This window comes from Hyperoodon ampullatus (assembly GCF_949752795.1).
Source record: "Hyperoodon ampullatus genome assembly, chromosome: 13".
NCBI lineage: Eukaryota > Metazoa > Chordata > Mammalia > Artiodactyla > Ziphiidae > Hyperoodon > Hyperoodon ampullatus.
In genome coordinates, this window is record NC_136926.1 from 23,646,385 (window position 1) to 23,717,519 (window position 71,135).

The window sequence follows — 71,135 nt, forward strand, 5'->3', positions numbered from 1 at the left end:
GGAGACGACACCACCCGTGGGGGCCCAGGTCCCTGAAAAGGCCAGGGGTCAGACTGGGTGTCCAATCCCTGTTCTCCCACCTCCTGGCTGTGGGCGGACAGCCACCTGCAGTTCTCAGTGCCTGACCTCCTTCATCTGCACTATGGGGCTGAAAATCGTACCTACCTACCTCCTAGGGTGGCGGTCATGGGGACTGAACAGGCTCACAGAAAGGACTGCAGGGCCTCACATGCTCAGCCCCTGCTTCCGCAGGCAGGGACCGGAGGCTCAGAGAAGGGAGTGATGTTCTCTGGGCCACACAGTGAGGCAGAGCGAGATCAGGAGGGGTGAAAATGAGAGGCAAGCATGAAAGGCTGATGAAAAGAGCACCGCCCTGCCGCCTTCCTCTCCTGACGGCGGCTGTCATCGAAGCACTGGGACACGGGGGGAGCGGGTCACAGGCCCGGCACGGATCATTTCTTGAAAGGGTCAAAACTTTATTCGCAGGGTTTTTTTGTGTTTTTTGTTTTGTTTTTGAATACACAGGTTTCCTGCCGTCCAGGGAGAAAGGGACGTGGTGTCCAGCTGCACGAGGTTTGGGGGCTGGCCTTGGGGTTCCAACCCTGTCCCTTGCACCTGCGCGCTGACCGCTCGGTTCCTCTGCTGTGGATAAGGCACTGTGTGTTCTGCAGGATGGCGCTCACGGCTGGCTGGCAGACGACGAGGTGGCCTTCTCAGGGGCTGCGAAGCTGAGGCTGTCGAGGGGTGGACTTGAACTTGGGGTCTGGCAGGGGGCCAACTGGCGAGGAGGCCCCAGGCTATGGTACCTCAGCCTGGCAGGTCCGGCTGGCCCTGGTGCAGCGGCCTCAGGATGGAATCATGCCTTTGCTTCTTTTGCGGTCGGTCATGGCTCTCCGGTTGTGGTTGGCTCGTGTGGCCTTGCTGGATTCCTTCTTCCTGCGTTCCTGTGTTGTCTCTCGGCTCTGCCCGTGGCCCCGGGGGCTGCCAGCCACTGCCATCGAGCTGTCATGCCGGTACCTGAGGGAGGAACAACCCGCCCCCACAAGAACCCATCAGCCAAAGGAGGAGGCCCTGATGGGAAGAGCCCTTTGCCTTCCTCGGAGGACCCTGGGAGAGGACACAAAGCTTGGGCCAGGATACCCGTCCCAGCTTCCAGGGGGAGGAGAAATGGAACCCGGCAGGGGCAGGGCTGCGGAGGCTCCGGCCAGCGCCGTGCCCTCTGTTTACTCTCCTCTGAGCCTTGCCTCCCAATGGGCCTCTGGCTAAGCTCTGAGGGTGGACCAGCTAGTGGGCTGAACGCAGCCCACAGTGCAGAGAGGACGAGGGCCTGGGGATGAGCCCCTCTCTTCTCCACCCAGGGCCACGTGATACAGATGAGGTAGGACTCCAGTTCTACAGCCCAGGGCCTTGCTTGGTGGCCTCCCAAGACCAAGTGCACTCAGATATGACCTTGGGCCTCTTCAGACCACATCAGCTGCTGGGTTTACCCAGAGCTCTGTGCTCAGGGGGCTGCGATGGATCAGAGGTCAGAGTCACTCTGCTCTCTGCTCAATGACCTTCTGTGGCTCCCGGCTGCCTTCAGAATGAGATCCAATGTCTTCCCCACTTGGTTAGGCCCCCTGCACCCAGTGGGCAGGGCTGTGGGAGTCCCAGGGCGAGGATGGGGGACTGGGCTTGAAACCCCTGGCTTGGCTTTAAGTGGAAGAGGGACCTGGGGCAGGTCCTTGGCCCCTCTGGACCGCACCCCACCCCCAGGAAGACAACGGGGTGAATTAGAGGAGTCTCTGGTTACCTGTTCCCAGCTCCCCTTTGAAGACCCCCTCCCTGACCACCCTGAGCTTTCTTGCCTTTTTCCCCTCACATGACAAACTCCTTTGCACACTTTCCACCTTTAAGGGCCCAGCTCACATGCCCCATCCCTAACATGCCTCTCTTGGCCATAAAGGACATGTGCTTGTCTGTCTGTCTGGGCTCTCCCACATTTTACACTCTGCCTGACACCAGCGAGCCGTGGACACATCATGCTCCCACACTGGGTGATAAACCCCTTGTAGTGTCTATCAAGTAATGGTTACAAGTGTGGACCCCAGAGACAGGCCACCTGGACTCAGTCTCTGCTCCGCCACCTACTAGCTGTGTGACCTTTGGCGGGTTACTTAACATGTCTGGGCCTCAGTTTCCTCATCTGTAAAACAAGGGTAATGGTAATAGTAGCTACTTCATAGGTCTGTTGCCAGAACTAAATTAACACATGTAAAACACTTGGGGTTTGTGTGTGGGCTTCCTGTGTGGTTGGCTGGGCTTCCCCCTCCCACCAACACAGCCTCTTAAATGCTTACCCCTTCCTGGCCAGGAAGGCCATGCGCCTGGCTTCTGCTTTTTCCCGCAGCACTGCAGGGTCCTGCACAAAATGGTCAGGCTGTGGAGGGGAGGGGAGAAAAGAATCAAGAGCTGCCCCATTTCCCTAAGTTGAGGTGAGGCTGCACCTGGCCCAATTCTGGTGACACCCCCATGCCAGGAGTGGGGCTAAGCCACAGTGCGGCTGGGCAATGCCCCAGAATGGAGCGGGCTTGCTATGGTTCAAGGTTTCCACCAGAAGCCCCTCCTCTGACCCTCCCACCAATTTCCGGAAGAGAGGCAGCTAAAGATGGCTCCATGATAGCAGGAGCACGATGATGACAGGTGGGAGCAATGGGGCAAGGCCAGGATGGCCACCACGAAAGACCACACGGGGCCTGGAAACCCAAGAGAGCGCCCTGGAAGCTGACTCCTCCCCCCGCTGGCGCCACAAGCAATGGGCTGCGGGAGCGCCCGCCCTGTGCCAAGGTGGGGAGAGACTGGACTAGCGGGAGAAAGTAGGACCCGAGGACCACAGACAGGCTTTGGGGGCCCGGGCTGTTTCACAAAAACAACAACAAAACAAGGGGAATTAGTAACTTTTGAAAACTTCAGGATTTGACATAAAAATCCAGGCTGATCCCTTGCCTGGAAGAAGGGAAAGCCCTGGAGGGTCCGGGCCTCCACAGTGCTGAGGAGCCCCTGGGCAGGGCGTGTGTGTCCCCCCACCTCAGTTTCCATCAGGCCCCGCTACTCATTTACGTTGGTGGCCTGGCCCCGGACACATCTGAATTTGTCACCCTGGCGGGAGGACATGGGGGGGGGATCCAGGGGTCCCAGGCTGCTGCCCCATTCAACCTGAGCAGCGCTGCTCTTATCTATTTTATATGAGGCTCTAGTTAAGATCTCACTTGAAGAAAAAGTTTAGTGGCTAAAAAACAGAATTTTCGGGCCTCCCTGGTGGCGCAGTGGTTGAGAGTCCGCCTGCCGATGCAGGGGATACGGGTTCGTGCCCCGGTCTGGGAGGATCCCATATGCCGCGGAGCGGCTGGGCCCGTGAGCCATGGCTGCTGAGCCTGCGCATCCGGAGCCTGTGCTCCGCAACGGGAGAGGCCACAACAGTGAGAGGCCCGCGTACCACAAAAAAAAAAAAAAAAAAAAAAAACAGAATTTTCAAACCCATCATCCCAGATGACCTCCAAAGGGCCCTTGGGCTCCAACGCCTCTCTGATTTCAAGAATTGCCAACCTGGGTACAGAGGCCAACAGCTGTCCCTCTCCTGGGCCCCAGGCTCCTGGGACTAATGAACCCACCAGCTCGAAGGCCCAGCCTCTGATCCATCCCCTGGGCCCTCACTGGGCAGCAGAGGTGGGTTCTAAGCCAGCAGCTCTCCAAGCAGACATCCCGGGCTCAGAGGGACCTCCACCCTCCCGGGCAGTAATGCTGGAGCCGCCTCAAGGCCAGGTTCAGGGAAGCGGGGCGCAGATCCTGATTCACCTCTCAGAAGTGTACCCTCCCCTTAACCTGCCACCTGCCAAGGAGGTACCTTGGGGGCCTCGTCCTCAGCTTCCTCCTCCTCCTCTTCCTCCTCCTGCCCTTCTCTGGGCACTTTGGTTCTCAGCACCTGAGGGATGGTGAAGGGCCTGAGGGTTTAGAGAGAAAGTGAGATCAAAGACTAGAAACCTGGAGAGTGAGCCTCAGGGAGGAGGGAACCCCACTGGGTGAGAGGGGCTGCCAGGGTGGGGAAGGGCTCAGGAGGCTGGGAAAAACCAAAGTGCTTTTGAAGCCAGCTTTGCTCCAGCCCCTGGATTCCATGTGGGTACCAGGGTCTGACGCGGGGGCTTTGGGGAGACTGAGCTGAGGCTGTGGGGGTCTCCAGTTCTCTCTAGTCAGGGCAGCTCTGCTTTTACCGGGGAATTGGGGAATCTCCATAAGATCCCACTGGGAAAAGTTTTCTGCAATTAGGAAGAAAAATGTAAAACTCCTGCATGAGACCCAATAAATGCTGCCTCACTCAGGGTAGGTTGGACCAACCGGCCAAGGGGGTGGCTGGGGTGGAGGGAGCACTGGACTAGGAGTCAGGAGGCCTGGGTTCGGGCCCTGGTTCTGCCACTGACTTGCTCACGTGACCTGGGCCCTGGCTCCCCCATCTGTATAAACAAGAGGCTGAGGGAGGCCGCTCTGCCCCTGGAATTTGACAGCCTCACCTGCGGCTGATGAGCTCATCATCTGAGTCTGCGTCGTTGGCGCCCACCTGGTTGCCATCATATGTGTCATCATACTCATCCTCGTAGTCGTCACCGCGGTAAGGCAAGTCCTCCCCTGGCTGCACTGGAACCTGAGACAGCAGAAGTGTGGGTCCGAGGGGCCCGGGGTTGGCTGGTCTCCCCCCACAGCACGGCCGGTGGCCTGGGGACGCCTACCTCATCCACCACCACGCTGTACTGCTCGTAGCGCCGCCGCTGCGCCACCACCTCACGCTTGTCGTTCAGCAGGCTCCGCGCGCTCTCCTCCTTCCTGGCACCGAGAGGAAACAGCAAGGAGGCACAAAGGAAAACCATTAGGCTTTGAAGGCATGGGAAGGGGCTGCAGCTTCCATGGCTTACTTCTCCCGGCCTCAGGCCGCCACAAACCGAGATCAAGCACTGGTGGGGGCGTGGGGCTCACCGCTGCTGATGCCCATGTGACTGGGTCCAGCCACTCTAGAGGGCACCCCAGGAGCAGCTGTTAAAGTGGAAAACATGCCCCCCGCTTCAGCTGGGAGACTCCCTTTCAAGGCGTCCACCCTGCAGCAACGCTGGCCATGTGCGCACAGAGGTCTGATTGGGGATTTTCTTTTCAGCATCGTTTTTAACAGTGAAAAATGGAGAGCAACTCATGTCCATCACGGGTGAAATGGCCAAAGGACCTGTGCTCCCTCTGTGCCACAGAATGCTGGGCGGCAGCTCTCAAGAATGATGGCGATCTATTTGTGCTGATGCAGAGAAAAACGCACAGTATGATCCCATCTGTATAAAAAGCAGAAAGCAAACCAGAACAACTGTCTCCTCCTGTGGGCACATACCTATCTATGCACGTAAATGCACAGAGAGAGGGCTAGTAAGCCCCCTGCCAAATGGCTGGTTACTCCAAGGAGGGGCCTGGGGTTATCCAAATCTTTTAAAACAAACACAAACTGAAGAAAGAGCAAGGCCACATGTCGCTTTCTTAGTGAGCTCAGGGGAGCCCTAGGCGGCCTCAGGGTGTGAGGGGCAAGGAGGGGTCCCGGTCTCTCACTTTCACCCCCGATTTAGCACAGGGCCCCGTCCGTCCTGCAGTTCAATCTTCCATGTCAGACTGCATGGTAGGAAAAAGTCTGAAAGTTTAACTCCTGTAATATCACAGGGGAGGAAAGTCGGGTGCAGGGGAGGGAAGGGGAGGGACGTGTTTGGGAACACAATGAGCTGTACCACAGCCATAGCGGGGACTCAGGCCTCTGGACTCCGGGTTTTGCAAATCTGTAGAAAAACCTGGTTTGTCAGACACATAGGCCTGTGGAATGTAGTTTCTAGCCCTGCAGGGGAAATCAATATGAGATGCCAGGAAAGAAAATCCAGCTTAGCTGTGAAATCGGGCCTCTGGAATGTATCAAGGGTAAGGGGAAAAAAAAGAAGAGACACAAAGTCTATAGCGTTCATAAAAATCTTCTATTAACTGGCTTTTGGTGCAGGGAGGGGCAGGCGCCTGAGTCTGGTGGGCTGTGTCTAGCCTGGGAGCCTGGTGCAGGTCAGGACTGCAGCCCCCAGCATGGCGGGTTAGGATTTGCTTCCTTCAACAGTTTTTATAAAGGGCCTACTATATGCTGGGCAGGGTGCTAAAGCTGGGTTAGGGAGAGATTCAGAAAAGAGTAAGATCTGGATTTGCCCTTAAGGAGCTCAGTCTAGTGGCAAAGAGCAGAAGGGTGCTAGATGAAGGCAAGCATGTCCTGGAAACACAAGGAAAGGAGAAATGAACTGCGGTGCAGGGGGCCTAGTGGGGGAGCTGGAGAAGGGGTAATGGAGGCTCTATGGTGCAGAGACGTTTGTCTGGACCAGGGAAAAATCTTGGTCCACAGGAATCTTTCAGCTCATGCCAGGAGAGGGGGCGTGTGACTGTGGCCTCGGCCCTTACCTGGCTCTTTGCCACGTTGAGGGCTGGAGAGAAAAGAGGCAGAGAGGAAATGAAAGGGGCCAAGCATGTCCAGGTGGTTGGTGCCACTGGCAGAAGCACACCCATTCAATCAACACACGTTTCCTGAGGGCCTGCTAGGCGCCAGGCCCTGCACTGGGCCAGGGGACCAAGAATGGATTAGAGCTGTCACTGTTCTCTCTGCCACATCTCACAGCTCCTGGTCTACCTGGCCCCCAGTCCTAGCAGTAGGGAGGTTCTTTCACACAGTGCGCCCTCTGGTTATGTTGCTCCTAGCAGGACCACAGAGAAGCCTGGCAAATTGCACCTGCCCCAGCTGGGTCCTAGGAGAGGACACGGGTAAGGACAGAGGAGCCTGGTGCCCTGGGTACCCCATCCAAGAAGTGTGGCTTTGGCCCCATGACCTCATTTGGAGCCAGAGAAGGAAACGAAAATCAGGGGCAAAACCAGCCAGGGGGCTTCCCTGGTGGCGCAGTGGTTGAGAGTCTGCCTGTCGATGCAGGGGACACGGGTTCATGCCCCGATCTGGGAAGATCCCACATGCTGCAGAGTGGCTAGGCCTGTGAGCCATGGCCACTGAGCCTGCGTGTCCGGAGCCTGCGCTCCGCAATGGGAGAGGCCACAACAGTGAGAGGCCTGCGTACCGCAAAAAAAAAAAAAAAAAAAAAATCAGCCAGGAAAAGATCCATCTGACCCCGAATAGCCAAAGCAAACTTGAGAAAGAAAAACGGAGCTGGAGGAATCAGGCTTCCTGACTTCAGACTATACTACAAAGCTACAGTAATCAAGATAGTATGGTACTGGCACCAAAACAGAAATATACATCAATGGAACAGGACAGAAAGGCCAGAGATAAACCCACGCACATACGGTCACCTTATCTTTGATAAAGGAGGCAAGAATATACAATGGAGAAAAGACAGCCTCTTCAACAAGTGGTGCTGGGAAAACTGGACAGCTGCATGTAAAAGAATGAAATTAGAATACTTCCTAACACCATACACAAAAATAAACTCAAAATGGATTAAAGACATAAATATAAGACCAGACACTATAAAACTCTTAGAGGAAAACACAGGAAGAATACTCTTTGACATAAATCACAGCAAGATCCTTTTTGACCCACCTCCTAGAGAAATGGAAATAAAAACAAAAATAAACAAATGGGACCTAATGAAACTTAAGAGCTTTTGCACAGCAAAGGAAACCATAAACAAGACGAAAAAACCCTCAGAATGGGAGAAAATATTTGCAAACAAAGCAACTGACATAGGATTAATCTCCAAAATATACAAGCAACCCATGCAGCTCAATATCAAAAAACAAACAACCCAATACAAAAATGGGCAGAAGATCTAAATAGACATTTCTCCAAAGAAGATACACAGATTGCCAACAAACACATGAAAGGATGCTCAACATCACTAATCATTAGAGAAATGCAAATCAAAACCACAATGAGGTATCACCTCACACCAGTCAGAATGGCCGTCATCAAAAAATCTACAAACAATAAATGCTGGAGAGGGTGTGGAGAAAAGGGAACCCTCTTGCACTGTTGGTGGGAATGTAAATTGATACAGCCATTATGGAGGACAGTATGGAGGTTCCTTAAAAAACTAAAAATAGGGCTTCCCTGGTGGCGCGGTGGTTGAGAGTCCGCCTGCCGATGCAGGGGACGCGGGTTCGTGCCCCAGTCTCGGAGGATCCCACATGCCGTGGAGCAGCTGGGCCCGTGAGCTGTGGCCGCTGAGCCTGCGCGTCCGGAGCCTGTGCTCCGCGATGGGAGAGGCCGCAGCAGTGAGAGGCCCGCGTACCACAAAAAAAAAAACAAAAACTAAAAATAGAACTACCATACAACCCAGCAATCCCACTACTGGGCATATACCCTGAGAAAACCATAATTCAAAAAGAGTCACGGTTGGCTTCCCTGGTGGTGCAGTGGTTGAGAGTCCGCTTGCCGATGCGGGAGACGCGGGTTCGTGCCCCGGTCCGGGAGGATCCCACATGCCGCAGAGCGGCTGGGCCCCTGAGCCATGGCCGCTGAGCCTGTGCGTCCGGAGCCTGTGCTCCGCGACGGGAGAGGCCACAGCAGTGAGAGGCCCGCGAACCGCAAAAAAAAAAAAAAAAAAAAAAAAAGAAGAGTCATGTACCACAATGTTCATTGCAGCTCTATTTATAATAGCCAGCACATGGAAGCAACCAAAGTGTCCATCGACAGATGAATGGATAAAGAAGATGTGGCACAAATATACAATGGAATATTACACAGCCATAAAAAGAAAGGAAAGTGAGTTATCTGTAGTGAGGTGGATGGACCTGGAGTCTGTCACACAGAGTGAAGTAAGTCAGAAAGAGAAAAACGAATACTGTATGCTAACACATGTACATGGAATCTAAAAAAAAATGGTTCTGATGAACCTAGGGGCAGGACAGGAATAAAGATGCAGACGTAGAGAATGGACTTGAGGACACTGGGAGGGGGAAGGGTAAGCTGGGACGAAGTGAGAGAGTAGCACTGACATCTATACACTACTGAATGTAACATAGATAGCTAGTGGGAAGCAGCTGTATCACATGGGGAGATCAGCTCGGTGCTTTGTGACCACCTAGAGGGGTGGGATAGGGAGGGTGGGAGGGAGACGCAAGAGTATGGGGATATGGGGATATATGAATACAAAGAGCTGATTCACTTTGTTATACAGCAGCGACTAACACAGCATTGTAAAACAATTATATTCTAATAAATATGTTAAAAAAAAAAGGATCCATCTGAGAGCAAGAACATCAGTCAAGCAGCAGTAGCTTTGGAGACCGTATTTGGAGCAAGTTGCTTCCTTGGCCTCCTACAAGCCCAGGGAACACACGGGCTCTCCTGAAACGTGCCACCTTTTCCCTCCTTGTTTCCTCCAGCCTATCCTTCAAGGCCCAACTCAAATTGGCCCTTAGTGGGGTGACACCCACTTTTGAACCTCTAAAGGGTCTGCAGAGGCAATAAAGCCCCCCTTTTCCAGGTGAGGAATCAGGGGATCCAGAGAGGCAATGTAACCTTCCCAAGGTCACACATCTTCTACCAGCAGAGCCACGGCCATAACACAGGCCTCCTGACTCAAGTCTGCTTGGCTACTTCCTGAGTGGTGTGATCACAGGCTGGCCCCTTATCCTTGCCAAGACTTAGTTCTGCCTCCCAGGGATGAGGTGAGCATGAAATCAGACAATGAGCAGAAGTGGACCTGGCACCTGCTGAGCTCAGCAAAGGGAATCCTACTTCTTTCACTACAGGACTTGTCAGAGCCTTTAATGTACTAATGTGCCCTGTGACTCTCCAGGAGGCACACAGGGTGCACAGACATTTTTGGCAATAGAACTAATTTGAGAGAGAACACTTATTATCTTCCAGGGCACCACTGTCCAGTCCAAAGGAGTTAGGGGACCCCACCTTACACACACCGCCTCCTTCCTTAGCTACTACACACCTGTGGCACATGTGCTTGGCGTCTACCCAACAACCCCCCCTTACCACACCCTCACTCCTATCAGACCCTCATTTTGCTCAGGTCCTCCCCCTTCCCCCTTTTCCGGGAGCCCTGGACCTCGGCCCTGTGACCCAGTTCCTCGGTGAGATGTGAGGGGAATCTGGGGAGTTCTGGGAAAGGTTTCCTGGCCTATAAGAGAGATGCAGAAAGACCTGGTCCAGACTTCCTCTTGGCTGTGCCATTTCTGGACGTCACAGCTGAAACAGCTGCAGTTACCCAGCGGCCCTGAGGGAGCAAGATGCACCCTTGATGATGTGGCTGCACCACAGGTCAACCAAGCCTAGATTTCCCTACCCTGTGATGCAAGGGGACAGATTTCCTTATTACTTGAGCCACTGAGTATATCGTATCTGGTTTAATGACACACACACATTTTAACTCAAGGGTGATCTGCCTTGTGCTACTTAATTTCTCACATGCTCTGTGAAGGCAGGGCCGAGGCCCTAAGCCCCACTGCCCTGCCTGCATCAGGACAGGGGTCCCCACTGAGGCCCCTCCGTGCCCCATCCTGGCACCTCTCCACTCTGTCACGGCTCGTTTAATGTCCTAAGTCTTTCCCACAGTCTCTGTGCCCTTTGAGGATGAGGCCTGGGCACCCTGCTCACCTTGTCTCCTGGTGTCTCTAGCACAGGATCTGGAGATAGTGAATCACTTAATAAATATTTGCTGTATGAATAAATAAATAATGAACACATGAACAGAGACTCTGCCCGGGCTACCCGGCACAACAAGTTCAGTAAACATTTGCTACCTGGTCTCTCAGCCAGGCAGCCGGGAGCTCCTTTGAGCAGGGGTACAGCCCTCCTCGTCTGCCCCTCTCCCCATGGCAGGGTCATTCTGGCCTGGAACAGTGGCCACTGATACGGGAGAACATCGCCAGCCTGGGATCTGGGGATGTTGCAACGTGCGTGACTAAGCAGTTTGCAAATGCTTCCTGTCCAGCCAGCCAGATGGCTTTATAGTTGCCCTGTGCCGGGTACCCAGGCCAGCAGTCAGCCACGCTTCTAGCGTTGGACAGCCCCGGGAATGGGGAACAGCTTGAGCTTCTGGCACTGAGGCTCCTATCCCAAGAACGGGGCAGGTCCTCTCCCCTCTCTGACCCTCACCACCTCCATCTACATGTTGGGGGAGAGGGCAGGCTGGACTTATCCAGCGGTTCCTAGATTTCTGGATTCCGTGAAGCAGCCCCATGCAGGAGAACGCTGGGGGTCTAGTGCAGGGCTGACGGTGTCTGATCCTGCCATTCTCCATCATGCCATGTGGCTGCTGACTCTCAGCCCCTCCAAGGGGTCTCCATTCCAAAGCCAGGTGATCTTTCCAAAACATAATGTATCGGCTCAGGCAACCCTCACCATGCTCCCACGTCCTCGGGGCCACCACCCCTGCTGTTCACTCTGCTTGGAAAGCTTCTGCCCCCTTTGCACAACTGACCCTTCCTCGTCCTTCCACAGTCAGTCCCACATCATTTTCTCCAAGGAGCCTTTCTGCCTGGACTGAAGCCCCGACTAGAGGCTTGGAAGTCAGTGCACCTGCACCTTGGAGAATCTTTTTCATCTGCAATTTCATGTTGCTTGCTTGCCAAGCTGATTAGTGCAAACTCCACGTGGGCAGGGGCCCTGCCTGTTTCACTCCCCACCACATCCCCAGCACCTAATAAATCCAGGGCCTAGAAGCACCAGGCAAATATTTGTTGAATAAATGAATAAATGATGAATGGACTTTTCAATGCCAAAAAAGTAAGAAGGACATAGACCAAACATTAAGTGGAAAGGCCTTAAAATGGAATACATTCACTTCTGAAAAGCTCACTCAGGACAGGTCCTTCATTTGCTCATTTTGTCACCAGATGGAAAAATTCAGGTCAAGGAGCAGCTGCTGGGAAGCACTGCCCAGCTTTCCCATCCAGGGATTCAGTGGCGGACACCTCCAAAGATGTAAGAAGGGAAGAGGGGCTGGTTTCGGTCCCGCTGGCCTTTTGCTGTCAACGAGGAGGACTCACTAACTCTGTGTGCAGAGTTGGAGCCTAAAGCAGGATCATTAGAGACCCTGAGCTCGGCTGCTGGGAGCACATGGGTGCTAGGTATGGGGGGAGCCCCGAGCTGAAGCTCCATGACCAATTCCATCAAGATGGGGGCCCTGAGTTTCTCGCTTTCTCTCTGCACTTGCAGAGTTGGGGTCCCTGGAACCCCACGGCCCACCACACTCACCTCCTGCCCTTGTGTACCCGGCTCAGGTCCACTGAGTCCCTGCTGAACACGTCAAACTCATCATTCTGGAAGATGTTGTGACGAGATGCCAGCAGGGGAGTCGGGTCTGGCTTCACCTGTCTGGGGGGCAGCACAGAAATCCATTTCAGGGGGCCTTGCTAGTGGATGTCTACCTGCACCCATTCCCCCCATCATGCCTTATCTGTCAGAGACTCCACCCCCCTTCAATAGCCACACCTGGGACACAGCCTAAAAACCTGCCCAATCCTGTCCAATCCTGCCCCTGCCTGGGTAGGCGGCCACCCCTCATACAAAGTGTCCCTTGGTCCTGCATGCCATTCACACAGGTTTTGCTCACGACAGCCCTATGAGATAGTCAGAGGTCACTCAAGCTCTTTTTGCCTCAAGTGCCCTCACCTGTAAAATGGGCACACGGAGGCTGAGGAGCTTGTCCAAAGGCAGAGCTAACTTCATTCATTCATTCGTTCATTCAATAAACAACATTTATTCATGGAAGAAACATCCATTCCTGCACTCATTCCTTCTGCCTCCCGGGGCCTGCAGGGAAGCAGTGGGCCCAACTCAGGAAAAGGTGGGTATGGGGGAATTCCCTGGCAGTCCAGTGGTTAGGACTCTGCGCTCTCACTGCCGAGGGTCCAGGTTCGATCCCTGGTCGGGAACTAAAATCCCACAAGGCGCGCAGTGCAGCCCAAAAAAAAAAAAAAAGAAGGGTGGTTGTGAAGGAAGTGAGCTTTGGCTGTCCTCCCTCAGGAATCTACTGGGAAGGTGGCAATGACACGGCAGGCCAGCAACATCAGAGCTCTGAAGGCTGTCGACCCCTTGGTCACATCCCTGTGGCTCTAATGGGTCTTCCTACGAGGTGGAGCAGGGCAGTCCGGCGGTGCCCACTCTGCCCTGCAGGGGGCATGTGAGGACCTCCGGGGCCTGAGGTTTCTGTTTCCTCAAAGAGGACATTAGCTTCCATGGTTGGGAAACTGCTGTGGGGAAGAGCAAGCGAGCTGAGTCCCGGGACACGTGGGAAGGAGGCGTGGGAGGCAGAGGAACTAAGAAGGGCCCCTGACAAGGGCCCCGGGGCAGGCTGGACGCTGTGAGCCTCCTCCCACCCGTCTCTCCCACCTGTCTAGGCCGCGGTCCAGCTGGCTGAGGGCAGGGGCCAGCCGCCCCTCCAGGATGTTGTTGATCACCTGCTCCGGGTCATAGCTGTAGTGCTCCAGGCAGGCCAGGATGAAGCCCTCGCCAAGGTCTGGCAGCAGGTCCTTCACTTGGGAGATGAGTGAGTCCAGCTCCACGCCACACACGGCTGGGCCTGGAGCAGCCGCTGCCCCCAGGCACTGTGGGAAGAGCCAGAGTGAAGTAGGGGAAGGCTAGGTTGGGCCAGTGACAGGGCAACCGGCCCCCAACAGTGCTGGTCTCGAGTCAGGGGACCTGGTTTGAGTCCCAGCCCTGTTCCTCCTGGCCGAGGGACCTGAGCCAAGTCACTTAAGTGAAAGGGGGCTCTACGATTTACCAGCTGAGCTACTTCTGGCTGTGTGACTTGGGGCAGTGTGCTTTTGCACAAAAAACACAGAGCACTGTGCCTGGCATGGATTAGGCTCTCCATAAACGGCCATGGCTTCTATGAATCAAGTCCTTTTCCTGCTCTGACGGGTTGATGACTGATGTCAGAGCGGAACAGCAACCACCAGACCTGACTACGTGGAGATGCTCTCCTTTGATGATCTCCGCCTCAATGAGGGGTATTCAGTGTATAGACAGCTCGAAGTGGCTTAATTTTTTAGGCTTTTAAGGAAATTTACAAATCAAAAAAACAACAGTAAAACTCCTCCATGTCTGAAATAAGCCAAACGGGGAAAAGGGGTGGTGGTGTGGGGAGGTACAAGGGGCTGTCATTCTCCAAGGTCCTGGGACAGCAGTCATGAGGCCTAGGGTCTAACAGGAAGAGCAGCAGCGTCTGTCAATGGAGCATTGAGGGCCAGCCAGGCTCAGAGCACTCACTCCACACAGCAGCTCTGAGCATCATCCCACAGCCACATGGAGGCGGGGACAGTGGCAGTCCCCACCTTACAGGTGAGAAACCAAGGCTGATGTGAGGGACGTGCCTGAGGCCACACAGCTGGCAGGTGGCAGAACCAGGATACGTCCCTGAGCTGCCTGACCCCAGAGACTGTGTGGTCTTAATCCCCACATCATGGTGCCTCCTGACATGCAGGGAAGAGTCCTGGGCTCAGTGGCCAATCAGTACGGCCACAGACTTGGCGATGGTGAGTTCTGGAAAAACCTGGAGTGAAAGCACTAGATCAGAGGTTTCCACTCTGTTTAGAGGAGAGGGCTAACAAGGATTTCACATGGAATTTCACTGCTTCATCTTATGGAGGGGAAACTGAGGCTTTGACAGCTAAGCGACTTGCCTTCCTCACACCCCGCCTAGCATGCCCGCAGCTCAGAACCCTCTAAAGGCAACGCAGAGCTGACCAGCAGCTCAAGACTCTCAACTCCAAAAGAAACCCTTTTCCCTGAGAGCAGGAACAAAGAAGGGAGGTTTCCCGCTGCCCCAACCTCTCGATGGGGCCAGGAGGGGCTGGGGAGCAGGGGAAGCACCGCTCTTGTCACACACCTCCTCTTCCTCAGAGTTCTGGGGAAGTGAAGACGGTCTGCTGACCGCCTCCGCTGCCTCCACGACCCCGTTAGGATTCTCAGCCACCGGTGGGTCTTTGGCATTGGTGGCTTTCCTTCGGTCCACCCCTTCCCATGCACTCTCAACTGCCTGGAGGATGTAGGCGGTCCGAGTCTCGTCCCTGTGAGGACGTGTTAAGGAGTCTCTCGGGAGGGCAGCTCCGAGGCAGCATTGTTTCTCAATTCATCGCCAGCATCTGACTGCACAGCTTCGGCCAGGGGCTGTCTGGGCTGCATCCAGTGGGCATCACGGGCACCTGGGCTACATGAGGAAACGGGCCAGGCAGACCAGAGCCACACTAGCCTGAAAACCCGGTACCTGCCACTCAGCAGAAAGCAGCTCTGGGTAGACAGGGCCAGGGGCTGGCAGCAGAGCATCCTGGAACATGGCATTTGGACAAGCCAGCAGCTCCTCCTCTGCACTGACCCCCAGGAAGAGGGCCTGGTGGGGACACTACCACTGGGCTTCCTGTCGAACCAGTTGTGGGCTTTCTGCAAAGGCTGGGGGCCCACAGGGTGTCCCTGAGACAGGACTGAGCAACCTACCCAGCCACCAAAATGGCCCTTGGGCCTGCTCGTTCCTGACCCTCCTCCCTCTCCACTACCCTGGGTATTGCCAAGCCAGACGCTGGGGAGTTGCCCTAGACCCCCTCACTCTACTTCTAACCCAACCCCTCACCAGCCAAAGTATGAAACTGACAATGTCACCCTCTGCTTCACACCCTTCCATGGCTCCCCAGCACTTGCAGGGCTGACCCCAAACTTCTCAGTGAGGGCCATCCCTGGGCCATGCAGGTCTGCCCAGCCCCAGCTCATCTGCCATGGCCTAAACCCCCTCCTGCTAGACCCCTTCCCCTCAGCCCTCTGCAATCTGCACACAACATCTGTGGGCTCCTCAGACAGGCCTGCTCTGTCCGCTGTCCCCTGGGAACACTTAATTCAGGGTTTGGCTACCTCCTCTTCCTTGCGCTGTTCTCAACTTGGATTTCACTTCCGTGTGACACCCCCACCCCAAGCTCCACTGGGTTGAAGGCCCCCTTGGTTTCCCCTGACTCTGAATTTCTCCCATATGACACTCTAACCGCCTATTTAATTATCTATCTCTCATCCTGCAGTGATGGGCAGGGCTGAGTACATCTTGGTCACACAGGTCCAGATGCTCAGCAAAGACTAGGGTAAGTAGGGCTGTATTTGCCCCAAGGATCAGAGCAGTCATCTCCTCCAGAGACTGGGGCCGGGGCCTCGGCGGGCGTCTAGGGCAGGCTGGCCGTGTGTTCTGGGGCCAAATGTCCCTCCACTCCTGTGGGTCTGACCCGGTCAGGTCAGGCCCGTCCCAGGGGCTGCAGTGGAAGGATACAAGGCTGACGAGGCCTGCTGCAACAGGCTGATGTCATCGGCCACGGGGAAGAGCGCATCATAGTCCCGGAGGAACCTGCCAGAGAGAGCGCAGCGGGGGTGGTGGGGAGAGGGTGTCGGGGAAGACAGGGCTGGAGCCACAGGGGCTGGTTTGCTGCGGGCCACTCCCCGTGTCTGCTGCCCAACCACAAATCCCAGAAGCTTAGACTGTGGTGAGCACATGCCAGGGGCTCTATTACGTAAGGTCTCCTGGGGCTGGTGGGAGTGCCACGGGCCCGTCCTAACTCAGCCACACGCTCACCTCTTCTCCTGCAGCAAGGAGCTGAAGATCTGAAGGAACTCTTCAATGAAGCCCTGAATGTTGTCACAGCTGGAACAGGACACAGGCAAGATGAGCTCATTCCATGCAGACAATCTGCAGCTCCCTTCCTCGCCCGCTCACCCCACCCCTCTGCCAGGCCTCCAGCCAGTTGGAGGAAAGAGGCATTTTTCTCAGTTTCCCATCTTTGCTCAGCAACCCTGGAGCAGGGGAGGGACAAGATGAAGTGAGGGAAATGCCTCTGCTGGGCTTGGGGAGGGGGCTCTTCCCCCTGCGTGGGGCAGTGGCTCCCGAGTGTTTACCTGTTTTCTAGGACTGGAAAAAGGCAGATCTGGTTCAGGAGGATGTGAAAAATCTCCAGTAGCTTCTTCCTGGAATGGGAGAGCCTCTGCCACAGGTCACCCAGCAGCCTTTGAAGGCCACAGAGAAAAAAGAAGTAGATTTGAGAGGCAAAAAAGGCACCGAGGGAACTTCTTTCCAGCATTTGCAGGTGCCCCTTGCCCTCCAACCCCTGCCCCCGCCCCCAGGGGCTGGGAAAGCCTCACAGTTCGCTGTTGACAGCAGTTGGCAAAAGGCTACAGGCTCTGAGAGGCCGGCTGGTTCCAGGGCCACTTCTCAGCTCAAACAGGGGGTCAGGAACCAGCAGGTCAATAAGAGCTTGGAGCAACAGCTGAAGGGAAAAGGCTTCAATACCGAGGCCGGGAGGCCATTAGGTAGGGAGGCACCAGCCAAATCCGCATGGTCCTTGGTCCCACCCCCTTGCTTAGAGATGGGGATGCCGAGGCCCACGGAGGGCAGGGCCCGAGCTGGGGCTTCTCTCTCCCACAACAATACTCTTAGTTTTGTCCCCGCCTCACTTGCTATCTTCAAGCCTCCTCTTCTTAATTGCAGACTCCAGTTCGGGAACTGCTATTTCGTAAAAGGAAGCTAGCCTGTGGTGGCACACATGGGTAAAAGGCTGGATTAGCTCACAAATATCACACTTCATTAGAAAAAGCAAAGCAAACTCAAGGGAGTGGGAAGGCCTATTTCTTGCTCCCAAGTTGTCACCACAGCTTTCTCTCGGGACCACCCTGGCTCTTCCTGAAGTTCACCCCAGATTGTCCCACAGTGGCTGGTCCTAGGAAGAGCCTCATGGGAAGTGCCCTGGAGCTACTTCCCCCATTCATATGGGAAACCAAGGCCCAGATAGGCTCATTCTAACAGAGCAATGAGAAGGCCACCCAGGACTCACTGGGGTTTGAGAAACAAATACAAGGTGACTTTTTTCTTGCTCAAAAACTGCCGGCAGCTCCCTACCTCCTATGACATCAAAGTGTAACTCCTCTCTGGTACATCTGTACCTGGCACAGTATAGCCAACCCTGCTTCTCACCTCAGCAACCTCACAGCCACCCCTTCTCAACTCAGATTTAAACTCTCCATCTCCTAAATTAGGAGATTGGGATTAACATAGACACACTACTATATATAAAATAGATAACTAATAAGAACCTACTGTATAGCACAGGGAGCTCTACTCAATGTTCTGTAACAGGGCTTCCCTGGTGGCGCAGTGGATAAGAATCTGTCTGCCAATGCAGGGGACAGGGGTTCGATCCCTGGTCTGGGAAGATCCCACATGCCGCAGAGCAACTAAGCCTGTGCGCCACAACTACTGAGCCTGCGCTCTAGAGCCCACGAGCCACAACTACTGAAGCCTGCGTGCCTAGAACCTGTGCTCCACAACAAGAGAAGCCACTGCAATGAGAAGCCCGCGCACCAACGAAGAGTAGCCCCCGCTCGCCACAACTAGAGAAAGCCTGCACACATCAACGAAGACCCAATGCAGCCAAAAATAAATAAAGAAAAAAAAAAATTCTGTAGCAACCTATTGATATATGGGAAAAGAATCTGAAAAAGAATGGAGATATATATATATATATATATATATATATATATATATATATGTGTGTGTGTGTGTATAACTGATTCACTTTGCTGTACACCTGAAACTAACACAACATTGTAAATCAACTATATTCCAATAAAAATTTCAACAAAAGCAAAAATAGAAACTCTTCATCCCAGCCACACGCTTCCTGATCACGCTCACCCCTGTGATTACTCCTCCCCGGAACTAGATGCACAGTACTCAGAAGATCGTGTTTTTACAACTTAAAATGCAGCTACCTCTCTTCTGGGGTGTAATTCTATCTCTGAACATCTTAAGCTTCCCAAAGCCAGAAATGCAGCTGATGTGCCTAGGACAGTGCTGAATCTGCAGCAGGCACCCTGTAAACATCTGTCTGTCAATCGGCTGGCTGCTGACAACTTTTTCCTAGTGCAGTGCTGTGCGTAGCAGAGGGTAAGCAGGCCCAAAGAGGCAGGCCTTTCGAGGCCCACAGCATGGCACCCAGAAGACGAGAGAGGGTAGTTTGGCTCAAGCAGAGTCAGGCGTTGCCAGGATACACTGCTGGTGGGAGGGTTAACTGAAACAACCCCTATAGAGGGTGATTTGGTGAGATCTGTGAAAATTTTAAATGCATATACCATTTGTTCCCACAACTCTACTTCTAGGAATTTATTTCTCAGATATACTTGTAAAGAGGTACATAATGACCTGTGTGCAAAGTTATTCTTTATGGCAATTTTTTTGTAATAGCAAACAGCTGGAAAAAACCTAAATCTCTGGGGGCTGGTGTCCCACACAATGGAATTCTACCCAGCCATACCAAAGACTGAAGGTGCTTTATGCACAGATGTACATTAAATTTAAAAGTAAAATGCAGGGCTTCCCTGGTGGCGCAGTGGTTGAGAGTCCGCCTGCCGATGCAGGGGATGCGGGTTCGTGACCTGGTCCGGGAAGATCCCACATGCCGTGGAGCGGCTGGGCCCGTGAGCCATGGCCGCTGAGCCTGTGCTCCGCAACGGGAGAGGCCACAACAGTGAGAGGCCCGCGTACCGCAAAAAAAAAAAAAAAAAAAAAAAAGTAAAATGCAAACAGTACATACAGTCCTCATAATATGCCAGTATATTAAATATTAAAAAGAGGGCAGGAGATTTATAATGTGTATATTTGCTTATATGTGCATATTTATATGCATATCTCTGGAAAATTCCACAAAAAAAACTAACACGATGCTTGTGTGTGAGGAACAGAACCGGGGAAGGGGGAAAGGAAGGCTTTTCAACGTGTATTTTATACTTTTTGAGTTTTGAACCATGTGAATGTATTATTCCTTCACAGAATTAAAGGACAGAAAGAGAGGAGGGCAGAGAAGGTTGTTCTGAGAGAGATTAGCTAGAGGGCTGTTTGGGGAGGTAGCCCCTTGACCAGAGCCCTCTGGGACTGAGGGGCTGCTTCGCTCAGCGGGTGTTCCTGGCCTCCAGCACAGTTGGAACAGGCTGAGCCAGCCCCAGGCTGTTTGTGGGTCAGAGGCAGTGTCATTTGCCAAAGGCAGGGTCACTCTCAGTCAAGAGTGTTTTCTTTTCTTCCTCCTCATCTTGAGATGGGTGGAGCTGCTCCCCTGCCGCCACGGGTACCTCGCAGGAAAGTCAGCTCTTCCAGAAATGACCCTCCCATCTCCAAAGACCCTTTCCAAAGCCATCTGTGCCATGTTTGGGAAGATGCTTTCACAAAATGGGAAAATGCTTATGGTGAGTAAAATAAGTCTAAGAACAGCATGATCTCTCATAGTGATTTTCATTTCCTACCTTTGGGGATTTCCCAAAGTTCCTACAAGCATTTGTCACATTTACCATGAGAAAAGATACCTTTTAAAAACTGTGACAACATTTTTAAGAGTCCCATCCTAACCCCTTCCTTCTGGGGAAAGTATGGATCAGTGCTTTATTCTAACGTTCTCCGGGAGGCCGATCAATCCTCATGTCTGATTTTCGGGAGCTGAGGAGATCCAGGCGGGCTCAGGGCACCAAGCTGCCATCTCTGGCACATGCCAGGGCTAGATAAATGTTTTGTTGAAACAAAATGAGCAAATGACCGAATGCACAGAGGGCTGGGTGGATGGGGCTGGGCAGCTCCCAGAAGCTCCTGCGAACGGTGGGGAGAGACGCCTGGCAAGAACAGCCAGAGGCCACTGAGAACAGGGCAGCCCACCCCCACCTTCTGCCATTGCCAGGCAGTGTGCCAGTTACCAGCCCACCCCCTGCGCACCCCCTTCTCACTGCACACAGAACAGATGCCCACGGTGCTAAGTGGGCAAACAGGGTCTCCCTCCCCACCCCGGTATCCCCCTTGGTATCTTTCTTCATCACAGCAGGATCTTTCTATGAGTTCTTTGGATAAAAGCCTCCAGGGCCTCCCTCCTGCCTGCACAATAAAGGCCCCACTCCCTGCCAGCACACATCAAACCAAGTCTGACTTCCCTGGAGCCGTCTCTGGTTGTCGCCTGCTCCCCACACCCACACCCGCCCTCCGTGTCACACTCCACTCCCCTGTTCTCCCCGGAACACACGCTGGGCCTCCACAGGCTTCACTCTGCCAGCCTGAATGCCCTTCCGGCCATGGAAACCTTTCTCTGCCTGGAAGGTTGCTGTTCATTCTTAAGACCTCATTTAAGGGTCGCCCTGAAACCTTCTCTTATTTCACCAGATAGAACTTTGCTCCCTCGTCTGTGTTCATAATTCGGCCCCAACAGCTGGCGCCACACGGGCGCACATCTGCTCATGTCCTCATGTGTGCTCTTCCCTGGGCTGGAGGCTGAAGTCCTCAGCCCGCTCCTTATCATCTCTCACTCCCTGTGACTGCCTGTGACAGGGGCTCTGAAACAAAATGGGACTGAATTGAAACTGCCCGACTCTTGGGTTGGTGTTTTTCTTCCTCCCCTCCCCTGTTCTTAGCCCCAAATAGCAGTGCTTCTCAAATGCAGCCTCCACACAGGCAGGAGCTGGAAGAGGGCCTGGTGCATCCTAAGCACCCAATAAATACTTGCTGAACGAAGATGTGAACTCCAACCTCGACTTCAACAGCCAGAACTACCTCTGTACCTGTAACAGAAGTCGTGTTTCTGGAAGGTTGGACAAGCCAAAGGGAAGATATCCAGAAAGGCCCAGAGTGTGGTGCAGGTATCACAAAGGTAGAGAACGATGTCCTTTAATTCCTGTCGCCAAAGGAAAACACTGCATTATTCTCTTCCGCCCCCAGGGACGGCTCTGTAGAGGGTCTGAGACAAAGCTGACAAAGCTGGGGGTCCCCAACAGGCAGGTGAACGCTGGAGGTCCCGGGCAAAGACTGGCTTGTCCATCTCTAAAGCACGATCTGGGGAGCTCGGGTCTTGCTACTGTAGTTCCAACAGATGCACAGCCGGGGATCTCTAGGGTGACTTCTAGTTCTGGGCTAATACGATTCTCTCTCTCTCTTTTTTTTTAAATTAAATATATATATATTTTTTGATGTGTACCATTTTAAAAGTCTTTATTGAATTTGTTACAATATTGCTTCTGCTTTGTCTTGGTTTTTTGGCCGCAAGGCATATGTGGGATCTTAGGTCCCCAACCAGGGATCGAACACGCACCCCCTGCACTGGAAGGCAAAGTCTTAACCACTGGACTGCCAGGGAGGTCCCCTGGGCTAATACGATTCTCTCTTGGAAGTTGAAGGAGAACCCGTCCCTGAATCTGAAGACAGCGCCTGAGGTCCCACACAGAAAGTACATCCCAGTGAGGACAAGAATAGCCCACCCCACTTTCCTTAGAGTTTGAAGCGCCTGTACAGAACAGGGAGCGCGTCCTCATAGGCTTCTCTGATTCTCACGATGACGCTAACAAGCAGGCTGGGATCTCCATTTTACAGATGAGGAGACTTATCTGTAGAGACTTCTCTGCGGTTCAGAGGGGTAACATGCCCTGCTCCCACAGCACTCGGTGTGCCCTTTTCTGAAACACTTGTTTAAGGCCTGTTCTCCCACGAGATCGCAAGCTCCAGGAGGGCAGCTCACAGCTGCTTCGTTCCTCCTCTAACTTTGGTGCTTAACACAGGGCCAGACGCACGTCCAGGCTCCTTAAACATTTACCTCCCGTCTGTCATCCCCATTAGATTCTGAGTTCCATGAGAGCAGGCGCCATGTCTGCTTCTGCTCACTGCTTCACCTTCACAGCCCAGCCTGGGGCCTGGCACGTGCTAGGAGCTCCTCCGCGCAAATCAGCGCGGTGGATGAAAGGCTCAATGAATAACGCACCAAGGAACCTGTCCACCTGAACTATGTGAAGACTAAACCTCCATCCTGTTCCCTCTGCTACTCCATAAATGAAGCTCCCAGTGAAAAGAGAAGGCCTGCTGAAACGCTCTATACCTGTGTGACGGGAACAGCTGCCGGTGGGGTTGGGGTAAAGGGCTGTGAGCAGGGGAAGAAGCTGCTGGGCCTTCTACTGGCCAGAAAGAAGCTGGGCTGAAGGGCAACCTCACCAGGAGAGGCATGTCGCTGGGGGTCAGCCGGCCCCTCTCCTCAAGCTTCTGGGGTGTGGCGCAGGCCCCGTCCCCTTGCAAACCACAGTGCTGGAGGATATTGCTGAAGACCTGTGAAACACAATAGATGACTCTCCCACATCCCGTCGAGCCAGCAGCTAGGACCCCCACCCTGCACCGAGGGACTGGTGATCCGAAAACTGCCTCGGAATCTTTAAATATATGCCAGCGTTCCTGGGACACCAGCTGAGACAGTGACCTTCTCAGAGAGCGGGGTCAGAGTGGAATCTGTGTCAAAGTGGAATAATGGGGGCATCCTTCTTGCAGGATTGTGGTGAGGATTAAAATGACAAAATGTATGTAAATCCTGTGGATATTACCTGGATAGACTGGGCAAGTGTATGGTGATGAATATTTAAGAGTTACAGTCAGTAACATATGTTTTTGGATCCCCTGGAGATGGCGATTTATGGGAACTATATTGAAATAAAAGACAAATCAACAGTGAGGGGAAAACAGAGCCCATCATAAAATCATGTAAGTGTTTAACTGATTGTGCTATATTTTAAGTATGCTAGCATGTAAAATTCTAAGAGTTACTGTCGACAGTGGTTATCTCTTGGTGGTGGGATTATGGAGGGAGATTAATCTTCCTCTTTCTGTTTTTTTTTCTTTTTTTTAAATTTTCCAAATTTTCTACAATGAACATTATTTCATCTGATTTGAGAAACGTACAGGGGTATCCTTAGAGGTAGATGGCTGTTGACAAACAACACAAAATGCACCCCAAGCTCTTTCTGTATGAGTGCTGGACAGCCCTTAGATTTCAGTCCTGTTCAAGAGACGAAAGGATGAATTCAAAGGAGCGAGGTGAGGGGTGCAACAAAGAGACAGTCTGGAGGTGTATCTGGGGTGGCGGGTGGGGGGGATTTCTCCCAGACTCGTCCAGGAAAGTTGAGAAACATCAGCAGGTAGGAGAAGGGCTCTGCCTCCCCTGGGCAGGGCTGAGAGTCAGTCAGTACCTGAAGGATGGTGGGCATGGTTTCATCCAGGTCATTGTAATAACTTGGCTGTTGGAGAAAGATGTTTCCTGAAAAGAGAAGAGAAAGGTAGGAATTGGGAAAAGACAGTAGGAGTGGAGAGGACGCAGTACAAATGGTTGCCAGCATGTTCTGTGACCTTTCTCCTCTTTCCTAAGCCTGCCTGCACTAAAGCAGTCCTGGCCCTGGGCCCCGCTGGCACAGAGCTTTGGCCCAGCCTAGAAACTTCCCCAGGGTGAGGGAGGGACCTTGCTCAGTACAAGTTAACCTTTTAAGCACCTCTGCCCAGCAAATTACATAAAAGACCCTCCCTGGTCAAACCAGCTCACCCTGCCATCCCCAGGGAATGATCACACTTGGGCACTGTCCTTTGTATGACAGCACTGGCTTTGTAAATAGGAGCTAGTCATCCAGGAAAATTAGGAGACAGGATCACTCTGCTCAAGAAACCTGGGTGCTACAATCCAGGAGTCTTGCCAGGCCACGCCTCTGGTAATGTGAGGAGATTCTAGGGAGAAATTTCTCTAGAAATTCTCTTACCCTCTGCTTTTGAATCTGCTAGCCATACTAATCCCTACTCCAAGGTGAGAGGCCTGCCGGGACCTGGAGATAGATTTACCACACATTTGCACTTATTCCTATAAAATGAAGCCCCTCCCCAAGTGTTCACTATCCTCCAAGTGCTGCTGCTGTGAGTGCGGAGGTTAGAGCATATGGTAACTGGAACAGAAATCGGGTGTCCTGGCTGCCCAAATGGGTGGGGGAAGTGGGGAGGGAAGGAGGATCACAGCTAGCTAGGGGACATGATGATGTAAAATGCCCCAGCCCTTAAGAAGAGCCTGGGTTCCTCATCCCACTACAATCCCAGGACCTAAGGCTGGCTGACTGTCAGGGTGCTCTGACCTCTAGGTGTCCTCTGTCTTTGGGCAGGTCTGTCCTCGGTTGCCTTAATGATAACCCTGCAGCCCTCACCCTATCCTGGAGGATTTGAAAATGAATGAGATCAAAGGCCAGATGGGGCTGGGTGAGTAAGCAAGTCACTAGGTGGCTGGACTTTGTGTATACACCTTCCTGGAGGCCGCTTCATTCCTCGATTCCAGAAAACTGAGTTTCACCAGCAGGAGCTTCCTCAGCACCTCCCATCTGACCCCTCAACCTGTGAAGGTACTCCCTGACCATCTGTGCCCACCTGCTCCTGACAGGCGGGGAGTGACTGCGCTGTCTCCCCACCAACCTCTACTCTTCCTCATAAAACCCTCCTAGCAATATTCTCAAGGGCAAGTTTGAACTCCTGACCACGGCACGAAGGGCCTGTAAGATCTGGCTTCTGCTGGCATCTCCGGCCACCCTCTTCCCAACCCTCGAATTGCATTCTCCCCTCACACCATCCTCAACCTCACACAATGAGCCCTGTCCCCTCCCTCTGACTGCAGTGACCTCCCAGAGCTAAGTCCACCATAAGGCAGATGTCACCCTCTCCAGGCAGAGTCTCCTGACCCAGGCATCAGGAGCAGGTCTCCTCCCATAATTCCCAGGCCACACAGTGGTCCTCACCATTCCTGGACCACCGGGAAGAGGGGGAGGCACTCTTCCATAATCCTTTCCATGCTTAGGCCTGAGTAACAGGGATATTTTTTTTTTTTTTTTTTTTTTTTTTTTTTTTTTTTTTTTTTTTTTGCTGTATGCGGGCCTCTCACTGTTGTGGCCTCTCCCGTTGCGGAGCACAGGCTCCGGATGCGCAGGCTCAGCAGCCATGGCTCATGGGCCCAGCCGCTCCGCGGCATATGGGATCCTCCCGGACCGGGGCACGAACCGGTATCCCCTGCATCGGCAGGCGGACTCTCAACCACTGCGCCACCAGGGAGGCCCTAACAGGGATATTTTATAAGCATCAAAATAGATCACATTTCACAATCTACCCTTGCGGTCTTTGGAGTCTCCTTCTTCTCCTTTATCTGATTCCAATGACATTGAAGATCTGACTTTGATCTCTTAAAGAAATAATTAAAAAAGAAGGGACAGCAATGGCTTCCCTTGAAATATCCCTTCTCAGACTGAAGTAGTTCAGAAACCCAGGGTGGATGCAAGGTATTGCCGAAGAGATCAGTGCTGTCCTCCACAGGGCCAAGGCCTCATATACTCCTGCTCTGGCAAAGCAGCTCCAAGAGAGTCTAACTGAAGGGCCCTGCTTTCACAATTACACTTGCTGATTCACAACACCAGCCTTAAGGTTGAAAAAAAAGGAGGAGGCAGGGACAGGGCAAGGACTGGGCTTCTGCCCAAAGGACAGTTGGCCAGTTCCCTTGCTCCCCCCTTGTCTCCTTTGTCAACCCTCTTCCAGCTGATCTGCTTTGCTCAAGAGCTTCTGTGGTGGAGAAAGTGGAGGCTGCCCCTTGCTGTGTCTCGTGTCTTCTGCTCAAGGGTTGGAAAGAGAGCTAGTGTGTGTGTGTGTGTGTGTGTGTGCGTGCACACGCGTGCTGAAGGGTGTGGAGAAGGGGCCTGCAGACGGAGAGGCAGATAGACAGACACACACACACACACACAATATGAAGGGGCTCCTGATACCTGATCCTGCCCTCTTTTCTGTGAACCAGCCTCTGTGAGCCAAAGAAAGGGCTCTCCTTAATAAGCCAATTTAGGGTTCCCAATCTGGGGATGAGAATATCTAAAACAGCTCAAACTCTATGAGGGGGTATGTTTTCCTGGAGACAAGCTTTCATCTGATTCTCAAAGGAGTCAGTGACCCAAAAGATTAGGAACCCTGGCAACAGGCGGAGCTCTCTCACACCACCCTCGCTTGTCTGGAAATGCGGCCAGACAGCATCTCTGCCTGGACCCTCACAGCCGTCTATAGCCCACGGACCTAATGCTGCCCTTGCCTCTACTTACAACCTGCTCCCCCACCTCACGTTTTCTCCAGATTCGTTAAGACTCCTCTCTCCAGCTGACCTCACTAAGCCCCGCTTTACTCCCAGATGTGTCCTTTTCTGCCCCAGCAGCCCAAGCAGGCTCTCACCTTCAAACCCACGCTGAAGCCCTGGCCCCCTCCATGGGCTCCCGTCACCACCCTCCCCACCTGCATGCTGCCAGATTAACCTTGTCGCCAGATGGCTCCCCGGCCTGCTCCAAGCTCCTAGATGCTCCAAGCTCCTAGAGGCTCCCACAGCCTCGTCACAGTAAGAGCTCGCACTTACCAAGTGCCTGTAATGTGTCAGGCTCTGTGCTGAGCACCACCTCATATTTAATGCCCACAACCATCCTACAGGTTGGTCTTCCCTTTCTTCAAGTGAGAAAACTCAGGCTTAGGGTAGCTAACTGACTTAGTCAAGGTGACACAGCCGGGACTAGAGCTGTGGATTGGCCAGTTCAACTCTAGAACCTGCCTTCTTAGCCACCAAGCGATACTGCTCCCCAAGTGCCAAAGCCTGGCGTGGAGCCCTCCTTGATCTGGCCCCAGCTTCTTCCCCTGGCTCCTGCGCTGCCCTCCCAGAATGCTCCACTCCAACCAAACCAGCCTAATAATTCTCTAACTAATCGTGCCTGCTTGTGTGCACTCACCCCAACCTCTGCTAGAGTATAATTATTAAGGGTCTTTCCTGGGGAAAATAAAAGAAATTAACTGATGATCAGGCAATAATTAGATTTGAATGAGAAACCAGAGGTCGTTCCAATGAAAAAGCTGGATGTGAAATTTCATACACATTATGCTCTGTTTTAAAAAGAATACAAAGAGAAAAGACTAGAAGGGAATAATCACCAAATCATTGTCTCTGGTTGCAGGAATTTAGTAATTGCTTTCCTGTTTCTTTACACTTTATATTCTTTCAAAATTTTCTAAATTAACATATATTACCTTTATTATTGCAGGGGGGGAGGTAGGAAGGAAGGGAAGAAGACATTTCTAGGGATAACTGAGCTCGGTAACTGGGCATTTGGAAGCCTCTATCCTACAATCTCAGGGTGAGGAGTGCTGACAGGGGTGTCCAGGGTGAGTAGCTCTCCGTGCCAGTCCAATGCCATGAGTGGCTATTCAAAGACGAGTCCACTGCGGCACTGTTCCCTCTGTAACTTCCCAACAAAGCTTCCGCCTCTGAGTGAACCTTCCAACCCATGGCCTCCTGGTGGGATCCAACTGCTGATGTCTGTTCCCTTCACAACCCCAAAGGGTCCTCCCTGAACTCTGCCCCCATCTGTTCTCAGCAGCAACGCAAATCTCGACATTTCTGAGGCAGCCTCATCACCCCTGAGGCAGGGAGTGGCCAAGGGCGAGAGCTTGAGAGTCAGGCCCAAGTGACATAAATCCCAGCCTGGCCACTCATTAGTCATGGCCTCTCAGGCAAGTCCCTTACATTTAACCTCAGTTTCCTTAACTGTAAATGGGGATGATGACACTACTGACATCACAGGGCGACTGGATCAACTGAGATGATATATGAGGAGCGTCGGCAGAGTCGCCAGTGAGCACTCAAATACCTGTTAGCTGTTGCCACCGTTCTTACTCTCATTGCCGAAGCAAACTCCCCGACTCCTTCGACTGTTTGACACATGGCCTAATGCTAGGACTCCAAGATCCTGGAGCAGCTGCGTGATGCCCATTTTTGTCTCCACTCCCCCACCGCCACTTAGTCACTTCTTTCAGGGTTGACACACACGTCCACTAAGACATTTCCAAGCACCACCCACTGCTGCTGCTCTGAATCCCCCTGTGCTCATCCGGGCGCCCGCCTTTGGAATGTGGGGGCCATCTCTGTGCCCCCCCCACCCTGCCGCCCCCAGGCCACAGGCCCTACTCACCTATCATCTTCTGCAGCAGCGGGGAGTTGCCTTTTCCAAAGAGCACGCAGAGGTCCAGGATCTTTGGGATGTCAAACAGGAAGTTGTTGTAGAGGATTTCTCCAAAAGCAGAGGGGGAAATGAAGTGATCCTAAGGAACAGTGCAGGAAGGATGAGAGACTTTCCAAAAACTGTGCATTGCAGGGTAATAGCAAGCTCACAAGAAACAACCTTCAGGTCCATCAGCAGGGACCTGGCTAACAGAAGAAGCTCTGTCCACACCGCGGATATGTCCGAGCCTCGTGGACTGACCTGGAGCAGTGGTCACACTTCATCTTAATGTAAACAGAAGCAAAAGCTCACTATAAAACTATCAGCTGGGGAATCATTCTAAAATATCTATGTGTAAATCACCAAGATGTCTGGGATTGTTTAAAATACTCCAAGAAAAACAGAAAACTCAGGGGGAAGGAGCAAACAAGATGTCTATACCTGTTGAACCCAGGTAATGGGTACGTGGGAGTCATTATACTTTTGTGTATATTTGAAAATTTCCATGTAACAAGTTAAAAAAACAAAAAAGCAAGATACTATTTTTAAAATAAATATGCGCGCACACACACACACACACACATTGAAAGGAAAAAAGTTTCCTGAAGGAACATGCACCTTGACAGTGGTCATTTTGAGGGGAGGGAATTTTGTGGATGACTTTCATTATCTACAAAATATTTCTGTTATATTTGAGTTGTTTAGAGACAGCATTATTATTTTTAAAATCAGGGGGAAAAAAGTAAAGGTTTTTAAAAAGCACATACGAGTTCCTCTAAAAACTCAGAATCAATGTTTTCACCCTCTGACGCACAAGGAGGGCACAGTCACGCGCCACCTGGCACAGGGCCCTCGGCTCCCCATTGATGAAAACATTGGGTGTAACGCAGGCGACCCGGTGACTTAGAGGATAAGGGAGGTGGCACAGATTTCTTCCCCAATGGTGGGAATAAAAGCAGAGGGGAGACAGAGGAAACATGATACTTCCAGAGCCTTCCTTCCCAGGGCTGAGAGCCTGGCACAGAGGTGTCAGGTGGCGGTGGTGACCTGTCACGGGATCCGGGGCTTACTTTGGATTCCTTGTGAGTGGACATGCGAAGGAAGGTGAGAAAAACACTTCGGTGGAGGCGCTTCTCCATGTCAACGACCTCAGGGGCCGGGGCCACCCACTCGTCGAACTTTCGGGGGACATAGTGCAGGTAGGAGTCCAGGCACTTCTGCAGAGTCTCGTCGAAGACAACCTAAACCAGGCGACAGAGGACAGCAAGGGCTCGTCACTGAGGCCCAAGGGCGTGTGGGTGGACTGTGCAGGGCTCACGGCCCATCAGCCCTGGCCTGTGGCAAACACTCCAACCCCAAGGGACCGAAGAGGTATAAATGAGCCGAGGGCTAAACACGAGTTTCTAAAAATGACGTGTTGGAAGGCGTTGTGTAAACATCACTAAGACTGTGATACAAGTCAGAGCAATCCAAACCACAATTTGCTGTTAAGGATCCAGTGTAAGAAGGAGAGAAAAAAAGCATCTTCTGGGAGAGGAAAACAACAGCACCCAACCAATGGCATGTCATGTGCTTTGTCTTAGCGTGAATTTTGATAGAATGTTACCTGGCACCAGAATTTATCGTGAGGCAGGGCCAGGAGCCAGTCGAGGTCATTGGCTACGAAGGTGGCGCGTTCCAGGTACTCCTCCACTAGGGCGGGAATGTTGTCTTTAGGGGGCGGTTTGTATAACACAAAATACCGGTCTGCCTTCTGCTCGGGGTGCTACGGATCCAAAAACCACGTGTTAACGTGGCAGAGGTTAGTCAGTGAGGGCCCATTTGCCAACCCACAGCAATGACAACACTGGGCTGTTCCAACCGGTGACCCTCAAGCATAAAGAACTGAGTGTCTCTGACAAAGGGGGCTTGGTTGCAGCCAGGGAACACCAGGCGGGCATTAAATACCATGTTTTTTGGAGAATATTTAATGACATGGGGAAAGGTTAAGGGAAGAAAAAGCAGGACACAAACCTCTCTATTTTATAAAACCAGTTTGGGGAGTAAAAAAAAAAGTACACATATTTAACACATTCACACACTGGTACAGATTTTTTTAAAAAGTGGGGGGGGCAACCCCCCAAAGCTAACAGTGGCTATCTCTAGTGGAAGGGATTATGACTTGACTACATTTTCCCATTAAAAAAAAAGAACACGTATTATTTTTTAAATTATTTTTTAAATCATACAAGTGAGGCATTGAGCATCCTTTCTTTCAAAAACTCACAATAGTACAGAAAGGTGAGTTGCCTGGCCCATACCCCCAACCCCTGTGTCAATCCAGAGGTAACCCCTCACCATTCCCTGAGCATCCTCACAGACCTTTTCTAAGTATTTACATTAAAATGTGCCCATATGAGGCATTGTTTGGACCCATTTTCATCTTTCTGACACAAACAGTATACTGTACATATCATTGTGCTATATCGTATAATCTTTTTTTAAAAGATGCTAATCAGGTAATTGCAGGTCTCAGCTTAGCATCACAAGCTCTCTCTTCCAACCCTTACCTTGCCATGAAAAAATCTTACTTTGTTCACCATAAGGAGGAGAAGATGAGCTCAGTTTTCTCCTCTGACTACATAAGGGCTGCTTTCTCTTGGGGTGGGGGGGAGGTGATAACAGGAAGAAGGCTGGGCTGCGTCTCAGCTATTATCAACCACAATCCACCCACTTCCAGGTCTGTCAATCGAGGGGGGACAGGAAACCACAGCTGATTGGTCAGTCTCCTCGAGAACCACCTACACCTCCCAACTGCCTAACGCAAGTTTGCAAACTGTGGAGTCTCTGAGTCCTGCGGGATTCCTTGGGGGTCACCTGCCAGGTGGGTCTTCAGGACCCCTCCCATTTAAATCAGAATTTATACAAAAGGAATCCTGCTGCCTGAAACAAGTTCAAAACTACTCTCTAGGCCCTAATTTCACCTCCTTGGTTTTTGAGTTCCCCTCCTGCCTTTGTCTGTTGACATCTCACCTCTTAGGTCACTTCTCAGGCCAGGCTACTCACCCCACTTGCCCAACAGACACACACATACACACACCCCTGAGAGTCTACCTCCCTACAATCCTACACATTTACTGGCACCCTGCTGCGCACATGAAGAAAGGCATCCGTGTGCTTCCAGAGCCCACTCTGCAGAGGGGAAGATGCACATCTAAGCTATCAAATGAGCACAAAACAGACAGCTCAAACCCGGAAGAGGGACTGTGAGAGGGCAACAGGTGATTAACTGCGCCTGGAGGACGAGGGGCCGCTTCCCAGGGCCGGCAGCATCTGAGCTGGCCCTTGGACGATGAGAAGGATTTTTAGGTGGAAAACACAGTATTTTTACGGAAGCATAAAAATGGACCATTTAAAAAAAAAAGGAGGGCACAGATTGCACCAGGCGGTGGGAGATGGATTTGGAGGGAGAGATGCTGTAAGGATAATAAAAGCCATCACTCACGGAGGACCTGCCTTGTGCGGGCTGCTGAGTAGGCCTGTCCCCCAGCCCATTTCTTTTTTACCTACAACAACTATTTCAAAAGGAGACAGTATTCTCCCCATTTTACAGAGGAGGAAACCAAGACTCAGTCAGATTCAGGAACTTTGCCAAGGTCACAGGGCTAAGGAAGCAATTGAGGCAGGATTTGAACCAAACCTGACACTGCAGACCTACTAAATGACCTAAGGTACCACGTGTCACCCTGGTTTCACTGCTCATCCTTCTCACCCCAGCTCTGACCTCACCTCCTCCAGGAAGTCTCCCAAGTCCCACCCTGACTAGGTTATGGGTTTCACCTGGGCTCCCCAACACCTGCACTCTGTGCTTCCCCGACTGTAGCACTTGTTAAATTATATCAGAAGTGCTTGCAGATCCGTGGTTGCTGTGGAAGGGAACAGAGGAAGGGATAGATTATAGGGGGGGCACCAGGACACTTTCGGGAGTAGTAGAAATGTTCATTATCTTTTTTTTTTTCTGGCCACACCACACAGCATGCGGAACTTCCCCGACCAGGGGTACAAGGGATAGAACCCGTGCCCCCTGCAGTGGAAGTGCAGAGTCTTAACCACTGGACCACCATGGAAGTCCAGAAATGTTCATTATCTTGATTATGGTGATGGTTTCATGGGTGTATGCAGATGTCAAAACCAATCAAATCGCATACTTTAGATAAATACATGCAGTTTATTGTTCTCCAATGATACCTCAATAAAGTGATATAAAAGGGAGGGCCTGCCTTCTCCTTCTCCCCCACTACCCTGCAGGTCTCTGGAGAGAGTCTGAGTTTTGCTCACCACAGCAGTCCCAACCCCTAGAACAGTGCCTGGCATTGAGCAGACTCTCCATATACATTTGCTGATTGAACAAAGGAATGCATGGAGGTAATGAAGGACCAGATCCTGCCAGGGTCTCTGAAGGACCTTCAATGCCACGCTCAAGAGTAGGGGCCATTGGGGATTTCCCTGGCGGTCCAGTGGTTAAGACTCCATGCTCCCAATGCAGGGGGCATGGATTCAATCCCTGGTCAGGGAACTAAGATCCCACATGCCGAATGGTGCAGCCGAAAAAGAAAAAAAAAAAAAAATGAGTAGGGGGCATGGAAGATTCCAGGGCAAGGAGCAGCAGGCTCCAACTGTATCTTCTACTCTTCAGGCCTGGCTTAGGTCCCATTGCTGCATGAAGCTTTCTGAACATTCTCTGCCCCTCAAACTTCTGCTCTGTTTATCCTGATAAGAAACTATTTTGGACCGTTCTCCAAATGCTCCACTTATATGAGTCTTGTCTTTCTCAAGAGCCCATTCACCCACTTTGGCCCAAGACTTGATTTCTTTTGGATCTTCAATAGTAAGTATGTGCATCTGCACGGTAACTACTCAATAAACATTAGCTTCAGCTATCACTCTGCAGAGGCAGCATGATGGCTGTCCCTTTGCTGGAGATCTTCTTCTCCCAAGTTGGGACTAAAGAGACAAATACAGGGCAGGTACATCTCTGAGGACAATCTTTCAGGAGCTTCTGGTGGCCTGCAGCACAGCCAAAAGACTGCTCCTCAATCAAGCAGCTGTCTTCCTTAGCTCGTCCCTCTTCCCACCCTACACCCCATTCATAATGCCGCTGTCACCGTCACAGCTGTCATCACCGTCTTCATTGAGTGCTCACTACGTCCTAGGTTCACTGCTAATTCACAGGCATCTCATTTAATCCTCACAGCCACCCCCGCAAGGCTGGTTCTACTGTTACCCTGTTTTGGATCCTGAGGCTTAGAGACGTTAAGTAACTTGCCCAAAGTCACAGGGCCAAGTCTGTGTGACATTAAACACAAAGCCGGGCTCCTTAACTCTGCTTCCGCCCCAGGTGGTTGGTGTAGGAGTCAGGCTCTCAGGAGCCCAGGCCAATAGACTCAGGTCCTCCTGCCAGGTCCACCCTCCTCCCATTGCTCTGCCCGGCTAGTGCCTATTCACCCTTTAATACCCAGTTCAGGATCCCCCTCTTTCTGGAAGGGGTCCCTGGCAGTGTGTGCTCTCCCACCACCCTAAGACCTCCCCATACCCATACACCCCGCTGGTCTGGATCAGCAGCCTGGACTTCCTTCTCTCATATCCTGATCATGCTGCAGAGAACTACCAGTCTGCTTTCTCCCCTCAAGGGCAGGAACCACGTCTTTTCTCTTTGTAGCTCCAGTGCCTGTCACAAAGCATGGCTAGGGTCCTTGACTCATTTACTGAATGTCTCCTGAGAGCTACTATGTGCCTGGCACTGGAAAACCAGAACAAAGGGAAGGGCCCAGTCTCTGTTCCCACGGAGCCCACAGTCTAGCAACCCAGGTGTCCAGTACACGGGGAAGGACTGAGGTGGGAAATCAGACCCAAGGAACCCATCTCCACCAGCGCCGACCAACAGAACCTCTGCAGTGACGGAACTGCTCTAGACCTGGTCCGTGCTGGCCAATACAGTAGGCTCTCACCACATGGGACTATTTTAAGTTAAATGAACTAAAACTAAATTAAAAATCCAGTTCCTCAGTTGAACTAGCCACAATTTCAAGAGCTCAACCACCACACGTGGTGAACAGCTAACATATAGGACAGAACAGTTCTCAATTTTCTGATCAGTAACCCCCTTACATAAAAAGATTATGAATACAAGGATATATTGCACAACACAGGGAACACAGCCAACATTTTATAATAACTATAAATGGAATATAACCTTTAAAATTGTGAATCACTATATTATACGCCTGAAACATATAATGTTGGACATCAACTCTACTTCAATTAAAAAAAAAAGTTATAAAAAAGAAACAAGAGGCTTTATAGCAGAAAGGTTAAGGGTATGGGCTCTAGGGGCAGCCTAGCTGTGTTCCCATCCTGGCTCCCCTCATTTTCCAGTTTTATGACCCTGAACTTTTAGTTTCCTCATCTGTAAAATGGGGACAACCAAAATGCCTACTCAGAGGGCTGTGGTTCGGCTTACATGAGATAATCCAGGTGAAAGGTTTGGCCCAGAGCGAGTGCTCTATAAATTTTATTTTTTTTATTTTTTTTAAATTTATGGCTACATTGGGTCTTCGTTGCTGCACACGGGCTTTCTCTAGTTGCGGCGAGCAGGGGCTCCTCTTTGTTACGGTGCACGGGTTTCTCATTGCAGTTTCTCTTGTTGTGGAGCACAGGCTCTAGGCGCTTGGGCTCAGCAGTTGTGGCTCGCGGGCTCTAGAGCACAGGCTCAGTAGTTGTGGCACACGGGCTTAGTTACTCCGCGGCATGTGGGATCTTCCCGGACCAGGGCTCGAACCCATGTCCCCTGCATTGGCAGGCGGATTCTTAACCACTGAGCCACCAGGGAATTCTTAACCACTGAGCCACCCTCTATAAATATTAAGTACTATTATTAGAGAGTAGTTAGGAAATAATAGGAAGCCATCCAGAAAGCAGGAAATAAAACACCAAGCTCTTGTTTCCCACAATTTTACTCAAGCTCCCAGAAAATACTTCCTCCCACCTTGTTCAAGTAAGCTCATATTCTTGGGAAAAGAGCAAGGGGGTATGGGGACTCCAGTCCCCGCGTCTGTCTCCTTCTCCAGCACCCTGGCACCTCTCTGAGGCTCTAATCTCTCCCCACAGCTGGTAATCGGCATGCTCACAGCCTCCTTAATTTTCAGTCTCACAAGCCCTGCCAGGTCTGTGTGTGGCGCTTCTCAGTCCGCTCAGAACTGACCTCTGAAATCAGTGTGCCCCGCTAAAGTGGATAGCAGCTGGTACAGCTCTGAAAAAGGCCCATCCGAAACCTGAGCACCTCCCACAGGGTCCAATCCCCAGACACAGCTTTGGGCCAGCCCCACTGCTAGCCAGCTCAGGCTGAGTCAGAACTGCCATCAGACTTTGATTCAAAATGAAATGCTTTGCAGGCAAGGTGTGGGGTGGTGACATGGAAAATACCACTCAAATTCAAGCTGCTCGGAAAGGAAACTTCTACGATGGGCCTGGAAGGACCTAATAGCGTCCCGACTACTGAATTACAGACTGTGGCCCTTGGGTCATTCTAGAACAGATAAAGAAGGAATTTACTTTTTGCTTCTGAAATTGCAAGAATGATAATATCAGGCTGAACGGCCTCAAGGCACCGGCTCACCAGCGCTGGTGAAGTCCTCAGCTTCCCTGTCTTCAGGTCCTTGTGGGTGATCTGGAGTTGGTCCAGGGGCAGAGCTGGCATTGTGCTGCATTGACCCTCCTGAAAGGAATATGGATGGGAAGAAGACAGCAGACACAGAGGCTCCTGGGGGCAGAGGCCTGCTTTGGGGCTGATCCCAGAGCCAGGAGAGAAGCTTCAGCCTCTGGCCTCAAAGGCTTCAAAGGCCTGGTTCCTGTACCTACTAATCTAGACCAAAGTGACTTTTTTGCCTAAAGCAGCAGTTATCAGCTGAGGAGGAAAACACTCCCCAGGTGACTCCTGAAATATTCCCACCCAATTTGAGAAGTACTGGTTAAAAGTACCTAGATTATCTTTATTATGGCTCCAGGTCTGTGCCCTCCTTGGCCTGTGAACTCTGTGAAGACAGTACCTGGGCTCTCCTTCTCTTGCTACCTTTCCTGTGACAAGCACAGGTTTGATACAGACGTGGCTTCATCCAATATTTCATGAACAACTGAATATGAGGATACTTTTCTTACCACTCTAACCAGATTTTAAGTCTTTTGGGGGTTGAAGCCATGGGCCTTTCTTCACTTGCAGAGGGAGTTAAGAGTTTACAACCTTTCTAAGCTTCAGGAAAGAAGGACACGGATAAACAGGAGGACCAGGGGGGTCAACAGAATTCACAGAAAACTGCCAGAGCGAGCTCCTTTCTAGAGAGGCACAAACTGGCCTCAGAGTCAGTGAGCAGCGGACACCACGTCTCCTGTCTTCCCATCCAATGCTCTTTTCTCAATACAACTTGGCCTGACCTGCGGAAGGACATGCGTATTGGCTGAATCATGGTACAGAAGTGACTCAGGCCTCAGACATGCCACAAAAGGCCAGCACAGTCTCAATGACGACATGAAGACATATCAAGGCTGGGATGAGGAAATCATCACCTCCTGAACCCTCACAGAGGAGCTGAGGGGCATGGTCAGCCATGAGTTACTGGAGTCCCAGATCTCAGATATTAGGCCTAGCCCTGGTGTTATGAAGACAGACTGATAAAGCAGGGTCTCTGCCCTGGGGGAGCTTCTGATCCAATAATAATAATGACAATAGCAGCAGCGGAAGCATGCTTCTCATGTGCTGGTGCTCTTCTCAGTGCTTTTCTCAGCATGAACTCGCTTTATACACCTTAAGTTGCTTTACATGTATTAATGCTCGTAACAACTCTAAGGTTGGTACTATTATTACCTTCATTTTATCAATAAGGTAACAGAGGCTTGGAGAAGATAAGAAACTTGCCCTAGGTCTCAGAGTTAGTGGCTGGTGAAGCAGGCTGGCTCTTAACCATTCACTGTACTGAGTCTAGTGCACTTGAGCTGGTGGGGGCTGTGGCTGTCGGAGAAGCATTTCTAGAGGAGTGCCTGAAGGCTCAGGAGAGCCTGAGTTGAGTCTTGAGAGTGGAGAATGGCCAGGGAAGAAGGGTGTCCCAGGCAGAGGAAACGGCAGGAGCAAAGGTAAGGAGGTAGGAAGCAGCTTGGTATACCAGGAACCTTGGTTCAGCGGCTGCTTTAAAGACTGTGAAGATATCCATCTTCACATGGGATGCAAAGAGAGAGGTCCAGTCTGTCTAGTCCTCGAGGCTTGTTCCAGCTCTAGGATCGCAGTGGATAGTGGATCAGATACATGGTCCCCGTGTCTGAGCTTTCATCTTTCACCTTTGCAAAATGTAGATAACACCATCTGTTGTATATACATTACTTCTAATCAAGTTACTATCTTACTAGCCTTTTGCAATAACCCAGATAAGAACGACAAGGATTATTAAGCTCAGATGTCCAAAGAGGGGCCCTGATTTGCTCAGGTAAATACATGAGTGGCCAAGTTGAAACTGAAGCCCAGCTCTTGTGCCTGGGCACCTGGGTCTCTTGTGCTGAATATGTTAAAAATACTTCTTTCCTAACCCCTCAGCGATGCTGGGAGGGCAGCTGGAAACATCAGTGGTCAGCTCACCAGTGCAGAAGTCACAAGCCCAGTCCTTTCCATACTCACCTTCCAAAGTCAGTAGTGGGAGTATCCAGTGTGGGGACCTAGGGTGGGGAAAGAGTCATAATGAGGAGGCGGCTCTCCACCCTTATAATTCTAGGCCCCATAGTTCAGGCCTAGACAGGTAGAGACAGCACCTGCTTTTGGAAGAAATCTACTCCTACAAGCCAGTGCCTGTTCAGACCCAGGCTGGTGTGATGGTTGAAAGAGAGGTTTATAGTTCTACAGCCTGGGTTCAAATCCTGGCTCCATCCTACCCATGTTGAGACCTTGAGACAGTTCCTTAACTTCTCTAAGCCTTGATTTCCTCATCTGTAAAATCGGGATGATAACAGTACATAATCTCATAAGCTCTCAGGGTTGATATGAGAAGTAACCAGCACTAAGTCATCAGGATAGTACTTGGCACATAATAAGCACTCAGTAAAGTTCACTTGTTGTTATTATTCAAGTCCCAATCATAAGCAGAGCATTTTGGGCTTCCTCAGTTACTCGACAAACACTAACTGAATACATTCTGGATCCTGGGCATGTAAATGACTATCACTCCGTGTAGTTAGAGCTGTAACTGGAAATTTCCAGAACAAGCACAGCAGAGAAAGGAAGGATGTCACAGAGAAGATGACTTACAACCTGGCTGTTGAAGGATAGGAGGAAAAGATGAAAAGGAAGGACATTCCAAGCAAAGAGCAAGCATGAGTAAAGGCTCAGAGCCTGTGGCTCTGAAGGAAGAGGGAGACATTTGGGATGGCTGAGAACACAAGGTCAGAGAGGGGGTGACAGAAGTGGAGAGAAGAGGTTGGATAGGAAAGATGGAGCCATTTTAAAAAGAGCCTCAAATGCTATGCTGAAGATTTTGGCCTTTCATTTGAAGGCAGTGAGGCGTCATTTAAGTAGAGGAGAGACACCATCAGAAAGAGAAGATAATAACCTGGTGCAGGAGAGGCCTTCTATGAACCACTGGAGAGCAAAAACTGTGTTAATTAACTGTGTTAATAGGCCATTCAAAGAGTTTTTGAGTACCTACTATGTGCCAGGCACGGAAGCCTGCCTGGAGAATCCTAAGGCGGGCAAGTAACAGGCCTGATTCTGCCATTCATAGAGTTTACAGTCTTGATGGTTAAGACAGATGTGAACCAGACAGCCATACAAACAAGTAAAACTCAACACCGTGAGTATGCTATGCAGGTAAGGCCCTTGGGACTATAACAGCATTTAACGGAGAGAACTAACTTGAGGGAGAGAGGATGTCAAGGAAGTTTTGAGTTTTCATCTCAAGTATGAGTAGAAATTAACTAGGCAACGACTGGACTCTAAGTTCCAAAAGAATAAGGACAATGATCATGATGATATCTGTGCCCCACCAATGCATCCTCAGTGCCAAGCAGGGCAGTAGATGCCACAAATTAGGAAAGGGCCCCATATTGACCAATTTCAATAAGTCCTGGGAGCATCCCCAGGGATACTGCTGCCTCAGTTTCTGTCTTCACCCTTCTGGTCTCAATTCAATATTACTCTTCTCAGAGACCTTACCAGGCTGCCCTATCTAAAGTATTCACTACCCTAGTTACTGTCATATCTTTAATTACCTAGCGCATGTATTTGTCGTTGACTGTCTCCGCCCATTAGACTGTAAGCTCCATGAGGGCGGGAGCCTTGTCTGTCTTGCTCTGTTTGTATCCCCAGTGCCTAGATCTGTGCCCGGCACACAGAAGGCGCTGGACATATATTTGTTGAACGAATTAATGAACGTTGAGGAAACTGAAGCTCGGGGTGAAGTGGGAGGATCGTGACTCGTCCAAGGCCAAGGTCACTCTCGGGCCGATCCTCGAATCCGAGACTCTAAGCTCTGGCGGCCTAATTGGGCGGGGGTCGGTGGAGGGGTAGGAGGAACGGGGCGACTCGCGGCCCCTGGGGCAGCGTAACCCTTGGCCCTGCCGTGTAGGCAGGGAGGCCCAAGGCCGCGTAAGGCACGGCTGCGGCCCTTCCCAGGCCCGATGCCCCACATCCGGCAGGGCCCAGCCACGCACTCACCTCGGCGGCTCCACTGCCGGCGCTGTACCGCCGCCGCCACAGCCGCCGCGGTCCACGATGACAGTTCCCACAGCGCCGGCACTTCCGGGGTCAAACTGCGATTCCGCAAGCGCAGACAGGAAGCCTCGGCCCGGCCCCGCCCCCGAAGCCAACTGCCGCCGGGAAGCCGGGCCCGGGGCCACGCCCACAGCCGCAAGACTCTGCCCCCATAAGGAACAGCCTGGCTGTAACCACGCCCACTGTCCCCCCTTAGCTCCCTTCTTGCTTTTGCAGAGAGAGCGGAAGGTGGGCGGAAAGCAGGTATGGTTCCACCTCTTGGAAAAAACAAGTATGATACCTGGGTTCTTAGGATCCCAGGCTTCCACCTCCTTCCTTAACCTACTCAGTCATAATCTCAAGTCCAGGAGGAATTCTGCAGCTGAATGCTGCAAGCTGTGTCAGAACACTGAATGCTTCCCTTTATAGGCATCATTTTTTCAGGCAAACTGAACATCCAATGATATGGAAGGGACAGAAAAAAAAGTGCTGGTAACTCCATGTTTTTTCCTTCTGGCATCACATCCATTGGGCACACAGGAAATATAATTTGTATCTTGATGGTTGGTTGGAGGACAATAATGTGTGGCAGCCTTTGGTACAGAGAAAGCTTAAAATAGGACTTCTGGCAAAAGTGTATGGATTGGTTTCATCATTCCCGATGGGTATTAATATCACTGAAGTTTTAGAGCTAAATAACATGACTATAAAAAGACAAAAACATCCAATAAGACACCTGACTTCTCTAAACATGTCTCAGTTTCCTCATCTGTCAAAAGGGGTCATTGATACCCACTTCGTCATCATTAGGAGACTTAATGAGATAGTAGACAATAGCAAGCACATAGTAAGTGCTCAAAAAGTTGAGTAGAGAGAAAGGAAGGAAGAAAGAAGAGGAGGAAGGGAGGGAGGAAGGAAGGAGACTCCCTATCAGTTGGAGTGTTAACCCTTATATTTATTTCATCTTTGTTTTCTCTTCTTTGCCTGAAAAGATTAATGAGGAATGTGAGCTTCCAAAGGAGGCATCCTTGTCTGAGCTATCATATGTCCAACTGAAATGAAATTAAAAAGCCACTATAGGGACTTCCCTGGTGGTCCAGTGGTTAAAAATCTGCCTTCCAATGCAGGAGTCGTGGGTTCAATCCCTGGTTGGGGTAACAGGGGTCCCACATGCTGCGCGGCAACTAAGCCCGCGCACTCTAGAGTCTGCGCACCACAAGGAAAGATCCCACATGCCGCAACGAAGATCCCGTGTGCTGCAACTAAAAAAACAGCCAAAAAAAACAAAAAACAAAAAACACTTTAACAGGAGAAACCTTAAACCATGTATTAGTTACACACAAGTATGGAGGAATGTGGGGGCCTCTATTCTCTACATTAAAAGAAACACAATGACAACTAACTTACTTTAAGAGCAATTATTTGGGTTGGCAAAGGAGGCGAGTGTCTGTGGTGCTCATAATCAGTCAAGTCTAGGGATAGCTAAAGAGAAAAACTGTCAGGAGTTGGAGCTAGAAAATCAGCACAGGAATATCTGGGACTGAGTCCTACCTGGCCCAGATGCTCTGAGTCACCTAAAATGAATCAGTATTGCCTTTGTGTTTCAATCCTCCAGCAAGTGTGTATTTGCAGAGCACCCATTGTTGGGGTTAGCTGTTGTGTGGCCCACACAGTGTTCATTTCCTGTTTTCCCACTCACAGCAGCTTGACTACTCCTCAGAGAACCATCCTTCCCGCTTCACTCCACATGGAGTAGGACTAACTCTTCACCCAGAGTTAAGTGGTGTACAACTGTATTAGTTATCTATTGCTGTGCAACAAATCACCCCAAAACTCAGTGGCTTAGAACAATAATAATTATTTATTATCTCACATGGTTTCTGTGGGTTAAGGATTCCAAACTGGCTAGGCTGGGTGGATCTGGCTCAGGGTCTCTCATGAAGATACAATCGATGTCAGCTGGGACTGCACTCCTCTGAAGGCTTGATCAGAGCTAAAGAACCCACCTCCAGGTGGATCCGCTCATGTGGCTGGCAAGTTGGTAACAACTGTTGGCCAGAGGCCACAGTTCCTCTCCACAGGGCTGCTTGAGTATCCCCACGACATGGCTCCTGTCTTCCTTCAGAGGGAGCAATCCAAGAGATCAAAGCAGAGGCAGCTATGCCTCTATGATTTAGCCTTAGCAGTCACATGCCATGACTTCATCCATATTTCTATTGGTCACAAAGGCCAGCGTTTGTTCAGCGTGGAGGGGACAAAGGACATGAATATCAGAAAGCAAGATCGTTGGGGGCCATCTTGGAAAGTGGCTACCATATCGATCTGAGTCTGGCAATCAGCATATTCCAAACCCTCAGCCATAGTTACTGACTCAAGAATAGATACATGATCCAAATTATACCAAATTCTGAGATCTTTATTGGAGTCAAGAAGAAAGAAAAGTTCTCTTTCTTTTTTTCAGTCGTGCCACGCAGCATGCAGGATCTTTGATCCCCCAACCAGGGATCGAACCCACGCCCCCTGCAGTGGAAGCGCAGCATCTTAACCACTGGACCACCACGGAAGTCCCCCAACCCAAGCTTCTTTACATGGTGGTTGGGTCCCCACAGAGTAACAGTGGGAGCTACCAGATCTTTTGAGGCCTAGGCTCTGATACTCATACAACATCACTTCCTCCACATTCTATTGGTCAAAGCAAGTTATAAGGCCAGCTCTGATTCATGGGGAGAGGAAGTAGCCCTCCTGCCCCATCCACAAGCAACCACTCATCTACTTTCTGTCTCTAGAGATTTTTTTTTTTGCGGTACGCGGGCCTCTCACTGTTGTGGTCTCTCCCGTTGCGGAGCACAGGCTCCGGACGCACAGGCTCAGCGGCCATGGCTCACGGGCCCAGTCACTCTGCGGCATGTGGGATCTTCCCGGACCAGGGCACAAACCTGTGTCCCCTGCATCGGCAGGCGGACTCTCAACCACTGCGCCACCAGGGAAGCCCTGTCTCTATAGATTTTTGATGGCCGTTTTTACAGGCAACCTACAACAGCTAGGGAGACTATGCAATGAGAGAGATTTGTGTGGGAGATAATGGTGTTTTGAGCTCTGGCAGAAGCAGAGTATCCTCAGGAGAAAATGAAACAACAGCAGTGAAATCTCTTTGCAAAGTGTTACATAAAAATACAAATTTCATAATCTACACTGTCCCCAGCCAGGAACTGCTGCCCCCAGCAGCTTTCTGTTAAGCCAGGCTTTCTCTCCATAGGCCGTGTCTGTCCAATCCCCCTGCCCTCTGTCGAGTTCATCAAAGCTTCTGCTGACTCAAGAAGAATCTAGAGAATGATCACTGCAGTGAAAGCCTCAAATCATCCCCCAGGGCCCCTAATAACAAAACATCTGCTTGCCATTCTTCCTTTTCCCTCTGGGTTTTAGTGAGAAAGCAGCATTAAATGAAGATAATGATAAACAACTTAAAAACTAAGCCTCCTGGCTTCCAAGAAGGGAGGTTTAATTTGAAGGCAGCTAATTACCCACTCATTATAATTTACAGATAGTGGTTATCTTGCCTTCTGTCACTGGTCTGCAAACAGTAGTTGGAAAGATTAAAAAAACATCCGGACTTCCCTGGTGGCGCAGTGGTTAAGAACCCACCTGCCAGTGCAAGGGACACGGTTAAAGCCCTGGTCTGGGAAGATCCCACATGCTGTGGAGCAACTAAGCCCGTGCGCCATAACTACTGAAGCCCACGCACCTAGAGCCTGTGCTCCGCAACAAGAGAAGCCACCGCAATGAGAAGCCTGTGCACCGCAACGAAGAGTAGCCCCCACTTACCTCAACTAGAGAAAGACTGCGCGCAGCAACGAAGACCCAGTGCAGCCAAAAAAAAAAAAAAAAAAAAAGTCCAAGCTAATGCATTTTAGAAAGAAGAGGGCAGAGAACCCCCAAGTCAAAGAAAAGAATATTATCAAACATGTAGTCCAGATCTCTCATTTGGTGGGTAAGGGAACTGAGGCCCAGAAAGGGGATGAGACTTGCCCAGAGAGGTCCACAGCTGGCGGGTGGCCAAAGGGGCACAGGAATTGAAGTCTCCGTGCTGGCTCCAGCTGAAAGCTCCACCCAGGGAGATGAAAGGGTAGCTCTGTCTGCCCCATGCTGCTCAGAGACTGCACTCAGACCACCCATCGAAGTGGCAATTGGCACATCCGGGCTCTCGGTAATCATCAGTGTGGGATGATGGAGCCACAGAACCAGGGGGTAGAAATAACTCCTCAAGGGCTGTGACCAGGTTTAAATTGCAGCGAGGGCTGGGCAGGGGGATTTTTGCTTCACTTTAAGATTGAATATTTTTTATTTGGTAGCGTCTCAGACTTTACATGTAGGCTCTGAGACGAAGGGCTTGCAAAAGGCACCTCCAGCTACTCTGGTGATGGGAAAGGTAGGTACTTGATATTTTTAACCATTAAGCCTGGGGTTTCAATACGGTGGAATAGTGCCAGCTCTTTAGCTGTCCTTTGGAGAGCATGAAAAGAAGTTACTGGAAGATATGCCTTGACTATCATGAAAACAGAGGAACCTTGCCTTCTCATGTTCCTGGGTGTTTTCTCCCTGGGCCACATAGTCCCCAGCGGACTCCAGAATGCAGCCACTCTGACCTTCTAATTTCTTAAATGCCCTGGTCCCTTCACACTTCAGGGCATTAGCCATGCTGCTTCCTCAGCCTGAAATGCCCCCCATGTTCTCCTTATCAAGGTAAAGCCTTCATCTCTTCTTTCCCCAGGTTATAATCATTTCCCCGATATATACACTCCCTGAATTTCCCCCTGTATCACTGCTCAGAGCTCATCATCTTGTATTTTTTGTGTGATTATTTAATCAGTGACTGCCTCCCTCATTAGACTATATGTCCTGACAAGTTATGAACCTCATCTGTTTTGTTCCCTAACCGTATTCCCAATTCTCAGCTTAGTACCTGGCACCTAATTGCATGCAATAAATATTTGCTGAATGAATGACTGAATCAAAGTGCCAAGATAGTCTAGAATGACTCTTCTTTTTAAAAAGTATTTATTTATTTATTTATCTGGTTGCACCAGGTCTTAGTTGTGGCAGGCAGGCTCCTTAGTTGCGGCATGCATACTCTTAGTTGCGGCATGCGAACTCTTATTTGAGGCATACGAACGCTTATTCGCAGCATGCATGCAAGATCTAGTTCCCAGGCCAGGGGTCAAACCCAGGCCCCCTGCATTGGGAGCGTGGAGACTTATCCGCTGTGCTACCAGGGTATTCCCAAGAACAATGCTTCTAATTCCAAGTAAAGAAACTGTGCCCCAGAGATGGGCAATGACTTGCCCAGGGTCACATGCAGGCATCTAATAGGTCCTTACTGATTATTCACTCCCTTAAAATACCTTGGCACGTGGGACACAGCCACTTCAAGGCAATGCAAGGCTGAGGAACTCAGCTGTGTTCCATGCTCTGGACAACTGTAGTCCCCTCCTTAGCAGAAGGCTTTCCATGAGGGAGGAATTCTAAACCTGACTCAATGAAGGGGCTCCAGGATCTATGCATCCCCTGAAATGTATGCAGGTATATTGGGGAGCTTTTTTCAGGGGAAGGGCTGCCAGGTTTTTTTTTTTTTTGCGGTACGCGGGCCTCTCACTGCTGTGGCCTCTCCCGTTGCGGAGCACAGGCTCCGGACGCGCAGGCTCAGCGGCCATGGCTCACGGGCCCAGCCGCTCCGCGGCACATGGGATCCTCCCGGACCGGGGCACGAACCCACGTCCCCTGCATTTGCAGGCAGACTCTTAACCACTGCGCCACCAGGGAAGCCCAGGGCTGCCAGGTTTTATCTGAACTTCAAATGAGCAAGATCCCCAAATGCTAAGAATCACTCACACTAGCTCTCTGCTGAATCTCTTCTTTCCTTCTCACTAGAAAAGCCACTCCACGGCCCAAGAATCTCTGGCAGCAGAAACATGGCTTAGTGTGAGGCTGCGAAGCTAGCAGAGGTCAGGGCTAAGTGGCTAACACGTGCAATCAGAGAGAAATGCATTTTCGTCTTCAGCTGGTTGAGGGTATCAGGGAAAGCTTCCTGGAATAGGTGCCAATTAAGCTGGGCTGTAGTGAACTGTGAAGGTTTGAGGGGCTAGAATTGATGTAGGGAGAGGGATAGGGTCCCAAATTCCCTTCTGTGAGCCCCAGTGTCCTCATCAACTCCCCATGCCCCAAAGGAGAGCTCATTTAAACTGTCTAGCATCAGAGTCTTTTGGGTCCAGACACCAGCCTGGCTGTAGAATCTCTTTTTCCTTCTCCCTTTTGAAGGCAACACAGGCTGTTTCTGCGATGCCAACAATCGCCAGCAACCCTTTGTCCCCTCTGTTGAATTATTCATCTGGTGAGATGAATTATTAATTTCTAATTTTGTACAGCAAATGCCAGGCAAACAGGTAGAAATGGATTTGGGACCCTGGGCATGGAGCCACAGACCTCCCCAGGTCCCCTTAAGCACAGGCCACCAGGGCCAAGAAATTATGCAGGAATTTGCAAGGGTCTCGCCCTGGAATGCATTTGACTGAGGGCGAAGTTGGTACAAGATCATGGTGCCCCTTGAAGTGGCTGGGCTCCACTCTCCTCTGGCTCTCAGGCACCTTGCTTTCCTGGGTCTTCGCTGTGGCAATCCTGACTGGCTCCAGTGCTAGGCTGTATTGCGTGTCCACAGTGGGCCCAGCTGCATTCCGTGGAGTGAGTTGGATTTGATTCTGAGCCTAGAATCTAAGTGGCTCAGGGTTAATCAAGCAGAATTTTTGAACCATAGCCCTGTTGACATTTTGACCCAGATAACTCTTTTTTGGGGACTGTTCTGTGCATTGTAGGATGTGGAGCGGCATTCCTGGCCTCTACCCACTAGACGCCAGTAGCATACCGCCCCCTGCCCCCAGCTGTGGCAACCAAAAAGTCTTGACATTGTCAAGTGTCCCCTCGGGGGCAAAGTTGCTCCCACTTGAGAGCCACTGGGTTAGTGCTTTCACTTCTTTGAGTATTTTTCTTTCTTCTTCTTCTCCTATCTATTCAGTGGGGATCTAGGTAGTAATTACCAAGGTGAAATATGATGGTCAAACAAGATCACAGATGTGAGGTCTCCACTTGTTCAGAATGTCCCCATCCTGGGACATTTCTGTTACAGGAACAGACGGTTTTCTTTTATTACTGAGTCCAGGTCTCCGTTAGGATTGTGTTCAGCTGCAGGTAGCAGAACAACCACCTTAACCTGACTTTAACAGTGAAGGGGAGTGATTGGTTCATATAACTGGAGTCCCAGAAGTAAGCTGATCTTCAGGTTTGGTTGATCCCACAATTCACCCGTGTCCTCATCCTCAGGGACCAGTTCTTTCTGTCTTTTTGCTCTGCCATATACAGTGAGGGTTTCTACTGAGATTGGTCCACCTTCAGGCCCTAGGAAGATCTTCAGCCGCCATCAGCACCATGGGCTTTCTTATTCACTTCAGGGTCTGAAAGAACACATCTGTTCCTGCATTCCAAGCCAGAGTCCCGAGAGCCAGCCTGACTAGGCCACGTAAGTCACAAGCCCACTTTGAAATTAGCATCTACATTCAGTAGAATGGGTGTGCTGTGTGGTTTATGCCCATCAAGTCCCACCCCTGGAACTTGGGATGGAATCACCTTTCCCAGGGTATGGCTGTGTAGATACTCAAACGAAGAAGTGAAGATCTTAGCACCAACAGGATCCAGTGAGCGTTCTAGAACAAATCATTCTAGTGGAGGGGAGGAATAGACTAGTTGATTGGCTGTACCTGGGACTTGGCCAACCCTTAGAGATGAGGGCATGGGGAGGTGGGGAAGTCAGCCTCACCCAACTGGAGGGACTGAAAGAGGGGGAAGCTTGGTTCCCTAATCCCCAAATAGGGATGCAGCTACCAGGAAAGGGCAGAAATGGATGCTGGGCAGGCAAGAATAAAAGGTGTCCATTGAATGAGGTCAAGAGAGGTCTGTGGAGGAGGGGGCATGTTAGGATATCTATAGAGGGGATCAGACATCTCTGTGTACCACTTCAGCGGCACGGAGCTCACCTTTTATTCCAACTAATGATAGGTGCTCTCAGGTGCGACTGGACAACACCCCTCTTCTCTCTATGCCACCTGTCAGGCTCAGTACTCACCCTGTGTAACCTAGAAATGTGGGATGTTAATGCCCACGAGGCAACCCTTGACCAAAGGGATTCGGAGCTGATCGCTAAATGCTTCCCCTTTTATTCCTCAGAGTGGACACATCCCAGATATGTTTGCTAAGGCATCTCAGACAATCCCAAGGTACTGAGCCACCAGTCACCCACATCAGATCCACCCATGGCCCACCTTGTCTTGGCTCTTGTTCCTTGCCTGTCCTTCACTCCTGCTCCCTGGGGCCACTTCCTAAATAAACTATTCACACAGAAGCCTTTATCTCAGACTCTAATTTTGGGGGGGACTTCCCTGGTGGCGCAGTGATTAAGAATCTGCCTGCCAATGCAGGGGACACAGGTTTGAGCCCTGGTCCAGGAAGAGCCCACACGCCGTGGAGCAACTAAGCCCGTGTGCCACAACTACTGAGCCCGCGTGACGCAACTACTGAAGCCAGCACACCTAGAGCCCGTACTCCGCAACAAGAGAAGCCCACAATGAGAAGAGAAGAGAATCACAGTGAGAAGCCCACACACTGCAACGAAGAGTAGCCCCCGCTCGTGGCAACTAGAGAAAGCCCACGCACAGCAATGAAGACACAACGCAGCCAAAAATAAATAAAATAAAAATAAATAAATAAGTAAAATAATTTTGAGGCAACCCAGGATAAGTCAAAGATCTTAGCTAGTCTGAGATTTAGATGTAAGTCTTTATACTTTTTAGACAGCATGTGAAAATAAAAGAAAGTTTTGTGCCTTTAAATTGGCCTCCTGCCTGTTGATTGGGGGCCATGTTCAGTGGAAACTGCTCTCAGCGCTGAAAGTCAAGCCTCTTGAGACCATGTGAGTTCCAGACCTTTCTTGGCAGGAGGCAGTGGTCTGCCAGCTGCTGTGCCCAGGGTGTGCCAGGCGGGCGGCAGGAGTGTCCCAAGATGAACCCCTGCCCAGAGAAGCTGTCAGGGGCTGACTGCAGCCTTGAGAACTTTATCAAGATGTCACCAGCCGAACTGGGAAGGCTGCCCTGCCTCCAGCTGCACCCTGTGATTCTGACTGACATGCCCTCAACTCCACTTGGACATCAAGAGCTCACTTGGGGTGGCCCGCCGGTGACAAGGCACAAAGCAGTCTTTGCAGAGATAGTGAGAGGGGCCTGGAGAAAGGGCTGTCTCCTTTTCTGTAGCAGCCTGCCTCTCCTCCACTGGCTATAGACACATGTCACAGTATGTCTCTGCTTCCTGCTCCCTAGGCTCGGTTTCCTCCACCAATGCTCACTGACAATCCCTGACACTGTTGGGATGAATGCCTCATTTTCTCAACCTTCTGGCCACAGCCCATACACCTACTGTGCGCCCCTCCTGGCGGGGCCCTTGGCCACCTCTCCTGAGCTCAAACCTTGCTCCTTGCTGCCAAAACGGCCCTCAGGCCCAGTATGTCTTGCCTTTTGACAATCCTCTAGCTCTCCAACAGAAACCCAGAGCAGGGCTGGCAGGGCACGGAGGCAGCCCAATTTATACATATTTGACAATATCTCAGTTTATGATCAGGTATACAGGGAAATTTGGGACAGGACTGGATAGTAACAGATTAGCCCCAATCTGTGTCATTCCTTGGCATTTTTTGGCGGGGGGGGGGCCACATCGCATGGCTTGTGGGATCCTGGTTCTATTATGTAGAAAATAAACTACAAGGATATATTGTACAACATGGAGAATATATTTTATAATAACTGTAAATGGAGTATAACCTTTAAAAATTGTGAATCACTCTACTGTACACCTGTAACTTACATAATATTGTACATTACCTATACTTCAATATAAAAAAAAAAGCAAGGACTTCCCTGGTGGTTAAGGCGTCGCACCTCCACTGCAGGGGGCATGGGTTCAATCTCTGGTCGGGGAACTAAGATCCCACATGCTGCACGGTGTGGCCAAAAAAAAAAAAAAATTTTTAATTTTATAAAAGCAAAGCTTAGATAAATAAATAAATCAGTTTAAACATTACTCTTCCAATTGCACTCCTCTTATTTATTTTTTAAATTATTTTTGGCTGCACAGGCTTTCTTTAGTTGCAGTGAGTGGGGGCTACTCTTCATTGCGGTGCACTGACTTCTCAGTGTGGTGGCTTCTCTTGCTGCGGAGCACAGGCTCGAGGCACGCAGGTTCAGTCGTTGTGGCTCGCGGGCTCTAGAGCACAGGCACAGCAGTTGTGGCGCATGGGCTTAGTTGCTCTGTGGCATGTGGGATCTTCCCGGACCAGGGATCGAACCCATGTCCCCTGCATTGGCAGGTGGGTTCTTAACCACTGTGCTACCAGGGAAGTCCCACACTCCTCTTTACCTTCCTGTTTTATGGATTTCATGAATCAAATAAATGTATTTTCTAAGTAGTTTTAAGCTCTTCCTTCCTCCACTCCTCCCTTCTTTCCTTCCTTCTTCCCTTCCTTCCTTCCTTCCTTCCTTTCTTCCTTCCTTCTTTTCCTTCCTTTTCTTAAGTATCATTGAATCTGGCCTATTCTTTTCTCCCCCCTCAGAATCACCGCACCTCTGTGACTGCTGGTTACTGAGAGGGCATCTCCACAGGCTCTTACTACCCACACCTTGGTGAATCCAAGAGCTGGGAGGCTTAGAATTCTTGATTTTGCTCTCCTCTCCGTTTCCATCCTTGGTGACTCACGGCCAGGCAGGCCTCTAATTTGTAAGTCTGGGCTTACCTGTTTGGAAAATGGGTTGAATTATTGATGCCTCCCTCAACAGGGTGTTGAAATTTAATTACTGTTTGCAGCATTGCTTAAGATGTTGAGATGAAAGGCAGTTTTAAAAGTCCATGTTATTGGCATTAGTAATAAAGCTGAGGAATTTGTTTGTGAGTTTGCAAGGTTGTCATAACTGGGAAAAGGGGGGAAAAAAAAGGTTGATTTTATGTGGAAAAACCTTGCCCAAAAAACAGCCACAGATCCTGGTTGGTATAAATAGCAAGAACATCCTGTACCTCAAAGGACTTTTCAAATTTCACATTCTTCCCTGTCCCTAAAAAGATAGAACCCACACTTCCAAAACTGAAAACAAGGAGTTACCTGGGGTTTTAAGGAAGGAAATTCAAGGGCCAATTTTGGGCTGAGACAGTTCTCAGTTCTCTTCACAATTTATAAGTAAAGCGCAGTTAAAGAACAAGTTCTTCATTTTTACCCTCAATACTTTGCTTTATCTTTTTGCATTCTGATCACATTTCTACCAACATAGCAGTTAACAAGGACTTTTAGAAACCTACTATTTTTGTGAACACTTTATAAGGGGAGGTTAGGATAAAATAAAAGGTCAAAACTCAGCCCATGCCCTCAGAACATTTACTGTCAAGCCAGAAGATAAATAGGAGCAAGTGGCCTATATTTAGAATTTATTTCATGGTGCCCTGTTATTAATAACTGCCCCCTTTGGAGTGTCCCAAGCCCTTTGAAATGTATTACTTCATTTGATCCACTGGCAGTGCTGGAATTACAAGCTCTGATTTGAGGGTGAGGAAGCTCAGACACAAGTGACTTTTCTAAGGCCATACAGCCTGCAAGTGATGGTTTTGGGACTTAAACTTAGTCCTGGGAATTGGAATGGTCTAGGGGAGTCTAGTGGAAATATCTAGTGTTCCTTCCACTGTAGTACTGCCACACCTAGAAGCTAATCAAAGGAAAGGCCTAGCCTTTTGCCCCAGGTTCAAGGCCAGCTTAAGCCAAAGACAAATGCCATGTGGCATCTAATCAAAGAGGAGCAGTGTAGAGGTTAAGGGTGTGGGTTTTGGACTCAGAGGCTCTGGTTTTGTTCCTGACTCTTACTTACTATGTGGATTGGGGCAAACGACTTGACTTTGCTGAGCCTGTTTCCTCATCTATTAAATGGAGATATAATAATAGTGCTTCTGTCTTCATTAAGTTCTCTTAAAAGAGATCATCTATGGAGAGTGCTTAGCCCAGTGCTTGACATATCCAGTCTTTGCTAAAAATTATCAGGTGAGACCATGTTAGGCAAATGAATGCTAAATGCACCTTTACCCCTGAAAGGAACCATCTTGGGCCAAGAACTCAAAGGAATTTAAAAAAAAAACACCACTTCAGGACTCCCCTAGTGGTCCAGTAGTTAAGACTCCACACTTCCACTGCAGGGGGCACATGTTCGAGCCTTGGTTGGGGAACTAGGATCCTGCATGGCACAGCCAGAAAAAAACACCACTTTTATTTTGAGATAATTGTAGACTTACATGCAATTGTAAGAAATCGCCCCTATGCCCTTTACCAATTTTCCCCTTTATTACTATAGTACCATATCACAACCAGGAAATTGATATTGATATAATCCACCCACTTATTTGGATTTCACCAGTTTTACGTGTGTGTGTGTGTGTGTGTGTGTGTGTGTGTGTGTGTAGTTCTATGCAATGTTATCACATGTGTAGGTTTGTTTGACTACCACCACAGTCAAGTTGCAGAAGAGTTTCATTTCAAGCATCCCTCAGGCAACCCTTTTATAGTCACAGCCTTCTCCCTTCCTCTTTTCTTCCCTAACCCCTGGTAACCACTAATGTATTCTCCATCTCTACCATTTTGTCACTGCAAGAATGTTATATACATAGAATCATCCTGTATGTAGCCTTTTAAAGTTGGCTCTTTTTTTGTTCAGCATAATTCCCTTGAGATCCCATGAAGTTGTTGCGGGTGTCAATAGTTACTTCCTTTTTATTACTGAATAGTATTCCATAGTATGGAAGTGCCAAAATTTGTTTTACATTCAGCCATTGAAGGACATTTGGTTTGATTCCAGTTTGGGGCTATTATGAATAAAGCGGCTATGGACAATCATGTACAGGTTTTTGAGTGAACATAAGTTTTCATTTCTCTGGAATAAATGCCCAAGAACACAACTGCTGGGTATTTGTAAGTGTATATTTAGTTTTGTAAGAAATTGACATACTGGACTTCCCTGGTGGCACAGTGGATAAGAATCTGCCTGCCAATGCAGGGGACATGGGTTTGAGCCCTGGTCCGGGAAGATCCCACCTGCCGCAGAGCAACTAAGCCCACGTGCCATAACTACTGAGCCTGCGCTCTATAGCCCGCAAGCCACAACTACTGAAACCTGCGCGCCTAGAGCCCGTGCTCCGTAACAAGAGAAGCCACCGCAATGAGAAGATGCGCACCGCATCGAAGAGTAGCCCCCGCTCACCGCAACTAGAGAAAGCCCACGCGCAGCAATGAAGACCCAATGCAGCCAAAAAGAAAGAAAGAAAGAAAGAAGGAAGGAAAAGAAATTGCTGTACTTTTTTCCAGAGTGACTCTACCATTTTACACTCCCACCTGCAATGTATAAGTGATCAGTTTCTCTGCTTCCTCACCAGCCCTTGGTGTTATTATTATTTTTTATTTTAGCCATTCTGGTAGGTTTATCGTTATACCTTACTATGGTTTCAATGTGCATTTCCCCAATGACTAACGAAGTTGAACATCTTTTCATGTGCTTATTTGCCATCTGTCTACTCTCTTCAGTGAAGCATCTGTTCATGTCTTTAGCCCATTTTCTAATCGAATTATTTGATTTTTACTGCTGAGTTTTGAGAGTTCTTCGTCAGATATGTAGTTTACAAATATTTTCTCCCAGTCTGTAGCTTGTCTTTTCGTATTCTTCGTAGAGCCTTTTGCAGAGCCTAAGGTTTTAGTTTTGATGTGGTCCAACTTATTAACTTCCTTTCATGAGTTATGCTTTTGATGTCAAGTCTAAAAAATGTTTTGCCTAACCCTAGATCTCCTTTTTTCTTTTCTAAAAATTTTATGGTCTTATATGTTACATTTAAATCCTTGATCCATGTTGAGTTAATTTTTGTACATCGTGTGTCGTTTAGGTCAATGTTCATTTTTTTTGCCTAAGGATGTCCAATTGCTCCAGCAACGTATGTTTAAAAGGCTATTTTTCTTCTACTGAATTGCTTTTATACCTTTGTGAAAAATCAGTTGGGCGTATTTGTGTGTGTCTATTTCTAAGTCAAGAACCCAAAGCAATTTTGATCAAATATTTACCACGTGGGTATCAGTCCATACAAAGACTGAATGAAGACCAACATGTGAAGTATTTATCAAGCAATCTAATGATCTACGTAATTAAGTATGAAACTGTAAGAAATTGACTGTGAGTATCCTGATCATTCCAACATAGGCCCAGGGAAGTGGTCCAAAGCAGCAGGTTGTATTGAAACAGGCCCTGGGACTTCCCTGGTGGTCCAGTGGTTAAGACTCCGAGCTTCCAATGCTGAGGGTGCAGGTTCAATCCTTGGTTGGGGAACTAAAATTTCCATACGCTGTGCGGTGTGGGCCAAAAAGTTTTTTTAAAAAAGAAAAGAATCAGGCCCTGACTCTGGAACTATGATTCCATAATTTATCACCTGAAAGACATGGGGCAGGTAAGTGAGTTAACTAACCTCCTGGAGCCTCACCTTCTCCATGGTTCAACGGTGATAATATTACCTGCCTCACAGGATTAGTTTGTGGACCAATGAGTTGGGGAACTGAAAATGGCCAACAACGAACTTGGTGCACAGTAGCTGCGGCAAAGACAGATCTGAGAGATAGTTTGGGAGTTTTACCCCATTTTCTCTCTCAGCCCCCTCCCAAGCAACCAAAGTAAACATCCACTGTAAGTAAAAAGTGAGTGTGATTTGTAAATGTGTTTTACAAAGACATCTTTGATGTCTCAAAGCTAGGGACTTCCTAGTCCCTCCCTTTAACCAAGCTACTGCTCTTAAACCCTTCTCTTACAGAAATTGCAGAGATGCTACAGGTCCACAGTATAGCTTGGGCATCTGTTCTCATGAGCATCAGAACTTAGGACTGGCATTCAAGGGTCTCCATTTCAACCTCATCTGGTCACTGACACTGCAAATGAGGTTCATCATTTTCATTCTCTGGACATCAGCTTTTCCTTAGAAAGGGTTGTGAAACTTGGTCTTCACCTCCTAAGGTGGCTTAGGAGGACCAACATATAACAAAATGCAGAATACCTGGTGGATGTCCTCATACTTAACATGTGTTAAGCTTTGTTGAGCAGGGGTTCTATACTATGGCTCAGGCCCAAATCCTGCCCTTCTTCCACACACCCCCAGCCTCTTTTTGTATGGCCTGAGATTTAAGAATGGTTTCTACATTTTAAAGTGTTGGTAAAAGAAGGAAAGGGCAGAATATGCCACAGAGATGTATGTGGCTTGCAAAGCCTAAAATATTTACTATCTGCCCCTTTACAGGTAAAGTTTGCTGGCCCCCGTGGTAGAGGATAAAACTGGGGCTCAAAGAAGGGGAGGATGTCATATATCTGAGGTCACACAACAAGGAAATGGTCAAGCTATCCATCCATTCATCCATCCAAAATATATAGACTGGACTCCCTTTATATGTAAGGATAAAAGGCTACAAAGGCATGGGATAGTTAGTGCAGTATTTCCCAAAGTGGGTTCTGAGGAGCCCAGATCCTGGGAGTTGCCCAGAAACATGTCCTCAGCTCAAACGAGTCCTGTAAACTGAAAAGTCCATAACCTCTTCTTGAAAGGTTACTATGTATAACAGCATATCAAGGTTCTGAGAAGTCCTACAGCAAAGAAAATAATCTGGTTACCTTTGTTGAACTCAGCATGTCCCAAATTTATTCAGTTAGGAAAATTTTGTTTTGTTCTGTTTATTTTGATGATAGCTACGTAATATCATTCCTCAGAAACATTTGGGTAATTCGGAAGTTATAGGCCAATCACTTGCATTTGACAGCTGGCTTGGCCACTTTGCTGTAAGACCCTGAGCAAGTCACTCAGCCTCTTCCAGCCTCATTGGTGGAAAGCAAAAACTTATTTCCAGCTACATGTCTGATCCTCTGTTTCCTGCCTTTAAAGTCACATTTCCCACAGAGGTGTTTGTTGGCAATCTTTCACGCTGTTGGGCTAGGGGTACAGGATTATTTTTTCTCTCTGGTTGGATATAATTCTGTAATTTCCCTGAAAGACCAAGGCCCCCAGATCACATCAGCTGCCCTTTTATGCCATGTATGCCCTGATGAAGAAGGGTGGAGTGGGTCAGGTTCTAGAAGACTCAAACTTAAAAAGTCAAGAATGTAGGACTCGGGGAGACAGATGGCATACATCCGACAAAAGGATTTGTCAACATCCAGAGACTTGTTGGAACAGGGTTGATTATTTCCTAGAGGTGCTGATGAAGGAATTTGTAATATTAGAAGAATGCAACCATTATGGAATCTAGCCTGCCATCTATGATTAACACAGCATTAAATCATAGAATTTTGGCACAATTTTAATCTTAAAATGGTAAGCCTGCCGCACAGAAAGATGCCCAAATAAACCTATACTTGCTCCAGTTGCTTGGTTTGGTGAATAGTCTCTCTTTTGCCTCTGGGTCTTTGCACGTTCTGTTCCCTCTTAAGAGTCATCTTTCTCTTGACTTTTGCCCAATTAACTCCAGCTTTCTTTCCAGTCTCTGTATCAATGTTACCTGGACCACTATAAGTGTGGGTGGGTTCTCTACATAACTGCTGCTGTAAATCCTGTATCTTCCCCATCAGAGCCCTTATCTGCCTTCTGTTGACTTTGCCTTGTCAACTAGACCATAAGTCCCAGGAGGGCAGGGACTGATTGTCTTGCACACTGTTGCATCTGCAGAGCTTGGCATTGTGCTGGACAAAGCAGGTACTCCACAAACATTGGTAACAAACCAAAAGACTGAGTGTGTATGCTCTTTGGACTCCTTGGTTCTCAGACACATTGGAGAAACTGAGGCAGCTTGGTTCTTAGACACATTGGAGAAACTGACGAGGTGTGGCGGGTCTGGGAATGGAACCGAGATCCTCTGACACCGGTTATAAGATTCTTTTTCATACTCCTAGACCACTTCTTAAATAATGTAATTCCTTTCCAGCAGAGCTTTTGAAGCCTTATTCTAGTCTTTCTTGTCATCACCTTAGAGGTTAAGACTGTTTCGGAGAATTATTTTATAACAAATGGGATCTTAGGGTAGAAGAAAATTTATCTAACTCTCAGGGGTAAGGAAAAACGTGTGTCTTTTTGGACCTTGAATTTAAATGAGCCAGCAAATCCCTGCTAATTCTCTTCCCTTGCTGGGTCCTGTCTGCTTCATACTTAGCAAAGGAGAAACCCAGCCTGTGTCACCCATGATTTATGCCCTGCTGTTTGCTCTCTTCCCCTAGAACATTAAACACTCTGAGCAGAGGGGGAAGAAGAGGTAATCTCAGGATGCCTGGCTGCCAGATGGGTGTTTGGGGCAGGCTCTCTGCTCTGGTGGGAAATGGGAGGAAGTTGAAATGTTAAGAAAAAAAAAGAAAGAAAAAAGAAAAGACTGATGGGGCTTTTACATAAAAGGAACAAGGGAGTCTCTGTTTGCTTCAACCTTTGCAAAAACCATTGGCTTTTGAGCTGAAAGACCTGGGTGCTTGATTTACTTGTTTACAGAGTGCCTTTGGGCAAGACTTTCCTCTTTCTGGGTCTCAGTTTCCCCAGCTGGCAAGGGAGGGTCTGGATGGCTTGAGCTCCCCACAGCCTCAGGGATCTGGAGGGTGCTGATGCGGCCGTGTTGCACGGAGAGAGGAGTGTAGGCAGCACAGTGGTTAACCATGTGGACTCCCCCTCCCCCTCCCACTGGCTAGGGCTCTGGGCAAGTTCCTCACCTCTCAGAGCCTCACCTGCATGATGGGGTGGATCGCCTGGCCCTTCCTCATTGGGTTGCTGGGAACTAAAGCTCCTAGCAGTATTGTCACGGAACCAGCACTTAATAAGAGTCAGCTATTATTGGGACTGTTGTCCCTGAGATGGTCCCTAACCCTGGTCTTGGTGTCCCTTGACCTGAGTTCCCTGCTTGGGACCTGGTTAGTGGGGGCAGGGCATCCCTGGCAGCACTTGGAAACTCTGGGCAGAAGGGAGGAGGAGCTATTTTCAGTGGATTCTGGTTCTATTTGTGGCTGCGAGTTGGCCCAGGCTGCAGGGAAGCTTTGGGTAGAGCAAGTTGGGCACTGAGAGGGGTGTGTCGTCTTACATCAGAGATGGTAGAGAGAGGGGGAAGGGGGACGGAAAGGAGAAAGAGGGAAGGTACTGCTCCTCTCCTATGGTTCTCGCTCCCCGCCATCCCTTTCTATCCTCTCCTTGCCAATTCCATCTCCTCTGCTTTCCCTGGGGGAATTTAGAGGGGGCGACTGGCCTTTCAAGGTGGATTTAGTTAGCAACATGAAGCGATCCATCAATCTGGTTGACACAGTGTTCCCAAAAAACAGCACTGATTTTCTTAGGCTGAAGTGGGATTCATAACCCCAGCAGAACTGTGCAGTATTTATTAAAGCGTGAGTGGTGTCTAAACCACCAAACATCTAAATCATTTATCAGAGTGTAGAGGAAGCACTCTCATTTCCCCACTGGACCCTGGGGTGGTACCTGTTGAACCCCTAGACCCCAGCTTCTTAACCGCTCTGGGCCTCAGTTCCCTCATTTATGAAATCAATGGCGGGGGGAGTGGGGAGGTCTTGGCAGGGAGACATATTTGGAGCTCTTGAGTCCTTTCCAGCTGCAATTCTGTGATTCTCTGATGCAATAATCAAACAAGGTAAAGCTGAATCCTTTAATCAGAGCATGGTTGGTAGGACTGGCAGGTTCCAGAAAGAGGATGACATCCTACTCTGTGATTTTCTGGATGAGAAAACTGAGGCCTGGAAGGTGGGGTCAGTTCAGGCAGTGGGTCAGTGGTTCAGCTGGGTCACGAATCCAGGCCTCCTACCTCCTATTGCAGCAGGGCTTCCCTGACACGGGACTGCTGGGTGCCTCTCCCTGGGAGGAGGACAGGAAGCACATCTGTACATGGGCTAACTTATTTAATCACCACAATAATTCATTTTCCATATGAAGTCACCCACATAGTAAGGTTTGGTGGCAGGTTTGCCTGATTAAAAAACTCCATCACTATTTCAGTGTTTCCCAAAGACCAGTCATTTGAGTACTATCCTCATGAATTTTTGACATAATCAGCTTTGTACTAATATTTATATCACATTTTTCTTTAAATCAATTCCTTACTTTACATAAATAAATGTAGTCTCATCCTAAGCAAAGATATCTGTGATACTGAGTTTGATCAGTTATATTTTTCCAAATATATATTAAACATAACTATTTAAATTAAAAAATCCATGTGCTGACTAAAAATGTCTTTGAGGTTGAGTAACTCCAATGAATATGGCAGTGGTTCTCAAACTTCTTGGTTTCTTTAAAATTATTGATAAATAATAATAAAGAAAGGGACTTCCCTGGTGGTCCAGTGGTTAAGACTCCAAGTTTCCACTGTAGGGGGTGAGGGTTCAATCCCTGGTTGGGGAACTAGGATCCCTGCAAGCTGTGCTGTGCAGCCAATAAAATAAAATAAAATAAAATAAATAAAATTTTTGAGGACCCTGAAGAACTTTTGTTATGTAGGGTATGTCAATTGATATTTACCTTGTTAAGAATTAAAACTGACAAGATGTTAAATTACTTATAATTTATTAAAAGATAACATGGTTTAAAAATAATATTATAAACCCATGACACGGTAATATAAATAATATATTTTTGTGAAAAACTACTCTATTTTCCAGAACAAAAAATTTAATGAGAAGAATGGCATTGGGGACTTCCCTGGTGGGGCAGTGGTTAAGAATCTGCCTGCCAGGACAGGAATAAAGACGCAGACATAGAGAATGGACTTGAGGACACAGGGAGGGGGAAGGGTAAGCTGAGACGCAGTGAGAGAGTGGCATGGACACATATACACTACCAAATGTAAAATAGATAGCTAGTAGGAAGTAGCCACATAGCACAGGGAGATCAGCTGGGTGCTTTGTGACCACCTAGAGGGGTGGGATAGGGAGCGTGGGAGGGAGACGCAAGAGCGTGGGGATATGGGGATATATGTATACATAGAGTTGATTCACTTTGTTATACAGCAGCAACTAACAACAATGTAAAGTAATTATACTCCAATAAAGATGTTTAAAAAAAAAAAGAATCCGCCTGCCAATGCAGGAGACACGGGTTTGAGCCCTGGTCGGGGAAGATCCTACATGCCACGGAGCAACTAAGCCCATGCACCACAACTACTGAAGCCTGAGCGCCTAGAGCCTGTGCTCCACAACGAGATGCCACCACAATGAGAAGCCCATGCACCGCAACAGAGTAGCCCCAACTCACTGCAAGTAGAGAAAGACCGCGCGCAGCAGCAAAGACCCAGCACAGCCAAAAATAGATAAATAAATTTATAAGAAAAAGAAAAAAAAAAAACAAATGGCATTGTTTAACACATTTGCAGGTCTTATTAAAGTTTGACTTAACACAGGAGTTCTGCATTCTCCTATCTACTTCTGCATTCAATCTGTCCATTTTTTTCGTTGAAATACATGAAGACAATCCAGCCTCATACAATTCAGATGGTTGTGGATATTCTTTTTTTGATACTACACTAAAACTTGAGAAGAGGTAGTTTTTAAAGTTTAGTTGCATAAATTCATTTGAATGAATCTTTTGTACTCAGTTACACTAAACTCCATTGGTTTATCTTGCACTTTGAATAGATCTTTTATTCATGCATGATTTGGTAACATCATGAATTGGTCATTTAGAAAATATTGGTTCATTGGGTTATGTGGCTCTTCCAAATGTAGCCATGGTTTATTATACAGTATCAATATTTCACTTTTGTTAATATTACTACCCATCTAAGCAAATGAGGCCACGCAAATAGTGATCTTATGTGCACAGAGAAATTCCTCCTACGTCCTATATGCTAGTTGAGGATTCCTTAGCCCAAGTTAAAAGGCAAATACGGCGATACCCTGCCTAAAAAGAGGTCAAAGTGATATGCCAAAAGTCTGCCTTCTCCCTTTGTATTCCTGGGGAGTTGTGGGATTGGGTGAGTGTATGTTAACAGCATATTGGCTGAATATCTTCCTCGAGCCAGCTCACTGGGAGCTAGCCAGCCTATGGCTGGGCTGTCCTGGAGTTAGGTACTAGCTTCCATCCAATCAGAGACCACCAACTATGGAACCCTATCCTTCACCCATTGCCGGAGCAGAGGCCTAGGTAGCAAAACGTGTGCCCCGAGGGGACTGAACTTGATGGGAACCTTATTTTACTGGGCAATAGGAGAAACAGGTGGGAAAACCTGTTCATCTGTTCTTTTGTACTTACTGTTTCCTCTCTCATACTTTAAAGGCTATAATCATATAACAGTAAAAGGAAAGCTGGATAGCAAATTATAAATAAAGGTGCAGAGTTGAGGTGGGAGGGAAAGTCACCGTTAATATGTGGATTGGAAGGGCCAACAGCAGGCCACCACTGAGCTTCAGATTTAGCCCTGGGCTTTCTGGAAGCCAAGGTGAGAAGATACACAATCAGCTGCCTAACACTAATTATCAGAAAGGAAGTGCACCTGTATCTGTGAGCAACGTAGAGAATATTGCCTGCCATATCAGTAAACAAAGGATGTTGCGGCCATCAAGCCATCAGCCACTGCAGCCACCTTCTTTACGGTGCTGCAGGGGATTCAGGGTGGAGAAAACAGGATACTGGCCCCCGGTCGTTAAGGTGCATATCAAAGGAATGATTTCAATGAGCCCAGACTCCTGCATCTTTCCATGCATAATAAAGTGCTAAACTCATTAACTTGAGATGTCTGTTTTTTCTTTAATTAACGGTAATCTTTTGATGTTCTGACTACCTGGTTTTTGGTGCAAAAATTCCTATATATTCTGGCTCCTCCCTTACCTCTTTGGAACAGTCCCCAGAGGTATCAGAGAGGCTAAGAATAAAACATATTCTCAACTTTTAGGTTGTGCAATTTTTTTCAGCTGACAGAGTAGAGCAAAGCCTTTCCTAACTTTGAACTCTAGTGTAGTTTCTTACTTGGGATTTTATTTCAGGCAACGATGCCACAGAGTTGGCAGTACAGCCTGGTGGGTGAGAGCATAGTTTTTGTTGTCAGTTGGGTTTGGGTTTGACATATATCTATTTTAATAAATTTATTTATTTATTTATTGGCTGCGTTGGGTCATTGTTGCTGCATGTGGGCTTTTCCCTGGTTGCAGAGAGCCGGGGGTGGGGGGCGCTACTCTTCTTTGCAGTGTACGGGCTTCTCATAGCGGTGGCTTCTCTTGTTGCCGAGCACAGGCTCTAGGGCGTGGGCTCCAGTAGTTGTGCACGGGCTTAGTTGCTCTGCGGCATGTGGGATCTTCCTGGACCAGGGATCCAACCCATGTCCCCTGCATTGGCAGGTGGATTCTTAACCACTGCGCCACCAGTGAAGCCCCTGGGTTTGATTTTTTAAAAACTTTTAGTGCAGCTTATCCTGGGCTGCAGTTTCTTCATCTGTAAAATGGTGATAATAACAGTATCTACTTATTCAAGCTGTGAAGATTCAATTAGATGAGTTGTATAAATATTAGCTATTAGTTAATCAAGGAATTTCCCACTGCTTGTCATGAGCAGTTCTAGGTGCTGGGGGTAAAGTGATGAACCAAACAAAGATCTTTATCTTCAAGTAGCTTTTACTTCAGAATGGGATAGAAAGACAACAAACACGAAAAACAGGTAAGTAATTGCACAGAGTACTGTGGAAAAAACAGTACAACAAATGCAAGGATAGATTTCATTTGACTGGTTCTCGCAGCCATTTTCCAGAAAAGTCAAAGGTATAACGTTAAAACGTAACTCTGATGAGGTGACTATGTTAGGGCCTGAGGTTAATTCAGTCCTGGTGTGTAGAATTCTTCTACAGGCTATTGAGTGTGGGTTACAAGTTTGTTTTTTGCTTGTTTGAAAACTCACTTCTTCCAGCTGTGCTTTGGTGCAAGCAGTCTGAAATTGTATGAGTAGAACCTTGAGCACACTATACTTAACTTGCATTACATTAAATTAGTTTTATCCTCAGCACAATTACAGGTGAAAGATACTACTATTGTTCTAGCGTTGTCTTGCCCAGGGCTATAGAGCTAGGAAAATATGCCTCCCAAAAATCTGTGGGACCACCTTTGGTTTTCTTCTTCGCCCATTACCCACCCTTTTCTCTCTCCTTCTCCAGCTGCGCTTCCCAGCGAGCCCCTCGCTCGCCCCCTCGCTCGCCCCCTCGCTCGCCCCCTCGCTCGCCCCCTCGCTCGCCCCCTCGCTCGCCCCCTCGCTCGCCCCCTCGCTCGCCCCCTCGCTCGCCCCGGGCGCTCGGCTGATCAGCAACCCCGCTCACCCCGGGGGCGTGGTAATCAGCCCAGACCGCGCCCCCTCCGCCGCGACGGCCCGCCCTCTTTTCCCCTGACCGCCGGCTGAGAGGCCGAGCGTGCGCGCGCGCCCCCGCTCGCGGCCCGGCTCTGTCTCGGGAGCGTGCTCTGTGTGGCCGCCGCCGCCATGTTGTTGTGGTTGTGAGAAGGCGGCGGCAGCGGCTGTGGCGGAGGAGCAGCCGGTCGAGACGCTCCAGCGGCCCAGGCCCTGCCCCCCGCCGGCCCTGGCTGGGAGCCTTGTGGGGTGGCGGAGGAGGCCGTGCCGTGACGGGCCTCGCCATGTCCTGCCGCCCGGTAAGGAAGGCCCCCCCTCCCGCCCCGTCTCCTCCGGGGGTGAGGAGGAGCTGGAGGAGGGGCGGGCCTCGGCCCGGGCGCGGCGGCTGTCACCCTCTGAGGAGGCGGCGGTGGCCCGCGGGGGTCTGGGGACGGCGTGCGTGGCCCGGGGAGGGTGGCCCGGGCGGCGGCCGCGGCCGCCAGAGGGAGGCGCGGGGAACGGGAGCTCAGCGGCCCGGCGCGGCCCGGACCCTCGGCGCGGAGGAGGCGGGGTCCAACCCGGGCTGCCTTCCCGAACTTGGTGGGGAAGGGCCCACGGGGCTAGGGGTGTGAGGCGCTACCTCACAGCGTCCGGGGAAATGTCCGCGGACCCCCGGGAGGTGAGTGTGCGCCCCTCGCCCCGACCGGGTCTGTGGGGGTCCTCCATGGCGAGAGGCCGGAGGTCGGGGGCCACGGAACCCCCGGGGCGAGCGGAGAGGGCCCGGGACTTGTGGGAAGGAGGAGTGGCCGCCTTACTGTGCAGCAGGGCATCACCCTGACCTGGTAGTGCTTGGGTGGGAAGGATGGTTCGGAGGCGGTTGAGAGAGCTCAGCAACACTGGTCAAGCAGCTCCACGAAAGATTGCAGAGTAATTTCTCAGATGAAAATCGTGCCACTAAATGTATTGAATCCTGCTGCTTAGGACCCCTAAGATAATATTGTTGGTTGTACTTTGGGCTGGAAAACTTCCTTCAAAATAGTGGGGTAAATTTTATGGCCGTTTTAATAAACTCCTCGGCGGTCTGATAGTCTCACCTGTGAGTTTTGCACATTAGCTACTGTTGAGTAATGATGGTCAGGTGTCGTCTCCAGACTGCGGCCTAAATTCTTAACCGTTTTAGTATCTTGACATACACTGTGTTATCTGACAGTATCTATTTTTTCACAACGAGGGAAAAAAAGTTGGCATGCCCTTCCAGTTGCGCTTCACCTTCATTTCTCATAATGTCGACAACAGTGCCATCGAGGCCTGGGTTGAATTAGATGAGATGATTTTTTTTATTGTAAAGTAGTCGTGACTTGTACATGAAGAGGTGTTGGGGACCTTCCCCTTTCAGATCCAAGGCTGTTTCAGTAGGGCAAGAGACAAGACGCGTGTTGCTTTTTGCTCAGAGACCAACTAAGGTAAGGTGTGTTTGGTGGCAAGCAGAAAGTCTTCTTTTCCAAGGCCTGTGACTTGGGTGGGTAGAAGAGCTTAGAGAACGACACTGTTTTGAGTAAACCCAGTACAGTATGTGTCATTTAACTAAGTTTGGAGGGTTCTAGAATTTTAGATTTGCTCCCTATAAAGGCTTCTTTCAGCTGTAATTACTTTCCTCATTTTCAGGTGGCCCTGAGCTGTTCGAGTGACCAGCACACTGGTGCAGCCCCACTTGTAGTTAGTTAATGGCAAGCCACAGGAGAACCGAGGTTTTCCCAGCTTGTAGGCCAGGTTTTTTTAGTTCAGTCCTTACCTAATTAAATACCAGTTGTCGGAAATAATATGGGCTGCCTGAGATGCTGATTCCTGGGCCTCACACAGGACCTGGTGAATTAAAATCTCTGAGGGTGGGGCCTAGGAATCCATCCTTACAAAACTCCCTGAATGATTCTGGTCAGCCAGGTTTGTGAACTTGTGCTTTAGATCACTTTTGGTATTCCAAAAGATTTCCACTAATTACGACTCATGAGAGTGTTTTTAATTGTTTATACAATTTCGGAGGTATGGAGGAGGAGGAAGCCTGAGAGACAAAACTGAAAAACGAGCATCTCTTAAAATATAATGGATTTATGTAGGGGAAACAGATTTGTTGCCAAAAATTATTTGTGCAGGTTCTGAGGAACACACTTGATAAAATTAGAGGCTGCTTGACTGGAGGTATATCCAGAGATACAATGAGGAATCCAGAGGAAACAAGCAGAGAGGGAGAGGCAGTAAGTCTGCTTCTGGCCCACAAAGAGCTCCACTGAAGGTGCTTCCCAGCATCATGATTGCTCCTACACCATCTGATTCAGTTTCTAGTAAAGTGTGGGTAGGGCAGGTGAATTAGCAGTCATTTGAGACAAGGGTTGTGAACCAGGCAGGTTTACTGTGGACTGTGAAAAGTTGTTGAAATATGCCTGAGGCCCTGAGGACTGGTAAAGTCAGTTTTAAAATCTGTTGCAGTTTTGGTTAACACCTTCTGTGGTAAAGTGGAGTGCTGAGTTACCAAAGGAAGTAGTCATATTGCAGAGGGGGTGTGGTGAGGTTTGTTATAAATTTGGAAGAGTTGGAAGAAAGTGTTACAGTTGTATAGAGTAGTGAAGGAGTTTGCTAAATATCCTGTTAAATCATAGTGTAGTATTGTTAGAGAAGTACACCTAGTTGTCCACTACAAGAGCCAGAGGCCATGTTTGTTTTGTTCCTTGGTGTCTCCAGTAGCTAGCATAGTCCCCAGCATATACTATGCTCTCAGATATTTGTCGAGTAAATGAATAGTATTGAGATGGGAAAAAGAACAGTTTTGGTGGTTGATAACAACGTTTGTTATTAAAAGTTACTTGATCATTTGCATTGGATTAAAGAGTCAGTTTTTTAGTCCTTGTGGTTTGGAACTTTGAGATCCCATCAAGAGATTCTGTTTTCTAAAGACTGCCATTGCACACTATCCTGTTCTCTAGTTTTTGGGTCTTAAATGTGCCTTAATTTTTTTGTGTGTTTGTGTTTCTTAATTTTTTTAGGTATTGGTGTTTTTTTTTTAAGCACATTTTGTTAGATGCAGAGGTATTTAGAATAATGGGAAGCTGTAGATTGGCAGAGATTGTGTCATTAATTTGACTCTGTGACTGCTGTTGGGAATGTCACTTCTCTGGACCTCAGTTTTCTTATCAATCTACAATTAAAGGCCTGTACTTGTTGACCTCAAGTAGTTTCTCCAGCCTGAATTTGGAAATCTTTAATAATTTGTCATTGTTACTTAGTATTAATCTCATATAGGTAGATGAACCTTTTAATTTAAAAAAAACTGAAAAAAGAACATTCTGTTTTGAATTCTGCTTTTGACTTATGGATTTTAGACATTGTCCAAAAGTGCTCTGGAAATTGAGTGCATGTTGTAAGTATTATGCAGAAACAACATGCTTATGCTGTTGTAATTAACTTAGTGTTGAAATCAAAATGGATTTCACATAGGGAACTTCAAAATTTAGTGTGAAGCCACAAGATTAAGACTGGTTCGGGGGAAGTGTGTGTAATTTATGTGGTCAGCTGTTTCTTACAGACCACCCAACTGTGTAATTTTCTGTGGTGAATTTATATGTAATTTTATAATCAGTGAAACTTAAGACAAAGCATGAGATTAAATATGTATCCAATTGAACTAGGATTCCCAATAATTTTAGAGGCTACCAAAATTGTTAATATTCATTGTTATTTTTAATTTTAATTTCATGCTTGTATCTTCACTTTTGCGCCTAGAACCTTAACATACCTTTTAAATTCATATTTGTATCAGATGTTCAAACTGAAAACTATTGTAGCATGGCACTGGATGACCAGTAAGTCCTGGGTTCAAGCCTGAGTTGTGCTTCTCATTAGCTGTATTGTTTCTGGCAAACCACATAACCCTTCTGAGCTTCAGTTCCTTCATTAGTAAAAGGAAGAAGAGCAACTTCTCTATTTATATCAGCCTGTCAGTGAGGATCAAATGGAGTGGTGTATATGAAAAGCAATCTAAAAATGTAAGGGGATGATAATGGAGTCATATTGTATTAGAATCCTGTTTTCCTGGAAGAGTTGGCTTGTGGAGCAGTGGTAAAATCTGGTATCTGCTGTCAAGTGCAGAATTTACTAATATCACTGGTAAAGCAACAACAAGGTTGTTCTCCAGGTTTCTCTGCCTGGAGAAACCTTTTAGCAAGCACTTGTACCAGTCTGCCAATAGGAATGGTCACAGTGTTTCGAGAAACTTCAGAGGGATCTGGGAATCTTACATTTGTGCCCAGGTTTGCACTTGGAGTAGACTTGCTAGATTTCACACATTTTGCTATGTTAGAACGGTGGTAGAAAGTGGAAGGGTCAAGGAGTTTAGTACATTCTGTGTAAAGTTTTAGGGCTGTGTTTTCTAAATGGCAGGTGGCAATGTCATAGGGTAGTGAAATCAGTGTGGTGATTTCTAAAAAATAGAAAATATCAGCACATCAAAAATGGTAAAAATAATTATTGATTTGGGAAACTTTTGTTGTTTTATACGTTTATATATGTGTATTGAGTTGCAACGTAAAATGTATTTTTTCTTTTTTTTTCTGCACCGCGTGTCTTGCGGGATTTTGCTTCCCCGACCAGGGATCAAACCTGTGCTCCCTGCAGTGGAAGCATGGAGCCCTAACCACTGTACTGCCAGGGAATTCTCTTGTTTGGACTTTTAAAATACATGTGCTATTGTTTCCTTAGGCTAAATTCCTAAAAGTGGGCTTACCTGGCAAAGGGTTTTTTTTTTTAAATTTATTTTTGGCTGCGTTGGGTCTTCATTGCTGCACCCGGGCTTCCTCTAGTTGTGGCGAGCAGGGGCTACTCTTCATTGCGGAGTGCGGGCTTCTCACTGCAGTGGCTTCTCTTGTTGTGGAGCACAGGCTCTAGGCGCACGGGCTTCAGTAGTTGTGACACGCGGGCTCAGTAGTTGTGGCCTGCAGTCTCTAGAGCGCAGGCTCAGTAGTTGTGGTGCACGGGCTTAGTTGCTCTGCGGCATGTGGGATCTTCCTGGACCAGGGCTTGAACCCGTGTCTCCTGCATTGGCAGGCGGATTCTTAACCACTGAGCCACCAGGGAAGCCCCGGGTTTTGTTTTTTAAATTGGAGTATACTCAGGACGCCCTCTAGATAGGATACTATTTTAAAGTCTCAGCAAGAGAATATCAGTGTCCAATTCCATGTATTCTTTTTTTTTTATTGGGGTAAAATTGCTTTACAATATTGTGTTAGTTTCTGCTGTACAATGAAGTGAATCAGCTATATGTATGCATATATCCCTTCCTCTTGGACCTCCCTTCCACCCACCCATCCCACCCATTTAGGTTGACACAGAGCACTGAGCTGAGCTCCCTGTGCAATTCCATATATTCTTGGTAGTGATTTACTACCTTTTAGCTTGTTGGTGGGAGTTTAAAATAGTTTGGGAATAGTTTTCCTTTGTTCTTTTTTCAGCATCAGATCTTAGCCTCTACAGCTTAACTGTGGAAGGGGCAGGTAAAAATGAAAGTACAGTGATAGGGACTACTTTAGACCAGTGGTCTCTAAACTTTTTGATTGCTCATCCCAACAGTAAAAAAATTTTGAGCATTAATGTTCAATCCTTAAGTATTTAATTTACAAATAATGTGTTTAGTAACTGGTTATTGTGTACCTTATAAAATATAAACAAAAAAATTAACAAGGATGAGAACTAAAAATAAAGTTCAAATACCTTTCTTGTTTACCCCAGTGGAGCATCTTGGGTACTCCTTGAAGTGTACTATACTCTACTTTGGACATAACTGCTTTTGACGCTTAAGATTTAATGTTGGGCTTTTATGGTTGACTGTTTTTGGGCCTTTCCACTAACTGTGCAGATGGTCCAGCCTAGTTGGATTATGATAGTCTTTAAAGTGTCCCATGCTGTTCAGAGTCACATCCGCAATAAGTGCAAACATAAACCTTGCTTATAAAGCATCAGTTTGATACCTTTTGTCATTGTTGACGTGGCTGAATTTGAAAAGGGCAAATCAGGATAGGAAACAATCTAAATAATTAGTCTACTTCTCTTAGATATGAAGAACTGATATTGTGTAGAGTATATTTTTAAAAGTCTGTGCTTTATGGAAAGCAGTTTGGTTGTAACATTTTTGTTTTCTAAGAGCTTACGTCTTGGAGACTGAAAAAATTGCTCCGTACTTGCTTTCCTTTGCTTGCAAAATACCACAATTAACCTTTCACTCTAACTCCATTTGGAAGAGCCTGAGTCAATAACTTTTAAAAAATGATTTCTTGGGTTGAAACTTTTCCTGATGAATCTTAGATTAAAAGGTAACTTTTTTCCTTAAGTTTGAGTAAGTTACTTTTGATTTGCCCCTTTCCTCCCCCCTGTAAGTTACAAAATCAGGAAAATGGTGTTTTTTGCACTACAAAAATGAGTCTCCCTCTCACTTCCCATCATGGGGAACTTAATTTCAGTTATTTTATATGGGTCGATATCAGAGAAGGATAATATTGAAATCTTAGAGATTGTGAAAAGAGCAACCTGAGTGATTATTTTTTGCTAGTTAAAAGAAATTTTTTTTGCCAGTTAAAAGATAATTTATATTGAAGGGGATTGCTATATACAGTATTTTGGGAAAAGGGCCAGGTATCCCTTCTTACCTTAGGTAGCATGATTTATAAGGTGCTGTCACATACATCTTCTTGGATCCTCATAAGGATTTGAAAGCATCATTTAATCAGGGATGTTGTGACTCCTTTGAGGCCACATGCCTAGTGTTTGACATCATATTTAAAGAGGTAGACTGTAATCCCTGCAGAAGTAGGTACTGATGGCTATTCTCCTTCACTCATCAGCACTTTATATACTGCCTGGTACAAAGTAAGCTATTAATATTTATGGACTGTTTGAACTCGTACATACATATTTACATGTGTAAATAAGTTATAGCATTGTAAAACCAATATGTCATTTTCTGTAGTTAGATTTTTC

The 71,135-nt window shown here is 48.8% G+C and overlaps 1 protein-coding gene across 1 annotated transcript; it reads right to left on the bottom strand.

The window, feature by feature from the left end:
- Positions 1–461: 461 nt before the first annotated feature.
- Positions 462–40,647, bottom strand: ASCC2 (activating signal cointegrator 1 complex subunit 2). The gene is made up of 21 exons (XM_079717282.1): positions 40,611–40,647; positions 38,583–38,620; positions 36,540–36,638; positions 30,492–30,650; positions 29,956–30,126; positions 28,856–28,985; positions 24,044–24,111; positions 23,022–23,132; positions 21,605–21,717; positions 17,474–17,548; positions 16,919–17,026; positions 16,599–16,667; positions 16,299–16,373; positions 14,883–15,063; positions 13,385–13,599; positions 12,248–12,367; positions 4,761–4,854; positions 4,545–4,675; positions 3,884–3,980; positions 2,340–2,419; positions 462–1,017 (listed from the first exon to the last, which is right to left on the bottom strand). Exons 3-21 carry the CDS (start codon positions 36,618–36,620, stop codon positions 846–848), a joined length of 2,250 nt encoding a protein of 749 aa, XP_079573408.1. The 5' UTR covers positions 36,621–36,638; positions 38,583–38,620; positions 40,611–40,647; the 3' UTR covers positions 462–845.
- Positions 40,648–71,135: the final 30,488 nt, after the last annotated feature.

Bases quoted from the DNA above. Each gene is read 5' to 3' on its own strand.
- ASCC2 (XM_079717282.1), bottom strand. From the start codon at position 36,620: ATGCCAGCTCTGCCCCTGGACCAACTCCAGATCACCCACAAGGACCTG. The intron at 4,676-4,760 runs GTAGGCGTCCCC...CTGCTGTCTCAG, and splicing joins ACAGCGTGGTGGTGGATGAG to GTTCCAGTGCAGCCAGGGGA. The intron at 3,981-4,544 runs GTGAGGCTGTCA...CTAAACCCTCAG, and splicing joins GATGAGCTCATCAGCCGCAG to GCCCTTCACCATCCCTCAGG.